Source organism: Platalea leucorodia, assembly GCF_965183815.1.
Source record: "Platalea leucorodia genome assembly, chromosome: 2".
In the NCBI taxonomy this organism is placed as follows: Eukaryota; Metazoa; Chordata; class Aves; order Pelecaniformes; family Threskiornithidae; genus Platalea; species Platalea leucorodia.
Window position 1 is genome coordinate 29,818,933 of NC_138824.1, and position 72,089 is coordinate 29,891,021.

The 72,089-nt window shown below is 40.8% G+C and overlaps 1 protein-coding gene across 6 annotated transcripts; it reads right to left on the reverse strand.

Moving 5' to 3' along the window:
- Positions 1 to 11,778: 11,778 nt before the first annotated feature.
- Positions 11,779 to 55,726, reverse strand: RNASEH2B (ribonuclease H2 subunit B). 6 transcript variants are annotated; one of them, XM_082303935.1, is made up of 11 exons: positions 55,610 to 55,726; positions 42,889 to 42,960; positions 39,223 to 39,330; positions 36,864 to 36,940; positions 34,196 to 34,316; positions 28,844 to 28,908; positions 27,533 to 27,638; positions 24,414 to 24,492; positions 23,419 to 23,461; positions 18,641 to 18,721; positions 11,779 to 12,845 (listed from the first exon to the last, which is right to left on the reverse strand). In XM_082303935.1, the coding sequence occupies exons 1-11, from the start codon at positions 55,671 to 55,673 to the stop codon at positions 12,813 to 12,815; spliced, it is 849 nt and encodes a 282-aa protein (XP_082160061.1). In that variant the 5' UTR covers positions 55,674 to 55,726; the 3' UTR covers positions 11,779 to 12,812. The 6 variants fall into 6 exon arrangements, with proteins under 6 accessions (XP_082160061.1, XP_082160063.1, XP_082160059.1 ...); XM_082303933.1 differs by lacking the exon at positions 11,779 to 12,845 and adding an exon at positions 16,004 to 16,702 and having other exon boundaries at positions 34,196 to 34,313; XM_082303932.1 differs by lacking the exon at positions 11,779 to 12,845 and adding an exon at positions 16,004 to 16,702.
- Between the last annotated feature and the right edge of the window lie 16,363 nt (positions 55,727 to 72,089).

The window sequence follows — 72,089 nt, forward strand, 5'->3', positions numbered from 1 at the left end:
CCCCATTGTAGGTGTCAGGAAATCATTGTTATCCTTGGTGTGTCTACGTTGTTCTAATGTCAGGGATGTACTTTCAAATGGAAATTAAGCAATTATGTTTCACATGGGGAAACCTGACAGACGCATAGATTTTTACACCACTGGCAATGTCGCTGTCACAAAAGCAGACATTGTTCTCAGTGGACTGTCAAAGAAATATAATGTATTTCAAGAGCAAAGCGGGGAGGGGGAGGGGAGCAAGGAGGGGGAACGTGGGGTAATTAACTGTGTGATTGGAGTTCATAGATCACAGAGCTGTTTAACTTCAAAATGCAATAACGACATGACAATGAGGCTACTTAACTCATCCTTGAAAATGAGGTTTTGAGTAGTCTTTTAAAACACAAATAAATGCTGTCCACCCTATCTTCACCTCCAGCCTGGTTAAACCAGGATGATACTGTGTGTTTACTATTTGCACCGTTTATTCAGGAATTGGTTTAAGTAGCCACCAGGAGAAGTGATGTAGGAGCGAAGAGCCATGCTGGTTCCCAGTCTATTAAACATCAGCCCTCTAGCTGAGCTGGCCGGGCAGTGTCCTTGGGGCAGGGAGCTGGAGGATCCTTCGCCTGGCGAGAACCGTGTGCTGCAGGTTGGTGCCGCACATGAAATAGGGACGGGGACCTTCTGCTCGGCCCCCGTGGCTCCGTCGTTGTAATGCAGCACACAGCACCGGTCTAGAGCCTCGTGCAGCACAACCTGCCTTCCCTCCTCCTCACCTCCCCCCAGTTATTTTTGGTTTGTTACAGGCTTTATTCAGCAGTCTTTTGTGTAACTCTCCTCTACCCTTGGTCATTAGCTTCATACTACTCCCCCGGGTGTAATAGACCAACAGCAGTCCAAAGCCGGCCGCCAGTGAGCTCAGGCAAAGGGCTGTACTTGTGCCCAGTTGAAATCAACAGGAATCTGGGGCCCAAGGAAGAGAATATCTGAAAAAATGCAGTCTTTTAAAAATGTTTCAATCAAATATTCACCAGTAAATACACATGTTTTACAGCAAGGGCTGTAAAGAAGTACAGTGGTATACATCAAAATCTAAGCATCCAGTTAAATGGATTTCTAGACAAGAATGGAGCACCTGGCTCCATTCAGGGAGAATTTATTTGTTTAATGGATATTTTAGATGGGCAAATCCTGTAGTCTTTGCTAAGGCAAAATTCTTATGATGGAGACTGCAGAGGGACAACTGAAGATCAGGACTCCTGAAAGCCAAGAGCTGCATGAACACGGCTGAGGAAATGGGCCTTGCCTCAAGGAGCTCACATTAAAAATACAAGGCATCACAAAACCACTGACAGGGGGGAATAGCAGAGATTTCTATCCTTCCTCCCCTTTATGAGGCAAAAAAAGGTATATATCTCACCCCAGGTCTCAGTGGAGTTTTGGAGCAAACCAAGAACTGAACCCAGACTGCTCAGATGCCAGTCTGGGCTTTTAAGCGCCTCCTCTGGTCAATCAGGTCACCTTTACCTGTGTGAGAGGGGAATAAAACCCACAGCTGCTGGTTTGGGTCCAGCTGGGTGCAGGTGTCCAGGGTCTGCTGCTCCTAGAGATGCAGAGCAGAAGCACTTGTTGGCACCTGGACACATCTGCTGAACGTGAGGAGACCCTACCCCATCCCCACAGCCCAAGGAGCCTTACTGGGAAACTGTGCTTACTGCCACCCATAGCTCTCAGGCTGGGAACCAGTGTTGATGTCATTGGCTTCAGGACATGAACCCTTTTGTCCCTGTCTTCTGCTGCTCCCTGCTCACTTTTCCTGCCTACTCACCGACCCTGGTTGCAGGCTCTGGTTGTAATTCTTTTCCTGGTCCCCCAGGGAACGTATCACCTGTTCATTAAGATACTCTCCTCCTGATCCTTCCTCCTGTCTCATTTATTTCATTCTCAGCCCCTTGCAGAAGATAAACCACATGAAACCTGAAAGCGCTCCTTGAGGAGATTAAAGATCACTGGACAAACAAGTGCTGCTGTAACACCAGTGGATTAGCACCACATGGCTTCTTCAACAAGAGACAAAAATCAGTGCTCCACAGGTTAGATGGGTAAAATGAACAAAAAAACAAGCCCAAATGATAGAACTCCCTGTAAATGCAGAAGGGGCATCAGTATCGGCATCAGCTGGGCTTCCGTCAAGCAAGACTAGGGTGGAAGATGACCTTTTTTGGCCCTCTGCAAATACATATTTTACTTAACTTGGCAAAATGCACAAAATCTTTCCTAGGAATATTTGCAGCTGATAGGGTCCTAAAGGAGAAAAACAAGTTAGTGACACTGTCAGGACAATGAGCCACAAGCAATCCATATGCATGGCAGCACTGCCGTGCCTAGGGGTAAAGCGCACAGGCCATCTCAGGAAGCAATGAACCTGAGAAAAAAGCATGGTGTGGGCCCAGTGTACTACTGATGGACCACTCACACCATCTGCAACATTGTGGTCGAAAAGGAGAATGTGATCCTTGGATATTGAATTGCAAAATCCCAAGTAGGATCCAGATTTTGAAAAATTCAGACTTGAACCAAGAGAATGAGAAAGTAAGTCTTATGATGGAAGACTCCAATCTATTCAGCTTCCCCAAAAAAAGCTGAAGGGTGACAACTCAGGGTACAGAGGATGGTTATGTTCTCCACCCCACAAAGGAGGAAAAAATCCAGTGGCTAGAAGGTAAAGCCCAATGTACTTTGGATAAAAATAAAGTACATACTTTCAGTCAGGAGGATACTTAAGCACAAACACCTTGCCAAGGTCTGGATGAGCAAATCAATGCTGAGTGTTTCTTATTCTCCTAAGAATGTGGTCTGCTTTATATGGGAGTTCACCTAGGTTTTCTATTATGATAGGACAGTAGAATAATTTGGGTTGGGAGGGACGTCAGGAGGTCTCTATGCAATCTCCTGCTCAAAGCAGGGTCAGATATGAGATCAGACCAGGTTGTTCAGGGCTTTATTCCGTCAGGTCTTGAAACCTTCAGTAATGGAGACAGCACAACCTCTTTACTGTGACACTGCTGGACTGTTCTCATGGGGAAAAAGTTTTTCCTTATTTGCAGTCAGAACCTCTCTTTTTTCCACTTCGGTGTGTTTTCTCTTACATTGTACTGCTGGGAAGAGCTTGGCTCCATCTTCTCTGTGACCTTCCTATAGGCACTGGGGGGCTGCTGGTGGGTCCCCCCAGGACGTCTCTTCTCCAGGCTGAAAAAGCCCATTTCTTCCACCCTCTCCTCACAGGGCAAGTGCTCTAGACCCCAACCATCTCAGTGGCTTCCCCTGAGCTCCATCCAGTTTATCAATGTGTTTCTTGAGCTAGGGGCCCAAAACTGGACGCAGTATTGAGATGTGGTGTAATGAGTGCTGATCAGAGTGGGATGACCACTTTCCTAGACATACCAGTTCTGCTTCTGTCAATGCAGCCCAGGAGGCTGTTGCCCATCATTGTTGCCAGGTCTTGCTGCTGGCCGCTGTGCAGTTCGCTGACCCCAGGCACCCACGTCCTTTCTGCAGAGCTGCTCCCTGGCCAGGCAGCCTCTGGCCTGTGTCACTGCCAGGCTCCTTCCTTTCCAGGTGTAGGACTTGGCATTTGTCCTTATCAAATTTCATAAGGTTCCTGTTAGCCCGTTCATCCAGCCTGTCTCAGTCCCCCTGGATTAGCAGCCCTACCCCTCAGCATATTGATGGATCCCACTAACTTGGTGTCATCTGCAAACTTGACGACAGCACACTCCTCACCTCATCCAGGTTGCTGATAAAGCTGTTAAACAGGGCAGATTCTAGGATAGACCTGTGATACCCCACTAGTCACATGCATCCAGGTAGGGTCTGACCAGTAACCATGACCCTTCGAGCTTGGTCATCCAACCAGGCTTTTACCCATCTGGTTGTCCACCCATCCAGACCATAATGTCCCAACCTGGGTACAAGAATACTATGGGAAAGTGTGTCAAAAGCCTTACTAAAATCAGTGCAAATGACATCCACCACTCTTGCCTCAACCACAAATCCAGTCATTTTATCGTAGAAACCAATCGAGTAGGTCAGGTGTGATTTACATTCTTGTAAATCTGTGCTGGTTTTCTCCATGTGCCTGGAAACATGCTCCAGAAGGACTTGTTCCATGCTTTTCTCAGGGACTGCAGTGAGGCCAACTGTCCTTTACTTCCCTAGATTACTCTTTTGGCTTTTTTTGCAGATGGGTGCAATGTTCACCTTTCTCCAGTCATCAGAGACCTCCCTCAGTCTCCATAACCTTTCAAAAATGATAGAAAGAAACCTAGCAGGGGCGTCAGCCTTAACTGTCATCAACCTTGGATGCAGCTTGTCAGTCCCATGTACAGGCTGGATTCACTCAAGTAGTCCCTGACTCAGTCCTGCACTGCTGGTTGTTGTCCTTGAACCCTTTCAATGCGCACAAAGGTCTGGGACACCTTTTTTGGTGAAGACTGAAGCAAGAGAAGGCATTGAGCACCTCAGTCCTGTAGGTATCCACCGTCAATATATCACCTGCTCTGTTCAGCAACAGGCTCACATATTTCTTGTTCAGCCTGTTACTACTAATGTAGAAGCCCTTCATGTTGTCCTTCGTGTCCCTTGCAAACCTCACTTCCATTTGTGCTTCAGGTTTCCTAACACCATCCCTTCATGCCTGGGAAATGTCTCTAAATTCCTTCTCCGTCATCCGGCCGTGCTTCCACCTCCTGTATGCTGCCTTTTTGCACTGGAGCTCTACCATGAGTCCTCTGCTTTACCAAGCTGCTCTCCTGGTCTACTTGTTTTCATGAATTTTGGGATGACCTGTTCCTGTGCTTGGAGGATGCTGTCCTTACAGACATGCCAGCTTTCATGAGGTCCTTTGCCCTCCAGAGCAGCCCCCGTGGGATCTCACCTACCAGTTCCCTGACTAAGCTGAATTCTGCTCACCTGAAGTCCAGGGTCTGCATTCTGCTGCTCTCCTTCCTGACTCCCATCAGGATCTTAAACTCCACTATTTCATGGTCATGATAGCTAAGGCTGCCATTTTCACATGCCCAACCAGTTCTTCTTTGTTAGAGAATAGCAGATCCAGCTATGCATCACTCCCAGTTGGTGCACCCAGTTACCCGAGCAAAGGAATTATCTCTGACACCATCCAGAAATCTTCTTGATTGCTTGTGTCCAGCTGAGTTGCCCTTCCAGCAGATGTTAGGTAGGTTAAAGTCTCCTGTGAAAATGAGGGTCTGTGATTCAGAGACTTCTTCAAACTGTTTAAAGACTTCACATGCTTCCTCACCCTGGTCTGTGACACACTCCCACCATGATGTCACATTCACTGTCTTCTCTTCTGGTCCCATCCCACAAGCTCTCAGCCAGGCTGTTGTTGGTCCTGTAGAGGAGCTCCATACATCCAGACTGCTCCTTCATGTAGACAATAGTCCCTCTCTTCATCTTCCCTGCCTCTTTCCTGAGCTTGTATCAGTCCATCACAATGCTCCACTTGGGCAAACTGTCCTGTTATGTCTGTTATACCAATGGTGGTGTAGTGTTGTGGCTGTATGCAGAGCTCTAGTTCCTCCTGCTTGTTTCCCAGACTGACTGCATTTGTGTAATTATGCTTGAGGCAAGTGTCCCTTTGCCCTGCTTTAACATTTATGAAGTCTTTCTTTCATCTAACACACTGCAGCCTCTGCTTTTGACCTTGTACTACCTCACTTAACTGGGTCATCATTGCCGCCTCCCTCCCTTGTCCTTCCTAGTTCAGCTCTCCTTACCAGGTTGGTCAGCCTATTGGCAAAGATGCTTTTGCTCCACTTTGTCAGGTGGATTCCATCACTCTGTAGCAGGCCTCAATCCTCAGAGTGGGTCCCATGGTCGCAAATTCCCAATTCCTGTTGACCCCAGGTGTCCAACCAGGTGCTGACCCACTGGAGCTATCTGTTCCTCCCCAAGCCCTTCCCTTCACTCATGGAGACCAGGTATTGTGAGCATAATGGCTTAGGCTCTGCCAACAAACATAAGTATGTTAATACACATTGTTCATTTAAACTCAATGGTTCCAAACCCCAGGACAGAATTTAGCTACTCCCATTCTGCTCAATAGCATTTGTGTGGTTACACTTTGGCAGGGTTGAAAATACACACACATAGAGCAGAACACATGGACACAAGTATGAGGACATCTGAGAATGTCACTATTTTTAGTTATTGTGCAAGTCCTCTGGGACAGATACCTCATCTCTCAGTGGTCTTCAAAGCCAAGGAGGACTTCTTTGTACACTGTGAAAATAAACAGTCTTCTATAAAGAACTGCTGAAAAAGGTCCTGGAAAACTCTGGACCCAGAATCACTCTGATCCTTGGAAGTGCTACTGGCAAACTCATTGCTGTGGTGGTTTTCTCTTAAAAAGGTCCAGTAACATTTTCTTCTTGCCATGGAGTAGCGTGTCCATTCTAATAAGTTACTGCTTTTTAGTAGCTGCCTGCTACCTAGTGGTTTTCAAATACCACTGGCACAAGTAAAGAAGAACATTTACTGCACAACTCCCAGACAAAATGAGAGGATGGAAAAGTGCTGAACCACAGTCCTCGTTGCTCCCCTGTGCTGTCCAAGCTCTCTCTCTCCTCTCTGCCCTTCCTACCTCTGCTCCTTTATTTCCCATCTTGAGCCTTTTTTACCCTGTAACTTCCTACAAAAAAAATACTCTGATCCCTGTAGGAGATCATTTGGCCCATGCTGCTGGTCACTAAGCAGTAGCCCTGGAAGGGAAATGCCAATCTCTTCGAGTCCAACATATGCACACAGGGACAACTTGCCTTGGAAATAAAAAATACAGCAGACAATCCTCCCTGAAGGTCTCCGCTCTGCCAAAGCTGCACTCTCTAACCAACTGGCTGGGAAAAAAGGACACAGCACACTCGCTGCAGTTCTGTGGCAGCACATCCATTACAGATTTCATAGAATTATAGAACAGCCCAGGTTGGAAGGGACCTCAAAAGATCATCTGGTCCAACCTTTTGTGGGAAAGGGAGCCTAGATGAGATGATCTAGCACCCTGTCCAATCGCATCTTGAAAACCTCCAGCGACGGGAGTTCTACCACATCTCGGGAGAGGTTGTTCCAGTGAATGATTGTTCCTACTATAAAAAATTTCTTTCTTATGTCAAGATAAAACCTCTCCCAGTGCAACTTATACCTGTTGCCCCTTGTCTTCTCCATGTGACTCCTCATGAAGAGAGTGCCTCATTTCTCTTTGTAGCTGCCCTTTAACTACTGGAACACTGTGATGAGGTTGCCCTTGAGCCTCTCCAGGGAGAAAAGATATAACTCCTTCAGTCTTTCCTCATAGGGCAGGTTTTCCAGCCCTTCGATCATCTTTGTGGGCCTCTCCAGTCTGTCCATGTCTTTCTTGAATTGTGAGGACCAGAGCTGGTCACAGCTCTCCAGGTGCATCCTGACAAACGCTGACCAGAGTGGGATGATCATGTCTCTCTCTCTGCTAGATTTCCCCACTACATTCAAATTTGTTTCCTCGTTTCGATCTCACTCCAGTTCTGCCACTGCTCCATCTGCTTAGAGCTGCCGCAGAGCACACGCTTATGTCTGTGCTGGATGTGGAGCACTTGCAAAGGTTAAAATCCTGTCCTGCCTGGGAGGAGTGTCCATGGGGAATCTCTCCTTGTCTTCACAGATCTTGCAGGTTGCCCAAATAACCTGTCATTCAATAAGTTATCCCGAGAGTAACTATCCTGCTAAAACCCATGAACATTTTTTTTGCTAGGCTTATGGTATAACCAGACTCCAGGAAGGCCAGAAGTTACAACTTGCACTTACTAAGGGGAAAATCATACCAAAGCAGCACAAAAACTGTAGGGGCTTTTGTCTGTGGGAACAAATGGCAGCATTAAATCCTCCACAAAGCTTTTATTCCGCAGAGCCCAGCCTAAACCAGCAACTCATGACCTGGATCTAGAGAAAAACTTCCCTCCATCAACATTTGGGAGCCTGGGTCAGGGTCCAGTTACTCTACAGCAGGTTGTCTGCCTCACATGGTGTTACGAACCAAGTGGTAATCTCACATTGCTTTTCCTGAAATTGGAGCAAATCAGTGTCTCTGTGTAGCTCTGGTCTCCAAAGAGTTATTCCTGCTTGTGGTAGGCATATGGGAATTCAAAGAAGTTCAGGTTGAGTTCACTGGATTCAGTTTTAAACGTATTTTTATTTAAACTGTAATCCTGTGAGCTAGTAACTGCCACAACTTACTGTGATGAGGTAGGGAGACATAATTCACAGTTTATAGATTGAAGGCTGAGGGACAGAGAGTTGAAGTACACTTGGATATACTCTTTCAGTTGAGCCTTAACAGCTTAAACAGTTACGACCCTCTGGCTGTTGGTTGCTGTTTTAATTCACACTGAAAGGCTGAATGTGACTCGCACAATAAGTCACAGCATCGCAGCCAAAGGGGCAGGGGGCAGTTAACAGCTGAGAAACAATAACTGGAAATTAAGGGGCTAAAACTCCTTAAAATCAGTCACAAGAGTACATCTGGAAAGCGGAGGAGAGGCCCAGATCAACTTACCTACCTTCATTGCTTGCAGATAAAGCAGATAGTCTAGTCCAATTCCTCAGTGCTTCCTTGTAGGCTGATGGGAATGTTTTAGGCACCAGAGAGTGGACTGCACAATTATTACAAACAAATTTTGCCCTCTCAAACACAGAACAGTAATTTGGGGAGGGGGGGAGTAATAGGGCAAAATGTCAATGATTGTTTTAGTGGGCTGTAAGGGAAAACAATATGGCAATGCTGCAGAATACAATCTGTAGGGTGGAGAGGGGAGGTTTCGCTTCCCAACAGAACAGGTTAAAAATTAAGTTTATTATGAATTTATAAAATGAGGAGAGAGAAGAGAGACAGAAACAATACTTATTGGAAAGCTAAAGAGATCATGAAAGCCTGACCTATCCTGTCTAGCCTGGAGGCTAAATTCAATTCCTGAAATACAGGACTGCCTCCAATTCTCGAAGGCACTACAGTCATACTGAAGACAGCCATCTACAAATTTTGTGGGCAGGCACACACAGTGTCTAGGCTCATCTCACTGTGCATGAAAAAAGCCACAGCTCCAGTGGGCGATTCTTCCTGGAATACCAAAGTCACCTTTTCAGGATGCTCTCTATTAATAACAGAGAAGCTGTGTAGAGGCGTGTAGAGACCTAACTTTCAGGTGGTTAAAATGAGGTGGAATGACTCCTTAATGACTTCCTTCATGGAAGCTTCAGTTATCCCGAGCTACCAACCTCTGTAACCATTCTGCTCAGTTTATCTGATGTAGGACTTGACTACAAGATCAGAAAATATGTTTTTTACTTTCATCCTACTAAATCAAGTCTGAACCGTTTATGAAGAACCTCTAGCAATGCCAGCTGCACAGGGAATTCAAGGGGAAGTGGCTGGTGGTTCCATTCCCAACCAGGACCAGCTTCACTCATTTGTAGGGCTGCAGAAAGCTTTGATTTTGGCCGGCTTCATGAACGCGGGTGCCTGTTGGGAAACAGTTTGCTTGGCTGGCCTGAAGTCAAGGGGAGGTGGGGCTGTACCAAGTTAGCATCTTTTGAAAAAGATCTTTTGAAAAAGAATCAGGCCCTCAGAGTGAAAAGACAACGGGTGAACACAACAATGAACATAACCCCAAATTAGAAGCCAGAGTTTAACAGCTTTTCACTTTTCTATTAGCTTCCCTTTTTTAAAATTGATGAGCCTCACTGGGGCATTGTTTTACCTGTGATAACACTGCTTGCTTTGCAACTATCTCAGGGTACCAAATGCATTTTAAAAGGGAGCTTTGGAAAAATTAGGGCAATTTGCAATGTGACAGACCCTAAGAGACATAACAGTTGTGCACACAGAGGGTACTAGAGAGCTAAGCTTAGACACTTGAGCTATGGCAGCTCTTTAAAGACATAAAGCAATGTGCCACTTTCTGTAGTCTTTGCATTACTTTGCAAATTGACTTTATTGAGCTAAGCAGTGTAAATGCTATGCCGTATTTAAATAGAAGCTGCCTTAGTGCTTTGTTCTTATCACTGGTAATTCTACAGATAAGTGCTGGTGAGTGACGGGTTTATGAAATGGTACAAATCTTACTGCTTTTCTTGCTTGGTTCTCGTTAATACCAATAAACCAACTTGACCACCAAATAAAAAAACCACTACCTTTGCTTTGCCCCTTGTTCTCTGGATTTTACAAACGAAATGGCGATAACTCTCCTAACAGCCTTGAAGCCTAATGTCAGCTCTTAGCACAGCCTCATGGTGATACCAGTATGCTTTGGCAGAGGAACAGCTTTTCCCTTGTGTTCGATTAACTGACTGCTACAAAAACCAGGGAGAAGAATTGTCTATCAGTTCTGTGTAAGTCTGTGACAGAGCACCTGTATACTAAATATGTGATGGCGAAGAACATGAAATATGTAAAAAATGACATGAATATCACATCATTCTCTTCACCTCGACTCTCCTCATCCTGCCATCACTCAGAGATTCACCACCACGTTCATGAAAATCAAAATGGCCAGAGTACTTAGGCCAACAACTAAGTGCACACTGAAATGAGTTTTCACTAGAACATCTGTACAGCAAGGTCCTCAAGGAACAGCCTAATTGCTTCACTGAATCTGTCTTAATCAACTTTTAGATTCATATCTATCTCAGGATTCATTATTTCCTTCAACTCAGTCTAAGGATTACTGACTAGCTCATGGAGGCGAGCAGTATTAGTAGTCTGACTGCACTGCATTTTTCTTTGTATTTCTCTGAAATTAATGAAGTAATCATCAAAAAGTTATTCCAAAGGTATTTATTTCTTTCTTGTACAGGAGTTAAAAGTAAAATCTTACAAAAAAATGGAACCACTCTTTACTGAAATATATAATCTTAATCATACATCAAGCATTTTTTTAATATAAGCTAGAAAAATAGAAATTTCATCTTGGACCCATATAATATTCTTGCAGTACTGCCTAGAAAACTCTGTTAAAATAAATATTTTTTCCTTGAAAAGGTACAGTGCACATTGCTTAACCAGACAAGCATAGAAGTAACAAAAAGAATTCAGTGCAGATTTCTAAAAGAAGCATTCAGATTACATTTCCTTTCACACATGATTTCTAAATGGTTAACAGCTCAGGTTTTTCATATTCTGAAACAGAGTTGATCAGAATCAGCTGAAAAGAAAGTTGAAGAAGCTATTGCCTCTTTGTCTTGGAATTTAGTTTTCAGCAATGTCCTAATAAACTCTTCCTGGTGCTCTCGTTTGACGTGAAGTTAGGCAGAATTTGCCAGAGTGGAAGCAAAATATTTTTTTACTTCTTACCTAGAATGCTTCAAATATATTCAAGCTTTACAGAACATTTTGGCCATTTGCTGTAGGTGTCTGCGAACTGGGGTCATAGCTAAAATTTACAGAAGTACACATTCATTACTTTCAAAATCCTGTCAATTATTACTTTTAAAAAGTTTTGTAGCAAAGAGCTAGATATTAATGGTAGTTTGATAAACAGCTATTTAAGTTAAAAACATCAGATTGCATCTGACACAGATCACTTAAGGATCTCATTAGCATCCATTTTCTGCATGTTTTATGTAGACTCAAGTTGACATTTTGGTTGAAGTTCACTCCGCAGAAAGTGTCTCTTACATGATTAAAAAGAAAAAAAATAACCAGGTCTTTTTTTTTTACCTGGAGGATTAAATAGCTTTTGGTTAGTTCTCAACACAAAACGTACACATTATTTTATACATGTTTCTAAGGTTTCAATCCCTTAGGAAAAAAAAGAAGTAAAATCAAAATACAACTTCCCCATCTGCCCTTGTGAACACACATCCTACCTCAAGTTTTAGCACTTCGAGTCAGACTGTCCACACAACCAGAGCTAGGTGACATCTTCTGGATAAAAGGTCAGGTTGGACAAAATGATTTAAATAAAACTCAGTGAAATAATTTAAAAACATGTAAATGTCCTAAAAAATAGCATTAACTTTTTTTTTATTTTGGATGATTCTGAGTCTGAACAGTGGGCTTCTAGTCCAAAAAGACCATCTTGCTGAATTTGGCTAGATTTTGAAAAAGGAAGGAGAAAATTGCACACAACCTATTTTTCTATGCAGCTTCTAAAACTTGTAATTATGGCCACTAAAATCATATACTCTGTTAAAAAATGAGTACAAAAAAAGAAAATTCATACAAAATCAAATCATTATTTAAGACTTGCTCAAGGATGCTGTTGGTCTGACCTTGCAAAATACTTAGGCAGGTGCTTAATTTTAAGCATGTGAGTCATTATGCCAAGAGAGATTTTATGGTGAACACTAATGCACAAATATTAGTTAGACCGGCTCTTCCACTTCAAGATAAGCATGGACGTAAGTGCTTTGCTGGATATGGATCAGGATGCTCAGCACCTAACAGGACTTTAGGCGCTGATCCAACAAAGCACTTATCCACACGAACAACACTGCTGACTTTGAGATCACTGCTCATGTGCTTAACATTAGGCATGCTCATAAGTGCTTTCCTGGAAGGGCCCGATAGACCAATAGTGTATAAGCTATAAAATTTGAAGCAGTGTATGTTTAACACACCGTGTATTTAACAATGTTAATCTGCTGAGATTTGCTTTTTCTTGGAACAGGGCATGTCTAACTTCAAGCATTTATTTTCAGAAAGTGCGTAAAAAAAGCCTTTAAAAGCTTCTTTGAGATTATGGCAAGTTAAAATAATATTAGCGAGTCTCCTTATGCTCCTTTCATTTCTTCTTTGCATGTCTTTGCGCAGGCATCTAAAAAGGAAAGAGAAAACCCTAGTCATAAACATTAATCTATTCAAATAAGCATCCATGCATGTAGTTTCCCTCTAAAAAAACATCAAGTCAGATGCAACCGAACACCTGAAAACAAGCATCACTGAACTCTTCTAAATTTCAGATCTGAATGCAAATTCTGCTAACTATGCCACCTTTTCCACTGAAAATATTCAAATCACCAATTGTCACTTCTATGAATAGAACTAAGTTTATTACTTAAGACTGAAAACTCTGTGTGCAAGTCCAACCCTTACATATCCCTAAGTCACTGCTGGTATTTCCATATGAAGTTTTCCATGCCCACTGATGCCAATCCATTTGCAACATCAAGTCTAAAAAAGTGGAAACGTAAGAGCTGCTTAATCCCAAAACAACAACTACAAAAGCATCACAACTCATCAGATATTTACGGGAGCATGTAGAAATGGCATGTTAATGCCAAAAAGAAAGAAAGTAAGACCACATTTCTATAATGGTGCTGGCATATTGTTTCATACTAAGCTAACCAAGGAAGAAATAGCAAAGCAGCACTTCATAATGACCTACTGCTACTGCTGGCCAGGCGTAGTAACTATATTTAAATCCTCATTGTGGTAGGAAATATTGTTTTATGTATTTGGCACCACTTGCTCTTCATAACTTGTTACAGCTACATGTTGAGGAAGTTTCAAAGTTACTAAATGTATTTCATAAAGGGAAAAGGTTTTATTTTCACGTGAAAGCTCTAATGGCTTTTGGAAAGGGCTTATTTTTTTGTCATGCACTAATTCCTGCTCAACCAAAAGCACAGTCACTAATAAAATTACTATTGTTGTAAGTTACGGCATAGCTGACAGCTGAAGTCGAGATGTGACACACTAAAGCACAACGCATCTATGCACAGAGGAAGAACTCTAGACTTAGTCCTTGAGCGCAGCAGCAGATGTGAAAGTCATGTACAGGGAAAGAAAAAAAAAATCAGTACCCCAGATCAGAAGTCACCACAAAGGCCTCCCATCTCTATCAGAATTGTCCTCCTCTCCTAAATTCTCACCCTCTGGTGACTGGGACTTTTTCTTAGAAGAGAGGTTCTTGAACTGTTCAGTCGATGAAATGACGCATTTCCAAAATATATTTCACACAACTTCTGAACTATTTAAAACCAAACCCCTAAAACTAGCAGAATTAAATATCCAGAAGAAGAGCTTCTACCATGTATCTGTCCTACCTCATAGTTCCTGTTTCTAATGTAACTCTCTCCCACTCTTGGTTTTCCACTGAAACGTCCATCCCATGCTTGTCTGCCTTCTCAACATCTTCTAGTGCTGGCAATTGGCTTTCCATTAATAGATACATAATTCCTTCCCTCTCATTTACCAAAATACTCCCTAAGATGTTGCTTACTGCACAAAACTTTGCCATTGACATGACACTACGTGCCTGTTCTTTTTCTTTTTTTTTTTTTTTTCATAACATTATCCTGCACTTTGAGTGGTGGTTTTCTAAAGTTGTCATCACTGGTGCATCCCTTCTCCTACTGAAGTTGGGGGGGTTTGACTATCAAATAAACTGCTGGGCTAGGCTGAATGTTTTTCAAAATCCAACCCTTGCAGTTCATGACTGCAATTGCTCATTCCGGGCTCACCAAATGCCAGTTCTTTCCAATCATAGCAAGGACCCACTGGATAAACCAATACGTGCTGCTACAGGGCTGGTCTTCACTTACAGCCTGGACAAGTAAGGTAGGAAAAAAGCAAGATGGCAATTCTAAAGGTGGTGCATATAGAAATTGTCACATACGCACCAAATGGCTTGGGATAATGATTCCAACTGAAAAATCAATAAAGGCTCTGCATCACACACTTCTCAACCTACGTTCAAACACTAGAACTACGGGCTGATTTTCAGAGATAAGGAAGCCCTACAGTAGTGACTCCTTAGAATGCCTGAAGAGCATTTTTTTCTAAGGACTTGATTTTGGTTCTAGATAATCCACTTCAGACAAACATTTTTAGAACTGGGAACATTAACTGTACACTATTGGGAGACCATCCACATTTGTTAAATAAATCTCTCTGTAATCAAAGATAATAATTCCATAGATTTCCAAGTATTTTCCTCTATCTGGAATTCCAACCATACTGACTTCCCCACTTACAAACAATGCCTGAAACTTTGAAAAAAACATTAGTTTGAAAGGCATACGAACCCCAACAACAATTGCAAAACTGCACACAACACACAGCAAGGCTTCTCATTCATTTCTGGTTGGAAGAGAATGCCACAGAGCTCTTTAACCTAACAGACGCCACTGTAACCCATGGGTTGTAAACGGCAGCAAGTAAGTCTGAAGTGGAAAAAAGACATAATTACTAAAAATGAAGAAACTCCTAGTTTCTCTGAAACTCCCCGTTACCAAGAGATAGAGGCAGATTCTCTACTGAGCTGAAGTAGCAAAGTATGATGTATTTTAAGAGTGTCTTTCTAAAACACACATTGTAGTTGATCCACAGCAATGGCTCAGTGCAACAGCTGGTGGATGAAACTATGAGTTAGTGTCGTGCAGAACTGGCTAGACCTACACAAATGATCCCAATGATTCCATCTCTTTTTCAATTCGTCGAATCAGGGAAGTTGCAACATAGCAGACAGCTATCCCTCTGAACACATAGGAATACTCTGTAATGAGGAAAGAACACACCCAAGAGTGAGTACCGCATTTTAAGTAACAGTCCTACCTTGTGCAAAACTTCGTAACACTAAACCTTATCCAAGACACTCATAATTAAGCTTTTGAATTACGCATCCAACTCCAAATAAGCTTCTTTAAAAGCCCCAGTTTTGCCTTTAAATAAGTCTTTCCCTAATTATTTTTGCAAAGACCTATTGACCTTGGAACTGAACATAAAAATACCCCTATATTGCTATGTGTTAAGAGATTTATCATGTAAGCCCAAAGTGATGTTGTAATTCTTCAAGGATTAAAATTTATACACAGGAAAATACCAAAACCCCTTAAGAAATGTCCTGAAGCCTAATCTTCATGTAATGTAGAGCATTTCATCTTCATGAAATGTACAGCAAACACAACAAGCACAAATTTGTTACACAAAGTACTTTATTGCGTTACATGCGCATTGACATTTACTGCAATTTGTTTCTAGCATATTCAAAACAACCAAAATCCCCATGTAGACACTATCTTTGCCTCGATAAATTGCCACCAATGGCAACGCTTACATCAGCACTTAGATTTGGGTCAACTTAAAAATCTAACGATGCCATCCTACTCTGGTGTTATACTGGGTAAAAACCTCCAGAAAGTCTCAAAAAATAATGCTCCTTAAGAACGAAAAACTCTCCTTAAAAACTCATCAAAGGAGGGCATGTCTCCAGCCCAGAATGGAGTGCAACGGAGAAAACTCTGTGGTGGGCTTGACTGAGCTTGCTCTAGAACCAGCAGCACGCCAGTACGGTACCATGCTAAACCTTGCTTCTCAGCTCACAGGACCCTGCCAGTGCAGCGAGGCTGTTTTCCTGACCCAGGCTGGAATATCTGCATGGTACTGCCTTGCCCCACTGAGACTTACCAGCTCTGCCCCACACTAGCTCACAGATCTCTTCATCACACTCCACTATGTACACAGACATGCCCTGCATATACTATACTAACAAAAAACCCCAGGAGACATCTTTAGCTTAACATAAAAATAACCACTGTATAAAACTCTTTCAAGAACAAATCTTTATTTTGATGCTTTAGGTTTGGAGCTGAAGAAAGTAGAAATGGATTTCATTCCACTCTTATCAACTTTGGCTAGAGCCTTCTGTGCTGCAGACATCTTGCTGTTTGCCTGTTAGTGAAATGATAAACAGAAAAAGTTAAGCAGCATCTCCGTAGGAGGGGCGTATAAGCTACAAACTCCTAAATACAGAAGTCAAGCAAGAAGTTGAATTGCTTTTTTAGTACATAGCAGTAAAGCTAATGTTATGCAGGCTTTAAATTGTAGGAGAAAAACCTTACCAAACAAATTTGAGATTATTCAAACAGAAAAATACTTGTCACAAATTACTTAGCCTCAGACAAAGACAGAGAATCAATTACAAGGACAAGGAGGTGAAACATCTTTCCTTTCTGCAGAATGAGGTATCCCAACTCAAACGTTTACTTTGGGATAATCCCTGAGTGTACATTAAGAGGAATAATGCATGCAATAGAACAGATGCATACTGTACCCTCCGACTCAAACTCATGATTATGCTGTCAGCAGGCTGAATTACAGCCTTGCATTACAGATGATGAATAATTCACACTGATTTATTATCAAAGACTATGCACAGTGAAATAAAGGGAAAAGAGAGGGAAGAACTAAGAATGAAGAAGGTAACTAACACTTGCAAAGCACTTCGAGGCCACTGGGACAACTTCCCAGACTTTTACACCTAAAACACATTTTATGAGCCACATTTTATAGAGCTGACCTCTTTTCTTTCTTACATTTTAAAATGTTATGTTTTAAATCTCTAGCTGTTTTCCCTATTAAGAAAACTTTGCATTGACCTTTCTTTATGATACTCCTCAGCCTGCAGGACTTCACAATTACAACACTTGAGATCAGCTAGAAGGTTATGGATAGGATGAAGATATGAAACAACAGTATGATCGTCTGTGTTACAACACAAACAAAAACACTGCCAAAGTATTTAAAAAAGAGTAGTATACTGTACAGAGTCCAAGAGCTATCTTTTCTTTCCCAGATTCTCTCATCAATGTGCTTCATTATTTCAGAAGTAAATCATATTTAATGTTAAAATGATTTCTCTCTCCTCAGTCTATATCTTTATGCTGAGTTCAAAAGCTATAGGTACATAATGGGGGAAGGGGGGAAACATGTATTTTAAACTATTTATCACGTTCAATTAGGGGGCAATCCTCTTCTTACTTCAAAACTAGTATGTGCCCTGAATACAAAAAATTCTGGGAGTTTTAGGGGGAGGAAGGAATGCAACTGTCACCAGCTGCTTTTCTTTGCAAAGGGATAAAGAGTAGTCAGCACTAGTCTGAAGGTCACAAGACCAGCACAGAGGGCCTTTTTGGTTCCCAGTGGACTGGAGAAGGATTCATTTTCTTTCAGTGTTCAGAGAAATAAGCCAGTGCAAGCCTCACAACTTTGGCACACACAGACAGAATTTATTTCTTTTCACATCTCTGTTGCTCTCCTAGGAATAGTACAGTGGCAGGCACCACTGGACTCAGATTTGAATTGGCCTCCAAACTTGCGTTGGAACTGGCAATCAGCAAGTTCTGTGTTGATTTAACTTCATTAAGTTGACATAAGTAAGTGCACAAGCAATATTTCTAGGTAAAAATAAAGCCTGTCTTAGCATCCCTTGGAATTTAAGTGAATGCCACCATCTTTGTTTCTTTTTCCAATAACTGTAATTTAACAGTTGCTATCACTAAGCCATAGGATTTCTCATCTAAAGATCTCAAAGAGCTTTGCAAACATTAGCTGAGCACCTTAACACATGTCAAAGTCTGTGAGGTTCACTGGAATGTTCACTGATAAAATACAAACAGTAACAGTATAGAAGAGTTCAGAATGGGACATCAAGACTGTCAAAGTCAAATTAAACCTGAATGAAAAGTTCAAGAAGACATAACTACAGACATCTGCCATTTTGTATTTTTTTTTCTCATGTGTTTTGGAAGAGAAAAATAGGCACTCTGGCTAATGTTGGATATTAAACTATGCTTTAGCAAAACATGCATAAATGCAAGGCTTGCTTACCTTTTTGGTTTTCAGATTGCTGCTGTTAAACTTAGTATAGTCTTCTTCTGCTTCCACAGGGACATCTGATAATTTCCTTTTCTGAAATGTTAGAGTGAGGAAGTTGCTCTGTCAACCACTTATGATGTACACACATGGAAGTTTAAAGCTTTGGTTTTATAATGTAACCATAGCACCAAAATAGGACTGGCAATCAACTGAAGAATCTGCAGTAACAGTGGAAGATTTCTCTCTCTGTAATTGTCTTCTTTACATGTGAATATATACCATCTCTACAGTATCCAGAAGAGATCATTCAGTGTCATGGGAAGCATTTTCTTCTTCCTAGCCTTCTGAGGAATGACTTCTAGAAATCACTCGAATCCTGTTTTTAACTTCCATGATTGTGACTTTGGTGTCAGAGTCTATTTAGAGAACCTTTACGGAGCAGCTGTTGGAAGTTAGTGTCTAACAACCAGGGAACCTAGACTCTGGTCCCCATGGTCTCATGGAACTGTGGAGCAACTCCAGTGTTATTGCTATCTGCCAACACCCGTGGATCATCATCTCTAGTCTATTATCTGTTTGTGCACAACCTTTAGAAGTAATTAGTTTCTACAGTTTGGCAACAGTGAAACACTGACATAGTTCTGCTGACTGCTTCATCGCTTGAATCCAACAGTATATTAGGAAGCTTGACTCTGCACGTGCGGGGTGCCTTCTAAATTCAGAAAAAATGGAAGTGAATGGTTCTCGGCACTTCACATGATCAGGCCGTAAGAATGAATATTTCTTTCCATAAACTGTGAGCATGTGTTTAGTTTAAAGGTGAAAACTTCCTGGTATGTTTCCAAAAGGGAAAAAAAAAGTATATAGTATTTTACAACACTGTATTTTTATTATTATTATATATCTGATATTACTACCCTGTCCTTAATATCCTGTGAAATCTAAACTGTGGCCTTCCTAGTTTTTGTGCCAAAGAGAGTGATTTTGCAAGCAACTTGGATGGTACCATACATTTTAAGATCCTGTTTTATTCATTTTGTTTATGGTGCTTGTGATCTCTCTCTCTCCCTCCCTCTCTCTCTTTGGCACAGAAGCCAGGTCTGCAGCTTAGATTTCTCAGCTCTTAGAACCAGATCCAACAGCAGCCTTTTCTTTTGATTTCAAAGGGATCTGGATCAGCCTCTCTAGGAGGCTGTTTACTGTGCTGTGATTACATTTTCAAATGACAATCTAATGAATAATTACTATTCTCCTCTTTTTGGAATCTGATAAACAAGTTTTTAAAACTTACAACAAAATGTTTGCACTTCAGCAAAACATTTGCTGTTTAGTTGTAGCAGAGCCTACATATTCTCTGGAGATGTCTGTCATCATCTGCCAATGGCCAGACTCCCTATGCTGACAAACTGGACAGTATGACGATTACAACACAAGATCAATGGCTTACAATTAATACAAAGAACATGTAATTTTGATTTAATCATTAAACCACAGAGTCCAGACTGTACCCAGTTTACTCTTGTACTACAAGAGAGAGAATCTGTCGTAGCTTTTCTCTTAACCACTTAAGTTTCTAAATCTTTCCTCCCTTCAGAAATTATTTTAACATCATTCCTAAACATGCAATTACTTTACCATAATAGGAAATACGTTAGACTCTTCTTTATTTGCAATAATCCTATACTATGTCTGTCAATACACCTTGCCCTCATGAAGAGAAATGTCAATGCAAGTGAATAAAAATGGTCTGAAGGAGACTACAGGTTCCAGTGTACAAGCCTGCCTTGCTCCTCTGCGATTGTGAAATAAAGCAGTATTTTAATCTCTGAAGTTGCAAAGACTTAAACACAGAAGCATTGTACACACCCTGGTCAGTGCTCTGGAAACTAATCAGATCCTCAGCAAGATTTCACTGCCCAACAACTGAACAGTTCTAAGCCTCATTTCCTCTGTAACCAAACTGCTGAAATAAAACTATTTTTAAAAATAGATTCTCAGAACTATCCCAATGGTATAAAAGCTATTCGTACATAATATGTAATGTACATCACATGTAGTTTAATATAGTTGTTGTAACATGCTTATATGGCTAATGAATATCAGTTGGCTCCTGATGTGTGTTTAATATTTCTTACAATGCATAAAGATAATTCTTAACTGAATCAAAGGGCCAAGTAACTGTGCAGCCAGAACAACTGTCCAACCACATGGAAATAACTTATATCCATGGATATACATTGGAGAACAAATGCTATTAATAACAGTAGGGCCCAATTATTCCTGCATGTGCTAGCTGACATACTGCTTAACAGAACAGTCACTGAACCAGCCAGAAATGAGGTTATTTTAGACTTTTTTTTGCTAAGTAGCAGGGGCATTGCAGGAAAGGTCGGTGTAGTAAGTAACCTAGTTTCAGTAGACATAGGATGCCTCAGTTTAAATTAAATGGAAAGGATAATCACAAGTGGGGTTCTTGATTTTAGAGTGGCAACCTTTGCAAACCATATGCCTTACTTCTCTAAGCCAAAGCAAATGGACTTGATGTGTGAGGAGGACACTTGGAATGTAAAAGAAAAAGACGGAAGAAGTTATTTTGGATCTTTTACTTCAAACGAGGTGAAAAATCTTGAAGGAAAGAGCTTCTCAGATTAAACCACATGAATGCTCCCCCTTGCTCACACAGATGCACACATATTCCCCCCCTCAAAAAAAAAGATACTAGGAGTAAGCAGAATTCTACAATGAACAGGGAAAACAAGACTGCCAAAAAAAAAAAAAAAAAGATTTGTTTTAGGGGTCAGGTAATACTGGGATAAAGTGAGAACTGCAGAAAAGTCAAGCTGAGTTAGACCTTGGAAAGGAAATTAAAACAAATAGTAGAAAGTTGTTTAGCCACAGAGGCAAAAAGGGAATCAAAAAAGAAAAAGTGAAGCTGCTATACAGTAAGGATAGGATAGATATTAAAGCTAATCTATGTGTAGCCCCAAAATGGAATAAAACCTTTGCCTCAGTAAATTGTTTTCAATAAAGATGAAGAGGTTAAACACAGGGGCAGAAAACAGAAATCGCTCTATTCAAGACAGAAGTAAAACTCAATATGCTGACACTGTCGGGAAACTGCCTCAGAAATCAAAAGTCCAGAGGCAAAACCTGGCAACTGTTCTATCAGGTAGGGACCATATAGCTGCAGAATAGCCAAACACCAATCTATATGTAAAGAGGAGGAAAAAGTGATAGTAGGCCTCAGCAGAATGGAGGGGGGAGAAAAAGTGAAAGAAAAAAGAATAATTAAAGATATAGAGGAAATAAAAACTAAACATAGGTAATGCCTACTGACTTATCTTTTTTTCTCAAAGATAACACATTTTCTGGTGACAGAAAATGTGAAGGATTGCCAGAGGACTTGACATGGTGCCACTTAAGCAACTGAAATTACAGAAAACAAAGACTGCATAAGAATTTTAAGGCAGGTAAGAAACTGGGTAAAAGGGAAACAAAAGGCGAATAATGCAGGAAGGGATGTCATTGGATCAGATGGAGATTACTAGCGGAGTGCCATGAACAATAACTATTCAAAATGTTCATTAATTGTTAATTAAAGATAACAGCATGCTAACATTTGCTGAATGTACACCACTGAGTAGCATTATGAATACCTAAAGAGCTTTTAACACTATGAAGGAAAAGCCAGAGAACCTTCAAGACTGTAACCATTAAAAACGGATGAAACGTACAGAAGTACAAGGTCATGTACACAGCAGCGAACCGCATGAATTTCTTGTAAATCTGAATGCTGATCAACTAAAGATTGCCCTGGAGAAGAAAAAACAACTGTGCGTCTTAACTGTTCATGGCATGACTGTGAGCTATCTGGTACATCACACAGTAATAGAGGCAAATGGGATTCTAAGATGTGATGAGATAAAGTACTTCCAGTTAAGACAAGAAGGGAAGAATGCCATCATATTGTACCAATAAAAGTTTTATCATTAATAATTACATATGATTCTGGTCACCTGCTTTGAAACAATTGAATTCATCTTCAAATAGGTGTAAAGAAATGTTCCTGCAATGATGAGGGAACAGAGAACCCATCTTACACAACCAACTTTGGCTTCACAAAATGAAAACAGAAAGGATATATGTTTTCCCTTTACACATTGAGAGAACTAATGTTAGGGAGGGAAAAGAGCCATTTCAATTAAAAAAAACAATGATAATGTTAGCACAAAAGTGCAGGGGAATAAATTGGCCATGAATAAATTCAAGGTGGAATTTACAGGAAGGTTTCTGAGCATCAGAGGAATGAGGTTATAGAACAGTCTTCCAAGAGAAGTAATGGAAATAAAAAATCCTAATGAGACTTACAGTGAAGAATGGTCAGTGTATGAGAGATTATCCAACATGGTTGTCTGGGAATCCATGACCCAGGAGGTCCCTTTCAGGGTCCTCATAAATTACATAGGAAAGAAAACCTATGAGGTCATATTGTCCCATCAACCTCAATAAAACTAAATAAGCAAAACACGTATGAAAAGACTGCTGACCAAAAACATAAAATATGTCTCTCTCTTTCCCTCCCCTTTTTTAAACAGGAAAAGCAACCAAATATTCCTTACTAAAAAATATGAAGTACCTGGTAAATTTCTTGCGTTATTTCAGATGCCTTTCACAAGGCCAACTTACTTATTGCACTGTACCCAGTGCTCGGCCTAGTCTAGTTTTAATAATAATTCAGAGAAATTAGCTTACAACACAATGTATCTGTGAATATCTTAATGTTCTCCTACCTTCAATGGTGGCTCTAGTGCTGGGCTTTTAAGTTCTGGGAGCCTGTAGAACAAAAGATTTTAAGTTATAAATTAAGACAGCTGGATTGCACAACCTAAAGCTTATAATTCCTTCCCCACAAAGGCTGCTTTCGTTATCAGCTGCTCACACATGGCATGCATTTACAAAAAAAGCAGCTCATGGACTTTGTATTTCTGTCTTAGATAACTAAAACAGAGCCCGGCACCGTACAGAAACATGGGGTCTTTTAAAAGTTCTTAGATCTGGCAATCAAAACAGGAGAACTCCACCTTACTTTTGAAATCCTTGGCTATTAGTAAGACGATGTTATAAAGCACATACCATCTATTCAATGAAACTGTTAAGCTACGGGACTTCAAGCTGAAAATTGCACATTTTTCCACAGGCCACCATAACAGAACCCTTTGAACAGAACTGAAGAGAGGGGCAGGTGCAGGGTCCCAGTGATGCTTCAAGCAAAGTATGCTGCTGGCAGGGAACACCAGGATGAGGATGCTGGCTCACCTTCCAGATTTAAATATAAACTAACACAGGTTAGATATGTGAAGTCAAACCCCAGCAGCACTGAGTGAGTAGGGAAAAGGAAAGAGGAGAGGGGATGAGGATTCTACTCCTGGCTCTGCTGCTCATGCTTGATAATTCTGGACAAACTGCTTTAACTCTTTGGATTTCCTTCCCCGCCTTGCTTTAAAATGGGATACATGGTTCAGGGTTTCATGATGCAGCTGTGATGACAGACATTATCAGACACATATATTACACCTTTCCTCCAGCCCGTGGTCCTTAGCATCACAGGAACAATGGAAAGGCATAATCTACATTTGAAAAAATCATATTTAAAGTGTGGCAAATATAATCTCATTGCATCATTCACTGCAACCTTGATGAACAAATCTCAGTATTCAATATAAATGACCAAAAGGACATTAATGCATGCCATATAAAACTAGCAGCTAGCTGGAACAATACTTACCCTAAGTATTTTAACAAGTCCTTACTCAGATCTTGAGGAATATATTCTGATATTAGCCCATGGGCATACCGGACATAGTCTTCAGGAACAGGGCAGGGAGTGCGAAGGAGAAGAAAAAGAACATCCACGTTATATAGTCACGTTGCCTTAGCCATGTTGCATGCGCTACCATAAATCATAAGGTTGAATTAATAGTAAGAGACTTCTAATGGATACACTGTGATGGTTCTCTGTGTTGAGTAGTTTATGTTATATGACACTTTTAGGTTTATTTAAAAAGTAAAGACTTACTACACTCACTTTGTCAGCACATGTTATTAATATCTGCTGTATGTACTTTACAAAAGCTGTTCACTTTCTGAGAATACTAGATATCATGTATTTTTCTGAAGAAATTAAATTTTAAAAACCTGCAAAAGTAAAAAGCTGACTCAACAGAACACACAATCATTAATTTTAAAGCATCTGGATCTTACAATTATTTGGCAAGGGCTTCAGTACTAAAGTACATTTTCTGGCTTCAACTGAAAACAATTAGATGAGACAATGAGGCTATTTCAAAGTCTTGTACTTAATTTCAGTACTTTACGGAAAATGCCAAGGCCTATCTAAACATCACTGGCAAGACGGGATAATCATCTGTGGAAATATGAACTACTAGAAGCTGTTTTCAGTACAGGGCACTCCTGCTATAAATGTTTTTCTGAGAGACCGGGAAAAAAAAAGTGACTCTTTTATAACATGAAGTCCTAAACCAGATCCTTTCCCATCACATTCTACACAAGCACTTACTGATCATGGGCCGAACCTTTTAAACTTGCTGTGTTGGGGTTGCTAGGGAGTAACTGCACCCATGCACAGGAAGCATTTGCCAGACAGACATTAAGCTAAAATCTCACCTCTGAATTCCATCTGCAACAGGCCAGCTCTATCTGTTCACATGCCTACACACTTTGAGAGTTCACAAGCACATGGTAAACTAGTCTCAGGGTGGTAAAGAACTATTTCTTCTGTACTAGAGATAGTTTCCTCTTTTTTTTTTTTTTTTTTTTTTAATCTAAAAAGCCCAATGCAAACTGGCATTGAAGCAGAAAGCATTAACAAACTGACACCAGCATACACATTTCAACTATACTGACATCAAATTCTTAGCATCTCCTATCTGCACTTCTCCTTCCTCCACTGCCTAGATTCATCAAGGATTTGTCACTCCCTAAGCCCACTTTAGGGTCAGGAGAGAAGAAGAAATAATTCCAATCCAAGACAATTTCACCTCAACACTTAATATGTCCAATTTATCGCTTAAGAAAAATATTCCCATCATTTCACTCTTTGCATTATGATACTCAATGGTGAGTCCAAGTCAACTGCCATTATTTTGTACTAAATACAAAATCCATTCTGCATTTCTGCCTTGAAGCAATCTTCACTGACTTCCTTTACCAATTTTAAAATACCACTGTTTGCCTTCTAGGGAGTCTGTGTTCTCACCCTAGCCTTGCTTTGTTATTAACTTCCTGCCAAACATCAGGAATACTTGCGCATCTCCCTTCTTTGTCTTCTGAATGAAGTACTCAGGTCTCACACGTTAAACCTCCCCTCCTTCCCCATTTGCACTCATCATATCCACCCAGATTTTTGCCCTACAACATCTGTAGATGCTAACTACATATACCCATCTATTTATAAGGTACTGAAATTTCATAATACCCCTACGAAAGCAATTCTCTACAGAAATAAATTGCACTGTCATGGCAGTGAAAGGATCAGACAAGAAAATTAGTCTTATTAAAAATAAGTGTTGACTAAGGTCCATTTGATTTCCTGTCATTCACCTTGCTGCATACAGTGGGACTGCCTCCAAAACTTACCCACTTATAACCCCCAATATTCCCTATTTCAATGCTGCTCTTTTAAGTCTAAAAAAGGCTTTTTAAAAGACTATTATATCCATGTTACTATAAGTAAGAAGGAAAGTGGAAAAAACACTGCAGATGAGCTATTTCATTACAAATTTCAGATATAAAGTATTTAAGCATAGCCAAGATGGTTGCTGTCAGGACAATTTTCCCTTTCTTTAAAAAAATGGGGGTGGGGAAAAGGATGAAAAGCTACTGTAAAGTTAAAGTCACTTACAAGTTTTGCAGCTTTGCCTCTTTTTAAAAACCATGTATTACAATCTCTGTTCTATAAAACTGTCTAGTTGCCTCTTAAATCTCATTTATGTTGTTTCCTTTGATATCATTACTTGGTAACTCATTTTCCACTTGGTCAGCAAGTTGCTTTGTTTCTCCTTATTTTTCAACAGCATGCAGGCTTCTGAATGTGTTTGTAATAAGAAACAATTTGCTTTTGTTCGTCTTATTTGAAACTTTTCTTAATTTTCATTAACACCTAAAGAATGTATTCCAAGTCCATTTTCAGGTTTCTCTATACAACTTCATATCCCAGTAACATTCAGGACATTGCCCTCCCCAGGGAAAAGGTGACTAGAAGCAAATAGGATCACTCCAGACTTTTTGGTACCAGGATTGTCAATTTCAGGGCAATTTAATACACATATTATTAAAGTTTTTGCCCTTAATAAGCACACACTTGTATATTCTATCCATTTGTCACATAAAGACATGTTTGGATGAGGAGCTTTTACTCTGTGACTCTGACTTCCTAAGATCTCTTCCCTTTTTGGAGAATTCCATGAAGAGCATTTGAATGCTAATAAAAATAACAATAAAAAAGAACTCTGGTTTAACACAGACACACTTATTGGGTGGATACTCCTATATATTACAAGCCTGTGTCCTATTGTCCAAGACAGTCTCAGTTCAGCAAAGCACTTCAGCATTTATTTCACTGAGAACATCTTCTCCTTGAACTAAGGAGAAGCTAAAAGAACCCCAGCTGAGACCTACTGTTAGTTACAATGTCATCCAATGAAGATACCAAAGAACTTGGAAAAGTCAAGGCACACAGTCACAACACACATGGAATTCTCTGTACAGGGAATAAATTTACTGCAAAGGCCAATTTCAATACATTTTAAATTCTAATAATGTGTTTTATCTCCACGTATGCGATTTCACAAAAATGGAATTCATCACAATGTTTAGTTTTCTTACCTTCTTTAGTATCTGTGATCTGTTTAGCGCTGACAAATGTAGCTGCATGTACCCTTTCACCTACACATATATTGTTGCTTTTAAGTGCTTTCACTGTTTGATTGACCTATAGGAAACCACAGAATGAAATGTCTGTATCAGTGCTGTTATGCACATGTTAATGCAGTGACAAAGCTCTTGTAATTTTGTTTCAAGCATATAAAACACTCAAGTTATGGACTGTGGTGAAATTTAATATACATTTGTAATGACTAGCATACGAGCTCAAAAAACCCAAAGAAACTAGCATGTCTTTGAACATGTTGCCTTGGCAACACAGCACCAGTTTAGCAGCACCCTAAGATGAGCTGAGCTACTCAGATGCAACAGCCATGATTATACAGGTGAGAAATACACCTGCTCAGAGAACAGAGAATGCCTGAGCTCAGCTGGATTGCAAAGGTGGTCCTGATGGAAATCAAAGATTAAGGACTTCACAAGGCACTGCTATAATGGATCTAACAGAGAGGTAACTGGCAGAAGATATTTTCAACAACACAAACAAGTACCTGTTCAAATGTAAATATTCAGGTATTCATTGCAAAATAGATATCCCCATGGCTCATCATTGCAGCAAGCAGACCAGATTTTCTGCTTGCATTGACTAATTTAAATGACAAGGCTTTCTTGTATCACGTGATACATAGTAGCGGCACATGTGCGTGTGTAAAATAAGATTCACCTTCTTTATACCAAAACACAGACCACATCAAGCTTAGCTATAACACTAGTTTATTTTCTGCATACTGTACAAACCTCTTGAACAGCGTGATTGGATCAGTATAGCAACAACCATACCCAGGACCATTCTGAGAGACACTGCCAAAACTTCACGAGGAAACCCACTTGTAGCACAAAACCAAGGCATTTCTGTCCAGCTTTAAAGCATGGCAGACTTTAAAAATTGCAACACTCAAAGCTCTCCTCTAGCCCATCTGTGAAGTGGACAAAGCAAAAGACAAACCCCTCACCTTATGCAAGCCTACAGAACACAGCAATCAGCTGAACTGCAGCTTCTTCTTCTGCCTCCCCACACTCCACGAACCCCTCTCATGCCAGCCCCATCAGAAAGAGAAACATAACAAACTTGTCATTTCTCTAATACCTCATCACATTCCCAAGTGCAACAACTTTACTGTGGTGTCTTCTTGGACAGGACACGTATCTTGAACTGAGACACGCCACGTGGCTCAAATGCAGATACGGACAAGCTAATAAGTATTTTCATTTTAAACATAAAGCAATTTTGAAAGCAAAAGAGAAACACAATACCTTTTTCTTTAGCCACTTCAGTGTCTTCTCTTGGCTGTATTTGTAGAACTTCTGACTGCCAATCTCTGAGAAAAAACAAGTAAGAGGAAGAAAGTCATGACTGGCTTGGATTGCATTTTCAAGACAGTTAAAATCTTTTATGTTGGAGATACAGCATGAAAGTTAATTTGCGGCTTGCACATGTTTGATATCAGGGCAATAAGTTTCAAAAATATTGAAAATGTGGAAAAATAAACAGACTAAGCTGATATGCACAAGTCTGAACAACTTGACAATTCTTTAATTAGGCCCTAATCCAGCAAAGCACATATTTTATTTATTTATGTGTAATTGTGGGCTGCCTGAATTCACTAAGACTCCTCTCAAGCCCTTGTAGTTTGCCAAACCTTCACTGCCCTGTGTCACCAGACTGGTAATTTTAACTACATGGTTCACAACACAAAATGCTGTTTCCATGACTGTTTGGGCTTTTTTCAAACATAGTATCTTAAATCTTTACTTATTGAATTCCAGCACCTAGTAAGGGGCCAGGACAGAGAGTTGGTTAGTGAAGACAAACCATCCATCCTTTCAATAGACCTTTTTCCTATCAGTTCTCCCAGTTCTCCCCTCTCACTTCACAGGGTAACTAAAGCAAAAGTTGTACTTCTATCCCCCTTTCACATAGCGTCAAATATAGCATCAAAAGAAAATACAGAATCCAAAACAGTGAAACACATTCCTTGTAGGAGGAAGTACATGACTCATTTATGATTTATTGAGCAATATAAATTAACTCAATGATATAAGAATTTCAGAAAGTGTTTCCCCTGTGATAACTAGGGTATCATGAACACTTGCTATTCACATGTGATTGGTTATCTGGAAGTATGTAAGTTCAGAACGCTGAGGCAAAGGAGAGAGAAAATTACAAAGCCTCATGGAAATTTCAGTATAAAAATTCAGTATTAATTCACAGAAAGCTACATTTTGGAAATTGAATGAAATGCCTAATAAGATTTCACAGGAGATTTTAGGGCCCACTGTGTTTCAGTCTTTAACAGGTATTTCAATAAGTTTTAATCTCCTGTATACCATTCCCATAAATATCTACATCTGTTTCATGTCATTTACTGATCCAGTACCGTATTCCAACACTCAGTTCATGGAGTTTCCTTCTCCCCTTGCAAACAACAACATATTATTTATGATTCCTTCAGCATTTCCTTCTTTGGGGTTTATCTTGGCTCTTTCAAATTGCATACAAATAGCTAACTATTATGTGCTCTTTGCGTATGCATGGTAGGGGGTATGGAGAGGTCGAGGAAAGCTGTTTACAAGATAAAGTTTAAATCTATCTCAACAGTTGTAGAAAAGTCAAATGCAAAAATTCATCAGAGCAAAAAGGAAAAAAAACCACTAATATACACTTTGCTTCATGAAGTTGATGAGTTGCAGGTAAAGTAATTAACTGTGACATTGCTGGCTGCAGCCTTCAGGACTCAGAAGCTTCTAAATGGCTATGAAAGAAAAGAAGCAGAAAATGGGGGAGACGCTCTAGATACTTGAACCTGCTTCTTAAAGAGCTGACATGGTTTGGGTCCAAGGACAGCGAGTACGATTCGTGGATTCCTCTCTTATCTAAGAAAGTTCGAGGAAGGGACATCCTCCGGCCACCAGCCCCGAACCCATGCTGAAAAGTAATTCTAGTCCGGATTCCCAGGCAAACTCCCCCACAACAGCATGATTCAGAGTGACTCAGTTAGGGAAAGGAAACGTAGAACTGTGAAGCCATTTTCATTAAAACATGTGAAAAATAATTACACTGAACCCTTCAGAGATCACTTTGTTTGAAAATATTTTGTGCGCTTGACAGTTTCGACTATTAAACTCTAGAAACTGACAATATTTGAGACCTCTGAAGAATTAAAGTGAGTTATGAAAGTCACAAACTGCTGACAAAAGGATTCAATATTGGAACGTGGATTTAACATGTGATGCACATTTGATATTGGTGAGAGTTAGCGACTATGTTTGATAATATGAGTATATATTGGAAAGCCTTTTGTTCCCTAATGTGTCTGGTGCCTATAAAACTGGTCTGAGACATCTGGAAAGATTGGGTTTGAGAAATACAGATGGAATATAAGTGGTTCTACAATTAAATAATATGTTCAGCGATCGGGTAATCGCTATGTAGACTTGGAAGTTTCCCTGATGTATTGTTGAGCAAACTGCCTAAAGCACATTTTAACATCCATTTTCTCAGTGTTTTCCATAACTCTGAAACTCATATGGCCCCTTTTTTCCTACCTTCTGGGAATACAAGCTTGGCAATATTACTTAGTTATTCTAATCAGGTAAGTTTTCTTGGCTCTTCATGTTAATCACATCAGACAAGATCACAGTGCAGTTTTTGCCTTGCAAAATGAAACAGAGAGTAACACTCTAGAACTGGAATTCATAACCCTTTCTTAAACCTCCTCTATTGTACTTTCTATCCGATGTTTGAATTTATTATCAACCAACCTGCCTCATCCAGATTTACTGAGCTGTAACACATCCTTTCCCAACTACTAAACCAGGTAACCAGGAATTTAATCCAGCAAAATGAATTTTCAGTGCCCTTCAACACTGAGGCCAGGGAAGGTGGACTTTCTGCTAATTCAGTAAGTGTAAACTGTGAGCGCTCTAGGGTAAGAATTTGCTAGACACATGTTAAATGCCTTAAGATTAAATTAAGAGTGAAATAATTATGTTGTTAGGTTCTGCCAAACAGATCAGAGCTGCAGAAGACTCAATGCAACAGATACTTCTTGCCCTAAAGCCCTACTCCTTAAACGAGAAAGGCCACAAAGTGGACAACAGGTCTTAAGAGCTAGAAAAGAGTACCTTAGTCATAATACTGGTATTTTTTACAGGCAATAAAAGACGTAAGAATATGAAACACATAGAAGTGGATTGAACAGAAAGGTGACCTGTGCATGACAGGCAAGCAAGTGCCAACGTGTTTGTTGCATAACAAGATGTTTGGTGTTCTAAAAAAAGAAAGAAATCCTAAGAACAAGCCCCACTGTTATTTCCGACCCAACCCAAACCTGAACAGGAAAAGCAGCAGCAGGTACATGCAGGTACGTGCCTAGGGACATCCAAGAACACCACAGACAGCTGCTGTGTGCATGTGTGTACGGCTTTAATAACAAAAGCAATTTTTTTACCTTACATTTCAAAACGAAAACCAGGAAATGAACATAACTTCTATAACAGTTAATATAATTTGTTGGCAAAATGACACAAACTTATAGATGTACGTAATACATTATTAAAAACATCAATGCAAAAATACAAGCAGTAAAGCATCTTCACTTCTGTCTAACAGAATACAGTTTATCAGAGGATGCTCTGATGGATAACGACTGCAAATACAATTTCCGAATGGATACAGAGGTTAGACCAAGATATAAGACCCTGTCTATAGCAAATACTTTATTTTTTTTAATTTTTATTTTGCTGTTAAGAAGGGAACATAAATACTGCCCAAAGGCAGCACTGTTGTTTGGAGGAAGTGCCTCTTCAGAAAAATAATCCAGATCTTGTCCTACATTCCTATATGGACTTCTTAGTTTGACAGCCAAGAGGATCTGGCATGATTTTTCACCTTCTCAGATGGGTGCAGAGAAGTTTAGTACCCCTTCTCTCACCCCTAGCTCCTTAGCCAGTATTAGACAAGTTGTAGGGCACAGCAATTGCCTAAAAGCTTAATAATACTTTTTACTGGAAGTATTTATCACTTGATGGGAAGGCAAAAGCAGTTTTGCAGTTCAGATGCACCTGTCTTGAAGAAGCCTTCTCAAAAGTCAGAACTCATCCAAAGAAAAAGGGTGCAGGCTCCCAATGATACTGAATGCAACTAAACGTTTTCCAAAGGTTCTTTTGGAAATCCAGGAGTATCACAACAGCAAGCACATAATTCCAATCACCCCAGTCCCAGCAAGAATGTAACAACAGTGTTACTGCCCAGATTTCCTGCTCTCTTGTTAAAGTGATCATTTTCAATGGAAACTTGTCCTGCCCTAAAGTTTAAATTGATTTTCCGGGGGAAGCAACTGCCCTACGTTACTGCATATGCTCCATTTCATACAGGAAATACTTAAACTTGTGCATCTAAATCTTTCAGGAAAAACTCACAGCCCCCTCCGCCCTTGATGTTCTATACAGCAATAAAGAGGTCTGGTGTTTTACTTCTTAGCAGTGTTTTCACTCTTCCATCACCTTTCCTTAGCCACTTCTCAATTACCTGTAGATCACCTAAATATTTCTTCTTATATATATCAACGACAAGGCCAGAGTGCTTCGTGAAAGCAAATTCCTAATATTTCTGGGTTTTAATCTGTGTACCTCAATTCCTTGGGAGGAGCTCTACATGTATAAGTGTCAGACAGCTTAGTTATTTTGCACTTGGTGGTAGATTCCATGTTCTCAGACTACTGTACATCCTCCTGTAGATCTCCATCTGTGTGTAGGTCAACCTCCATTCTCTATCAGGAAGTCACCAAGCATAAGGAGACTGCTCTTTAAAGGACCGAATATAAAAACTGAGGTCTTGCACCTTTTGCAGGTCTGTCAAGCTGCAAAAATTATGTAATCCTCCTTCCTCTTCCCTAGAAAGCACGTATTGCCCTCAAATAAAATAAAAGCCCCCATACCAAAGGGAATTCTGGGCAAAGGTTGAGGAAACTATGTACAGAATTGATACTTTGCTAATTTTTTCCATTTAGGTCTTCTCTCTCATATGCTTATGCATCCCAATCATGTCTTCTATTTTAAAAAAAATTGAGTCTTTGAACTTAAACCCACAACACTAAATTATGCAAAGCTAGAAAACTTGTGCTCTCCTTTCTCAGCAGCATATTCTCTCTTCTCCAGCCTTTTCCTACTTATTGTTTGAATGCTTTGTGACAAAGGGAGAAAAAAAGCCAAATGGACAACGGTTAACTTCTTCCACACCAGACCATCCTACACTAAATGAAGAATTTAGAGAGATGTAAAACTTTCATCAAAAGGCAAAGAAAGTTCACAACACGTACAATCATGTCAAGAAGCCAGCTCTGATAAGTTTATCATTTTTATGACATCTAGCAACAAGACTGCACAAGTATTTTAGAGTCACAGCAGATAATCTGAGATCCACACATTAGTATTCACAATACTGCAATGATGACTTCTAAGCCTAAGCTTCTGTTTTTAAAGTACAGCTTCGTCCAACACCTTGGGTGTTTGGTAAAGCAAAAAAAAATATTTAAATCTATCTTGTAATGAAGTGACACTAACAAATCCAGTCTTTTTTTTTGCCCCCCAGCCCCTTTTTTTCACCTTTTTCTTCTGTTACATGATGTATGTGCTGTTTAACGTCTGCGCACTTCAGCAGCAATGGGCAGCTAGGGTACTCTGAGTCTAGCACAACTTGATCCAGTGGCTGGAACTTTCCTTGCTGCTGAAAATACATCAAAGGGATTATAAAAGCATTATTATAATGTTAAGACACATATACACACTACACAAATATAGAAATATAGACGCATGCAATGGCCATAGCTTTACAATAAGGGATTTAAAGAAGATCGTATTTTGAATGGTAACACATGACATATTCAGAAACTGATTACAAAGCAAGCTATAAATATTTATTTCAAATCAGTAAATACCTGCAAAATGCTGAACTCTTCAATTACTGCACTTAAAAGACCAAATTTAAAACAACATGGGGAGAAACTAATGTGAAGTACAGCGGGATTTTTTGGAAGATGACATAAGACACAGTAGTCAGTGCGTGCCAATAGTGTTTTAGACCAAAACCTGCTGGATTAAACCCAGTGTCATAACTTCCATTCAAATTTTGCTTTTCCTTCCATAAAGATAAATCTCAAAGGAGCAGGGCAGCTTCTGGAACACAGTATTAACCTTTCACCTCTGCAAAGTCAATTCCAGTTTGGCCAGAGTATGTATATAAAATTATTTTGGCACAACTTAAATAGCCCCACACATGACAGAACCATCAAACAAATTTTGCTGTTGCCAAACAATGCATAATCATTCAGCATGGTTTGGCACAACTGGCAGCCTTCCCTTTGGAAAGATCCTTTAGCGCATCAGTACAAAGACTCAGTGAGCTCTCCATCCTTAGAGAATGCATGGTCTCAGGAGCCAAAGCTGAAGTCATTATACTGGTCAGCATGAAAAAAACCTACTTGGGTATACTGCTTTCATTATTAATTAATCCTCTTGCTAGACAGTCAGAGGCTTAATAAAAGTAACCATCCATTGTTAAATCACAATAAAAACAAGAAAAAAATCCCAACAACAAAAAACAAAACCAGAAAGGATTTAAAGTTTTTTCTCCTGAAAAAGAAAAGGCACAATAACAATGGCAAAAAGAAGGTTATGAGATGCAAAAATAAAGCTGCAATAAGCTGTTTCCTATAGGTAACACAAACTTGCTTGCGTCCCAAAGCAAGACAGCCACATTTACATTGTGCAGGGGCACAGAGCCTAAGCCAAGAAAGCTTGCTGGATAGGAGATGGTTCTGCTCAGAAGACACATTAAGTAACCCTGCACCACACTATCAAAACCAAAGGATGGTGCAAAGGATGATCCTAAGATACCCAGTGGGTACCTCGACACTCATTAGTTCAAGCCAGAAGTGATTGTGCTGCATTCAAGCTGGCCTTGCACAAGGTATCTGCAGCACAATCCTCAAGATTTCCCTTTACTGAGAAATACGCTGACTTAGGCAGGGCACTGCAGGAATGCATTTGCCCTGATTTAGGACCCAGAACAGCTCTATGCATTTACCTGCCATCATGCCTGGCCTAGAAAACCAGAAAACCTAGAAAACAATGTACCAAAAAAGTAAAGGGCAGTATAGGACTCTTCCCATGCACAGAAACAGCAGCAGTAGTTGTCCTTTACTCAGGCTACCTCAACACTCTACCACATAGACAGAGGAGATATACTGTTTCCCTAATTTAAGTTTGGTATACAGCTTTCAAAGGGATGCTGAATTCGAGCTAAACTATTCCTTGTCAAATGACTTCTTCTGATGGGCCACCCTGAAGCAGAAACAGACCACAGAAATACAGAATATGTTTGCACACCCTGTACCATAAATAATTTAAAAATAATTGCAGAATAATAGGATACTATTACAAACATGTAGTAGGACTTTATTTCTTCACCATACAAAAATTGTTCTTCTGCATTCTCCACTTGCAATTTAAAGCAGAAAACAGTAAGCAACCTTATAGGAAATGCTCTTAGAGCAAAAACTCTTAGGATGCCTCCATGAAACAAGAAACAAGGATCAACATTTACATTTTATTTTATGCCCTTTTTTCCACAGGCAGATTATAAACAATAAATCAATAACTTTGCCCATGCCTTTTGATACACTTCAGAAATTTAAGTGAGGTTTTGCCACACGCATGATAAATCAATTAAGCCATTTATTAATTATCCAACTTTTGGATACTTGATCATCCCGTTGCTGTTCTATGATACAGCATCTCTACAAATACAGCTTCTAAAAAGGTAATGTTTCCTTTCAAGTTCAAACTGCCACAGAAATGTTCCTTATTCCTCCCCCATTGCATCCAAATTCTTTTTCCCTTCTTTCCCAAACTGACTCATCTACTGATGCCTCAGAAAGGATACTAGTTTGTTTTACTCTGATATCATTTTAAATTCAATAGTTCTTGGATAGGCTCTCACAAAAGGACAAAAGAGATTCTCTGCTTCTCTTAAAAAGGAGATGATTAGAGTTTGTTGAGATTGCAAGCTGACTCCTGGAATATACTTTACTGACCAAAAAACTTGATGCAAACAAAAATACTTCTAGGGTGGATATCTCTGCTTTAAATGCAAATTAAATTTCCATTATTATGAAAGCCCCTCTTTGTAAAATTAACATAACTTATGCAGAAATTGAAGTCAGAAATAACATTTTCTCCTGAGAATTCCAGTGAAGAAATAAAGCATGCTTACCTCCTTGTCTGCCTTTATGAGGTAGTAAAGTATCAGAAATAAGGGGTCCATTGGTGTAACAAACAGCAGGCGCCCATCTAAGTGACAGATATATAAAAGTAAGCTTAGTACCAAGAGGCACAATATATTGACCTTTTTTTTTCCAGGATGTTTTTCAGGAGTGTGGGCAAGAAGAGAATTTTTGTTTCAGTAAGTATCCCAATATTTTAATAAAATGGGCAGGAAAATAGTACTTGTGATTTTATATTAAAAATACAGAGAAAACTCAATTCTCAACCCTGCCAAACCAAAGCACAAGTTCCACTGCATGTCTGCTGTCTTCAAGCACTCTTAGTTTTGCCTTTTTCTGAACTATACTAAAACCAGCAAAATTGAAACTGCCCTCTATTGGCAGATTTGGGTGTAACAGAAACTTGTTTGGGGATACCAGATATGTCCAGTATACTCCACCTCAAACACAGGGCAAGGCAACACTGTGCCGGCAGAAGAGGTAGGCAGGGAAAGAAAGAATTTCAAGAGCTAGCTAAGTTAGAGCTGCGTCTCATCTGTAAGGGGAGAATCTGCATGCAGACTCCTAATAGAACAAAATAAACTTAAATAGATCAGAAAATATGGCTCAGTATGTTGTAGTCAAAGTCACACAAAGGAAGAACTTGGTCTCCCATTGAAACAGACACCTCTGCCCATCTGGAGCTCATTGGAGGACAATGGCTTAGTCAGGCTTTTTGTATAATTGTAGATAATTGGGAACAATGTAACATCAAGGAAATTCACTAATGAGACCCAATAATTGATGACAATTTGACATTAATTAGCAAACCAAAAGCAAATAAATGTTTGGGGTTTTTTTGTTTTAAATCACATGATTAAGACAATTAAAGAAAAGGAAATCCTATTGCTATAGCCCTAAAACTAACAAAAGATGGGGTGGGAAGAACATGGTTTGGACAAAGCTGGTACCCAATCTAACATCTGTATTACTAACATGATGCATCACGTGAGGCAAAGCAAGCATCAGGACTACTTACAAACATGAAAGCTTTGATAATAAAACTCGAGGCAAAAAAACCACTAGCCACTTTCTCAAAGCTTCCATTTACATGCTTTCCACTATACCTCCAGGACGAGGTATTTTTATTTGTTGTAACGAGTTCAGACTCACTGTAAGTGTATAAAGACCTCTGCACTCAACAAGATCATTTGCTTTAACTGCAAACACACAGCTTTTTTGTGCTGTTCTTCCGCTGACCATTTCAGAGATGCAGCAGCCCTAACATTCAGGAACAATTTTTCCCCCTCTATCTTTTAAAGAAAACTGAGGCGATGATTCCTTAAGGCAACTGTTTCCCAAGGGCCAAAATAGAGGTTAGAAAGGGAGGGGGAGAATACAATGTGGACATAATTGGGAGCAGGGAGCAGACCCAGTCTTTTGGCTCACCCCCAGGTGGAGCAAGGAAAAGCTCACAGACATACCGCTTGCATTGCTATATGCACCTGCAGAGGATGTTTAAAAGTTAACACACGCTTTGGGATATTACCATTAAAGAAGGCATACGTCTGGTGGGGTTGCTTTTATTTATTACTATAAATGGCCTTTTTCTAGTTAAAAAAGGACAAAATAAATCTACCTTCATCTCCTGAATTAATACTTATTGCTTGGTCTATGAACACGCTGGCAGAGAAACGCTACTCCAATGACATCCTTACTGATAAAGGATTGTTAAAACTGTCACAAGCAGTTACCTAGGTTTCCTCCTCATTTTCAGAAAGGCGAGCTAGGATCAGAGAATGACTGGGACAGTATAGAGGAGCTCACTTCAGACAAAACACTGAAATGGCACCTTCAGACAGCAGGCCTATCCTGAGATCCCAGCACTCACACAGGGGACTACAGAGGTAATTAAAAGAAAGCAAGACCATACATTCCAATGCTTGGAGCTCTAACACACCGCTCTGCTTAGCTAGCTAAGGCCTTCCAGCCCTTTTTCCCTCCCAGAGGATAACACATATTTTACTTACGCTGAGGACTTGCTGGTCTGATTGACAAGGCAAGCTAAGTATTTTACGGCACTTCAGTTTAAATACAATTGAATGACTTCCACCACCACCCCCCCCTCCTCAAAGACAAATGAACATCTGTCTAATTGAGGCTGCCAAAGACAGCCTTTTAAAGAGAGACCACAAAGCCCCCAGCCCTGGTTAAATCCAGATGGCAAATGAGTGTGTCAGAAGGTGGGGATGTGATGCAGCATGCCTCAAACAACTAGGAAAAACACCTGTAAATTTACTAGAAGAGAGAGGGAAGGTCTGTGTATAAACATTAGTTACAGTTGGGGGAAGGATAAGTTATATTACTCACCTTGTTGAACAGTCTGACCTATAAACCAGGAACGATATTCCTCATGGAAAGCTTTTACTTCAAACAGCTGCTGTGCACCACTATTGAATAAGTAAAGGGTTGCTTCCTCTGTTGAAAAGAAATCTGGTTTGTGTTTGTAAGCTTTCACAAAAATCAAAAGAATACCCAACATGTCTGAAGAATGTGCCTTATATACATACAGACACACAAACATACACACATTCTACATAAATTCACTACAAAGAAAGCTCAGACAAAGAAAACTATTATATACAGATGTTCATTTACCAGCTCTATAAACCAAACTGAATCTGAATCAATAAATAAGATGTGTGAATAGTTCATCTTACAACACAAAGCCTTTGATCCAAACCCAAATCAAAATCACTCAAGAGATCAGCTTTTGTCTGTACTGAAAGGGGAAGGTGGAAAACAAGAAAATTCCCTCTCCTTCCATCATGTTTGCCTCCAAGATATCAGACTCTGGGTTAGGGGAACAAAAGTCTCAAACCTTCAAGTGACAATCTGAAATATCTTTTTTTTTTGTGCATCAAAATGGATTGCTGATGACTCGGTATGGGTACACAAATAAGGTGAACAAGGAAGCTAAAAGAAGTTGCTTCGAAGTGCCTTCGAACCTTGATAGTTTGGAAAAGAAAAGGAAAGCTTTATTTTAGGCCACCCCATAGCACAGCTCTGCCGTTTCACATTAGTTCTGGGTTATAATGAAAGGGTGATGAATATGTTGCAAACAGGATTGGCATTTTCCATATTCAAAACAGGAAGTTGCCAGAACTACAGAAGGGGACACTGAAACTTGGTCACCTGACTCTGTTGGCTGGACTGGTCCTGTCTTGGTTATCAATCCATCTTCAAGAGACAAGAGCAACTACAACATGGCAGTCCTGCTCAAAACACATGAATTGCAAAGCTGCATTGACTTGCAGATCATGGGCTGGCTCAAAAAAGTCTCAGTGTAAGCCCCTGCAAGCTGGCATCAGTCTGGCACTGCTGTTCTCAGTCTGCAGAGATCCCTAGGTCAGCAGAGGGAGGTCAGCTAAAATGGGCAGACACATCTCTTCCCAAAAATGACTGATAATGCATTTTTCCCCCTTTATCCAAAAGGCAGACCTCACCTAAGTATATAGTTTCAGTTCTCTGATAATTTTTCTTTTGCGGAGGGGAGGGGAGGAGAGGAGTGAAGAGTAGACATAAGGGGGAGCAGAGGTTTCAATCATTACCATGTGCTTCTCAACAAGGGTCTACACCATAGTTTGATCAGCGCCAGACGTCAAACTACTCACAGAAGTGCTCACTGAAAAACTTAAAACTCCCACCAGTCAGCACGTGTCGTGGTTTAACCCGGCAGGCAACTAAACACCACACAGCCGCTCGCTCACTCCCCCCCAGTGGGATGGGGGAGAGAATCAGAAGAGTAAAAGTGAGAAAACTCATGGGTTGAGATAAAGACAGTTTAATACGCGGAGAAAAAGCCGTGCACGCAAGCAAAGCAAAACAAGGAATTCATTCACTACTTCCCATCAGCAGGCAGGTGTTCAGCCATCCCCAGGAAAGCAGGAGACGCATAACATCACGCATAACAGTTACTTGGGAAGACAAATGCCATCACTCCAAATGTCCCCCCCCTTCCTTCTCCTTCCCCCAGCATTATATGCTGAGCATGACGTCATATGCTATGGAACAGCCCTTTGGTCAGTTGAGGTCAGCTGTCCCAGCCGTGTCCCGTCCCAACTTCTTGTGCACCCCCAGCCTCCTCGCTGGTGGGGTGGTGTGAGCAGCAGAAAAGGCCTTGACTCTGTGTAGGCACTGCTCAGCAGTAACAAAAACATCCCTGTATTATCAACGCTGTTTCAGCACAAATCCAAAGCATAGCCCCATACTAGCTGCTGTGAAGAAGGTTAACTCTATCCCAGTCAAAACTAGCACAGTGCGCTAGCCAAATGCAGTGGTGAGCTATGAAATCTTGGGAAAGGGATCACTCCTATTGCCTAACACCAGCTCCTTAATTTATTTCCTTATGTTAAAAGGACAGCCACCACAGGTTCCCAACAGTGTTGTTAGACAGAAACTCTAGGGGATGGAGAGAGAACGTAAGCAGCTTTGCTCACAACTTTACCACTTCAATTAGTTGCTTAAGTCTTGTGGTATGCTTATTTCCCTTCTTCTAGTTCAGCACACTGAAAAATGCTTCTTGTGGTATTTCTGAATTGCAGGCTGAACCCTAGTTTATAGTCTTTGTAAGGGATAGAAATTTTGTCCTTTTTACCTGTCTATAAAAAGGGCCGTGCATACTTTTATTTAATAAAGTGGTTAGCATGAATTCTATAGTGTGCTGAGTCCTTCAGTGCATATTTATACGGTATCTGGCATCAACAATTCATCTGTTAGACCCAAACGTAAGGAAAATACATTAATAGGGTGTTCTCAGTCCTTCAATTTTCAGACCCTATACTTCTAATAGGCTGCGTAACTGAAAGTTTATGCAGGTCTATAAATAAGCTCCTGTAAATTCTAAAGGAACACACCCAGGCAATCATTGTACTTTAGGTTTTCCCCAGAAACCTTTCCCAAGATCTCCGATTCTACAAGGTAAACAGATCTCTTCTTCCACAGACGAAAGCAGATTAATATCTATGCTTTTAAAAACATAACAAATTAGAAAGCCAATATAATACAGCAGGTGGAAAATATCCGTGGCTATATATTCCCGCTGTAAATCTGAGCAATCAAAAACCAGGTATCATGATGAGTGTTTTCACATTCTGTATCTATTGTTTTTAATTATTTTCCTCTTTCAAGAACAAGCAGCAGTTACTATATTGCGACATTAAAATGCACCTGAAGACTTTAGTTACATGTATAAATGAGCAGGGAATTTCAAAACAAAACCATACAACTTAAATCTATAGAAAACAAACAAGCTTATGAAAAGAAAAAAAAAAAACGCATGAAATGTGTTTTTCAAACAAAATATGTTAACCCTAACAAAGGCTTACTCCAAGTTTCTGCTGCAGTATCTGATACTCCAATTATTACATTATTCATATAATAGCAAATCCTTGACAAAAAGAACAATCTGACTAGAAGAAAGTAACTGCGGGATGGTGGTGTCATTGTATCACCTGCATTTGCTGGGCTTTCCAATGTATTTTCAATTCAAAGTGCCTCATCATCTATTAATGAGGAAAGAGACACCATCACTTGGACTAGGGAAAGAAGAAAATTAGATTTAAAAATGAAAAGATTCAGATAGCTTGGTAAGTATAACTGAATCTCTTCTTCTAACTCTGACTATTTATTTTATAGCATAAGATGAATGCCTAAACTTAGATTTAAAAAAAGCCCAGGCTCAACACCTAACACTGTAAGCTCCCCAAAACTAATGCACTCTAAAAACATAACTTAAATTACACCTCTTTTTTGTGCTGCCAATATTCCTGATGAATAAACAGTTCAACCAATTAAAATTATAAAAGAAATCCTAAATGTTTGCACAGCATTAACTATCTGGCATCACCAGCAGTATCTTTGGCACGTAACACTTATACTATCATCATTATTTCAGCTTGCAAAATATGAATCTTTTGGTGGTGGAGGGAATCAACCAGAACATTAGCAGGCTCATGTCACAATTCCAAAACTTGCCTGTGCTTGGATTGCGCAGCTTTGTAAACAAAGGTTCGCTGTCAGCTGTCTTAGGGGGGTCAGTAGCAGCCTCTGTAGGGGGAGAGGAAGAAGTTATGAACTTGTAAATTGGCAAGTATTTCACGTTCTGCCATGCTTCTCCAAAATATTCAGAATTAATTGGATTGACACTTTTTGAAAACTCACATATTTTCTGCCTAAAAGTTATATGCCTCAGCCCAAATTCATTCTACCTGATCAAGGCATCTAAATTGGGATTCCAGACTTCCTGGCACTCTCTGTCTGCCACAGGAAAGATACGCACCTGGGGATGATTTAGATTTTGAAAACTACTTCCCCCTAGAGAGCCTCAGGCAGGAGAGCTCCTAAATTTGACATCTCAGTTAAGTGAGATGAACTGATATGTTGCCCTGATTAGTCACAAAGACAATGAGAATGCTTTGGTAAATTAGGCCAAGCACAGCGTGGACTTTAAAAAGTTAAAAGTGCAAAAGGTAAAATATTTGTGGGAAGAAACAGTGGTTCTCTAAAGCTTTCAGGAAGTCAGATTATGGAGGAATATGGGACAGGAATTGTCGGAGTGGTTGTTACTTCTGTGAAAAATATGCACACTTGTTTATCAGTTATGTATAACTTGAAAAATAAAGAGCGCATTTAATTCCCCCGACAGAAAAAAGAAGCTGAGAGAATACAGCACCTCTGGCTTAAGCCTCTGACAACTGTTCTCTTTTCTGTGTCTTTAAGCAAAAAAAGACAAAAGCAGAGCCATTAAAGTACGATTTCTTGGTGAACTTAAAAAAAAAATTAGAAAGAAAACAGCTCCCACAAGGATGCTGATTCAAGTCTGAAAAAATATCTATAAGGAACCCCAGCTAATTATATTCTATCCAAGTTCTCTTTGTAGGGCAAGTCTAACTTATATTTCTGAAAACAACTTCCCACATCTGAGTGAAGAGCAACATGACAGCATCATCTTTCTTTGCTTGCACACTGCCAGTTCTGTCCCAATTCCTTTCATATAGGCATTCATCAGAGCAAGGAAAATTACCAAAGCATTTCACATACATAACGAGTATCCAGACCTCAGTGAATGGACTGACAGGGATCAGGCTGACGTTTGCATCATGGTGCTGCTGAGGAAAACAGAGAGGAGCAGCAGAGGCGGGCTGCACATCTATTTACAAGGGAGGCTGTTGGAAGGAACAGAAGTGCCACATCGTCCTTCCCCTTTCAGTAGCATCCAGAAGGTTTGTGGAGAGGGAGATACAGCACAGTTCTTTTCTATGGAAAACAGGGAAGTAGGAACCTCAAGTACAACCAAAAATAGCTATCCTCCACTCTGACTGAAAGCCTATCCCCAACACATCCAGAAAGGACAGTGGACTTCTCACAGGCTGTTCACTGGCATCTCAGTGGCAAAAAAAGCCCCAAATTACCCTCATCTTTCACATCCACTCCCGGTTACTCAGTTGTGTCACAAACAGAAATTGCCCAGATAAAGACATAAGTAGGGCTTAAAAAGCAAGTGCATTTTGTGATAAAGTGTTGGAGGATAATAGTTCTTAGAGCGGTTCAGAGAATTCACAGTCATTTTCTTCCCCTGAATTTTTAGCTGTCTTCAGGTGGCTTGAAAAAGTGCTTTAAAAAGTTTCAATATAAGTTGAGGGTTTTAAATGGAAAAAGTCCGTATTTGCTAACTGGACTTGCTTCATATGCTGATACATAAACACACACGGTTGTCAAGCTACATTTGCCCTGGCAAAGGCAAACTTCAAATTTCTAGAGCTGTGTGTATTTCAATTCTTGACCACAGTTTAACATTAGTGTATTTTTTGTTACTTTTTAAAACACTACAGTGATTAATGACAGTGAAAGAAACACACTGCATGTGTTTACTTTGATGTGTTTCACATGAACATGTTAAAATATACACACTAAATGTGAGCTTCAAAATTTAAAACAAAAAGCAAAAAAAAAAAAACCCCAAAGGAACTTTTAGCGCTCACTTGCTCTGCTTTCTTCATGCAGAGATTTATGAATACTGGGAATGAGTCCAGCTGAGCCCTACGTTGCATCTTGTATAACGTGAACAATTAAGTAGACAATCCTTCCTAATGTAGCTGTTTTGAATGAAGTTCACATCTTTATTTAGTTGATACGTTCTTTTCCTAACCTTCTGGGAACACACTGAATTTATCCATCCCCACTAAGCCTGGGAGACACCTGCACATAGGGAGCACTCGCTGTAAAAAACCAAGGGATACAGTGGCCCATCTCTTCCTCATCAATCCTCCGTCTTCCCAACCCAGATAACCGCTCTCCATCACTAAGGCCTGCCCCAAGCTACCCCAGGCTCAGCACCTTCTGCTCTGCCCCTTTGTATATGCAGCCTGGCCCTGCAGCTGCCTTGGCTCAGCCAGTAGCTCTTCCCCATGTGAGAAGAAGCACAGCTCTGCCCATTTAGTTCTTTGGTCCTCCCCAAGCTCCGTGGGGTTCATCACTGCACAGAGGACAGCAGTGATCATACCCTAATGAACAGCCCGAGCTGCAGCCTTCAGTCCCAGGATCTCGTGCTGATGGGACCAGAGCATACGTCACATTTTCCACACAGCTGCCATAGGAGATGGTTTACCAGAAGAGACACGCACACGTGCACGCACACAAGAAGGGAGGAGCGGGCAAAGGCAGAAGTGATTTCTCTGAGTTTCTTTTACTTCCAGTTTCCTCAAAATGTAGGCAATACCCCAGTCCATTTCCAGGGGCACCTGAAGTATATTTTTGTTACAGATTGGCTCTACTAGATGTCAAGTTGGCAGATAAAAAGAGGCAATTGGGAGAATGAGTGCTTGGAAAACTGGACGCAGTATTAACGTGGCCTTAAGGGTGAAGAAGGCCCTATTTATCTGAATTGAAACACTTCATGACCAGGAAAATGCTGAGCAAGGGATTTTTGAAGTTAGGTGTCCAAACCTAACTTGTGTGTGTTCTGGCCTTTAGCCAGGAAAGGTAACTGGATTTCTTTAATATCATTACATTTATCAGTCCTTATATTTGGGCAAGGATCTCTTATAGCTAAAAAAATAAAGAATTCTTAAAAAACAGTGCTGTAGCAATTTTCTAGCAAAACTAAGAGTTAAACTCAGTCTTTTTTGTTTGTTTTAAGATTCACGTCCAGATAAGAAATAATCTTACAGAAAATAAGCAGACAAAAGAGACATTACAGGAAGAGCTTTTTTGTTAAATCCTAAAGGAAAACATCAGATGATTGCCACTATGCTTACTACACAGCTCAGCCCTGAGAAACTTGTTCATCTACAAGAATAACAAGTGAGAGAGGTAAGACCTTTCTGACTATTATACTCTGTACCAACCGCCTTACAGCTGTAAGCTGCAGGTAACACAGTCAGCACAGGTCAGCTTACTAACAGATGTGCCAGTACAGCATGCTATTCTCCTAGGACAACATTCACTACAAGGATACAAAAAAAAATGATACAAGGGTACAGAGGGGCTCAATTAATCTTGTCCCAAGGAGGCATCTCAATAAGCAAGCCACTGTCTAAACTGCCAGGGAATACAGATGACAGGCACTTCCAGGAGACAGCTGAACCCACCTAAAGCCTAAACCCACCTGTATCATCCCCTGCAAATACACGCCTCTGTCTCCATTGAGCTTTCAGGCAGCTCCAGCAATGCAGAATGAATCCGGATGCAGTACCGCTACAGCTATACCAGAGGAGGGAGTTCTGAGGTAAGCACAACGCAGGACAATTAAATGCAGACACTGGGCTGATACGTATGTGTACTTAAGTTATGTGTGCTTAAGTTATAGTCTACTGTTCATTCACTATTAACCAAATCACACAAAGTCCATCTAAAAATGTGGGTGATATATTCATCAGTTGTACTGGAGTCTACAGACAGAACCTCAGAATCCTGAAGCTGAGCAAAAGACTATAAAAGTTTAAATGAAGCTTTCCATTACAGAAAAGGAGAAGAGCCTATCCTATTTTGTGGAGGTCAGACATACAACAGGCAAATTCTATAAAACATACAAACAGAACAAAGTGAAAATGAACCAGCTGTCAAAGGATTTCTGGCAATAATTTCTTCCATAATGGATAGATATGAGGCACTAATGAATATGGCCATTTAAATAAAAAAAAGTGTTAGCTGGTACAGCAACATGAATAAATTGGAAAAGATTATAAAACTCCCACTAAGATCTAGGAAACTGTTATGGATGATGCAAGGTCTATTCACCTTTTTTTTTTTTTTAAAAAATGCTTATAGAATACTATATATAACATACTAATATCAAGTTATATGGAATTCCCATTCAAAAAGCTGCCAGCCAAGCAAGCAAAAAGGCTGTAAATATCTGTCAATTGCGTAAGAGGAAAAAACCCTCTGAGAGCACAAATTTCCCTACCACCATCACCCTGCAAAAGAACAGGATTATTTAAAAGTCTGGAAATATAAAGTTAAGATTTCATTTAAAAACAGATATTAAACCATACGTCACCTACACAAGTCTTTTCCATTCCCTTCTTAACTTCTAACCATGCACAAAAGGTGTGTCAGATGGAGACATTATGATGGAGCCCATTAAATGGACATTTTATGGAAGACCTTAAACTGTGTAGCCTAAGGGTACAGATATGTTAGATCTAATAATAATTTTATTTATGTTCTTTTTAGAATCAGTCAACCCCAAAGTAAATGGTTTTAATTCAGTGCCTGTGTCCTCTGTCCTGCAGCATGCCCTGAAAAAAGCCCAGTGAAAATTAATTAATAAATCCAGTACTTTGTATCACTGAAACTTTTGACAATTTTTATAAGTTACAAGGTAATTAACTATTAGCATAATGAATGAATTCAGGTATGCACAGACTGAGGATACAGTTTCATAAATGGCTTCAAGTGATCAAAGATCACAGGCCGCCGAAAAGTGCAGTCCTGAGGTCCCCACCTCTGCTCCCTCCCTGCTGAGCATCTCTGCTTCCTTACATCAACATTTGCAATCTCATGGCCACACAGAAAGTCGGCTCAGCACACTGATCCAGCTGAGAAATAACCAGTCACAAAAAAGAAGTATTAATTTTCACCCAGATCAGTAAGCTATTCTCACTCACCATACGGTTACATGATCACTGGAACAAAGGGACAGAACCCATGGCAGGAGCAGACAGCATAGAATATAACCTACTCTACATGTGACACTGAGGTCTTTGACCAGTGTAAGCTAATTAGAAAATGAGACTGTATGTGACTTTACAGAGGTGGGAGAGCAAGAGATGAGCCACAAAATTACATTGATGCTTCCTTGGCTCACATCACTCTCAGGGGAGTACTAAATGGCACAGAGCTCAATCTGCCTCTGCAAACAGCCTCTTTTGCAGGTGCTTACATATAAGGTACGGCTTTGCACTTGCACACAATGATTTTTAGAAATATCTTCTTAGTTGTTACTCAGTTACGTTAACTTGATATTACCTCACCTCCTTACTCTCTCCTTGACTATACAGAGTACTAGCTTCAGTGAGAGGACTTTTCCCATGCCTGTTGTAAAAGATAGAATGGTTATCAGTTTGGTAATCACAGCATTTAGTATTTGGTGCCCTAACAAAATAATGTTTCATGTGACATAATTTACACCTCTTAAAGTCTTTCTGGCTCCCTCTTCACCTGCAAATCCTACAATAAAACACAATGATATCTAGAAATGGCACTGTTTTCAACCTTGAGCGAAATTCCACGTGGAAATGCTACCAGACAGTTTGAGCGGTCTTTTGCTCCAGTACACAGCTATGCGATACAGCTAAATATTAAGACCTCTGCCTGAGAGCATCTATTGGCTTCCCCTTATGCTGGCACAGTTCATTTCTTAGGCCAAAAAAACATGTTCATGGACTCACTGGCAGCAACGGACAGTACTAATTCATCCGTTACTGAAACCTAGATGCTAGGCAGATCATGAGGGGTTCGAGCTGAATGAAGGAGAGGTCACTCTTGAGAAGTTCAAGAACAGGTTATCACTGGAAAGGATAAAAACTTCAGACTTCCCTTCTCAATATTTATAGGGTCAACACTGGTGCAGCTGTGTTACTGGCTGAATCAGCCCTATTCCCATGTGCAGAGAGGCCTAAGTTGGCATAAGTTGGTCTCTTCCAAGCCAGATGGCAGAAAGCAGAAGTAGGAGATGGTGTTACACATTAAAACATCTCTTTTCAGTTATTTTATTTGCTATGCTTCCTTCTGGCTCCTTAGCTTGCCAGTTCTATCTGCTTTATACACAGCTGACTCAGTATGCCTTTTAAGAGATGACATATAAGAAACGGTGCAAATTACCTGCAGGCAAAAGGCTTTGTCCAGGAGATGCAAATGCCAATTTAGGGTTAAGTAAAATATGCCCACAGAGTGCTAACTTCTAAAATAAGTGTATTCACATTCACCTTATTAAGAAGGTATATAAATATGTGCATGTATTTTATATAATCTTTCTAATGTTTTAAGTCAACTGTTAAAAAACATACATATTTGTTTATTGTAAACATTATTTCCAAGTTCTTTATCTAAATTATCCTGAAGTATTAATGTTCAAGTATCCTGCTCAATTTTGACATTCATTACAACTTCTGAATCAAGCTCCCTAAGAGCCCAGCAGTGTGGTCTATTCTGTAGCAGATCAATTGAACTGTTTTTTAAATGCTAAATAAAAGCATGTATAAAAGCGTTAAGTGCAAGCTGTGAGAATGGAAAAAAAATATAAAACCTGCCTACTTCAGATTTTAAAGCAAACTACTTTTATGCATTAAGTATTCCACAGCTTCTTTTGCTATGATGTCTTCTCTCAATATGACCCAAAATTTTCATGTCAAATGCTTCCTCTGTTGTTGCACAGAGACAAAAGTTCCTTAGTCTCATTCGAAAGAACGGAGGATTAATTTAATGTGTGTTGATGCCCTACGGTTTGGCATCGCAGTCCATTTATTTCTGCCTCCATCTGACTTTTGGCATATATAAGATTTGTTCAAACAACTTGCCAAGTCTAATGTGAAACTGCTCCTTTTATTTTTAAATAAGTAACTCCTAAAAATAATAGGATTGTTAAATTCCCCCCCCCTTGCAATCCTTCCAGTGCTATTCATATGGCAGTTCCCATAAAACAATAAAAAAGCTAATCAATTTACTGTTTAAGAAAAACAGCAGACTGAAAAAATGTAGTCAACTGAACTTGTCTAGTTCAGAAAAATAAGGTTGAAAATAATTTTCAGCTTGCAGCTAACCCCTACTTCTTTTCCTAATACAGACAAAGAACGAATTAAATACAGCAGTCTTAATTTTAGAGGTAGAGCGGAACACCAGACTTAGAAAACTGCCTTAAATTCCTGACCTCTTTGCTAAAACCAGTGAAGGATATAAATAGTCCCAGTTCTGACACAACACCTATCCCTGAGAAAGTTTACTGAAAAGAGACTGCCCTTCACACCCATCCTGTTAAGCAGCTAGTGTGATTTTGGTTGCTATTGGTAAGACCACTTTGAAGCCATTATGTAAGAATGTTTATTTGTTAGACAGAGCCCAGATCAGATCTATGTCATGCACAGCGACTTTACTGCAGTATTTGAGGGTCTTCCATAGCCCTGCCCTTAGAACCCTATGATTAGGTAGGGTATCAGTATTATTTGTCTGTCTAGAAAATAATTTCTAGTTCTTATGACTTTTAGAGAAAACATTAAAAATGGTAGTTCCATGGGCCCAGCTCACAAAGCAAGTAGAAATTTCCCATACGCACATAAAAAAAAAAATCTCATTGGTTCAGGCAGTAGGATTTAAAAAAAATGTACATGAATACTCAGTAAACATAGACAGAATCTCCTCTACTAAAGCACATCATTAGCAACTTTCTGGCTGTGAGATGACCAGGTTTTAATCCTCAGCAGCTGCTTCTTTTCCCTTGTACCTGTTCAGTAGCTAGACCAATACAACAGGAAGCCTGTACAGGAAGCTCTACATTCTCAAGGGTAAAGGGGGGCTCAGATACATGGGTAATACAACATTCCTGATTATCCAACTACTACAAGAAATGCAGAAAAGCACAATCTGGAAACTCGGCCACCCACCAATGGAAGTCCATGTGGGTCCTTCAGGACTTATTACCACTTTGGTGTCTCTGTACCATGATTCCTCCAGAACTCCAGATTCCAGAGGTCTTCTTAACCATCGACATCAACTACCCTGCACAAAGCAGATCCGGATTTCCAGCCAAGCTAATAAAATCCCCTGGAACGTGGAGCACAGCACAAAAACACCCAAGTGGGTCTGCACAGAGCCAGCTTGGGTCCATCAGGACTTATTAGTTCAGACACTGTCTGAAAGCAGCTACACTGCAAAGCTGGTCCTGGAAATAGCAGAGATGTGTTAACATGGCACAGCGCTTGAACTAATAAACTGTTAGTGCTGAGCTGAGTCTGCTCTAGGCCAAATCTGGTGTCTGTATATCCACAGCATAGTTAATCTGCAACTGGAGAAACTGCCCAAACAGTTGACTCTATTTTGAGCCCAGCATGCACAGCTCTCACCCACATGCCCAAGTTTTCTGTCCTCATCACCTCCCTCCATATGACCAATCCATCTACCCTCTTCCTGTTTGTTCGTTGTTTTCTCTCTTGACTAATTACATCCATTTCTCCACCTTTCTCTAAATGTCCCTGATAAGGCCGCGCAATGTACACCCGCGGCTTCCAGCCTTTCAGGAGTGATTAACATGGTTACCACCCTCTCCTCATCTTACCTTTTCCACCAGACCAACACTTCCCAACTCTTCTCCCCCTGACTTCTGGCTTCCCGCTTTGTCCTGTCCTTGGTGTTTGAATCCCTAACATAGCAACAATTATCCTTATAAAAACAAAACGATTACTGTATTGGGGTATCAAATCATCCTGCCTCCATGGGGAAAAAAAAAAAGTATCGGCAGAAACACCATCACAAGAGCTCTCACCAGCACAAGGGAAGGCTACCATTTCTAAAGGTAAAATTTGATCCCTCGCCCAGAAGTTGCTTACCAGCCAGCCCAGATATGACTGTCTGAGGCTCTCCTTTCTCCTTCCTACTCGGACTTCCCTTGTGTGACTCTCCCATGCCAAACAGCCTGAGTGTCTTGGTGTGGCAAACGGCTAGTGAGAGCAAAGACTGTCATCAGGCTGCTGCTAAGAACGGTGAACAAGGAAAGAATGCCATAGGAAAGGATGAGGGTAGGCAAAGACTGATTGAAATGAAGCACAGGGTGACTGGCCTGCTGACTGAACATCATCTCTGCCTCTCAGCTCAGGCTACTCTGCTCCCCCTTCCCACCTTCACCCACCTCTATAATCCATGCAAAATACTTGCTGAGCTGCGTGGTTTGTAGCTCTGTCCTATGATGGGTAGGCATGAGATGGACACTAACCATCAAAGTTTTACAGCACCAGAAATATAATGATAGAGTTAACCACTTGCAACAGAAAGTGACAGTCTGGCCCTCTAGAACAGTTCAAGTGGGCTGGCATAACACACATCATTGGTAAAACAACCACTCCAACTGCATTACTCCTCTAGCCATAATCATGACTTCAACAAAGAACATGGGCAGTTCTACCTGACAGAGGAGATTCTTTGTTTCTGAGCTGTTTCCAGAACACTGAAATCAATATAAAAATTAAGAAATCAGAAACAAAATTGAAATTTATCTCCTCAGTCATCAAACAAGCTCTGAACAGCAGAGCAGCAATTTATTGTCTATGCAACATAACATAGTGCAATATAAATGTGCACTGAAACAAGGAAATTAGTAATAATTTTATAACCTTCAATACTAAAGCAGACAAGCATACTCTGCTCACTTTTTATGACAATTAGAAAATGAAATCTGCCTGCTTTTTAGCTGCTGTGTTCCAGATATCAACCCAATGTTGTCAGTTGCTGAAGTCCAAATAAGAATCTCACCTCTTACATGTGCTTTTTACACAGTTAAGTGTTTCTACGTGTCACGTAAGCAGCAAAACCACGGTCAGAGACTTGTGCAAAATCAGACAGACTGTCAGAACGATGTAGTAACTAAGGAATCAGAGCAACACATGAATCATTGTTCAGAACTCCAGCCATATCTTTGCCTTGTTCTAGGAAGCTACTGTTGAACCTCCAACAGTCTGAACGATTGAAAAATACCAATACTTAAGAAAGCAAGTTTCAGTTCCCATTGGTTTTATTTCTATACTTCCGACAGACCTCACTCTTTTTTAGACTAAGATATCTAGCTTCTTTGCAGAACTAGTCACCATCTCCATCCATACAGGAACTTTTAAGATGTTACAATCAAAGCAAGATGAATGGCATATATCCAAGTGGAGATGCTATTAGGTTGTGTAGGATGGTATACATTATTAACCCTACAAGCTGTTCTAGGAGGCAGACTATCCAGGTGAGTAGTTCAAACTAACTTAAGCACTTGAAACCAGGAGCTTAGAAAGTGCCTTTATTACAAGAAAAGTTTTGGAGCTTCTTGCATAGCATTAAAACACACCTTGCTCCTTCCTCCCGCTATGCACAGGATAATGGCCACAGATACAAGAAGATAAATAGGCTATTTACACCCAGAAGGTGTCGGCAGACTTATTCATAAATGGCGTTAAACTCACATCCAGAAGTAGATCCTGCAACTATTTACACCCGTCATTTTTATGCATGTAAGTAGCATAATGCCATGTGGGTATTATGAAGATATGGATTGCCGTATGAATAAAATTTAACATAGTCAAAGAAAAAGCATTTTTTGCTATAAAACCAACTGCATCCATCTTCATTTCTAGAAGTAATCAGGTCTTCCTGCTACAAATTCTGCTAAATGGCCAATGAAGAACAACTGAGATCCATTCAACAAAGCAGTTAAGAAACGCAAAACTTTGAAAAGTGATAGACGTTAACTTTAAAAATCTCTTTTCTGGAAAAAAATGTTAAAACCAAACTAAAATCATTAAATCTATTTCATTTCAGCAGTCCTGTTCATATGATTGGCAGGTCTCATCAGCTGTGGAGTTCTGAAATTATCAGCCACAGACTTTTTTTAAAATCACTATGTGATTTGAGGTTCTACTAAGGCTTAATAAACTTTCTTGCAGGTCTGGAGTACTATATAAATTTTGTCAGAGCTGTGCTGGCATAATTGGTAATACAAACTGTCTGGCTTCATGGAAGTTACAAGCTCTGGCTCCAATCCTGCAAACACTTACTGAAGAATTTAACTTACTGCACAGAACTGACTACTCATGCATAAGTTAAGCATATTTGTAAATATTTGCACAGTATGGACATCTGTTGGCATAGCCAGTCATCTGATACAAGATTCAGCTTTAAATCCTAGTCTGCAGAGAGTCAATATTAAAAAAAAGGAATTCCTCACATATAAATTCCTTTCTTAGGCATCAAGCATGTCAGATACCAAAGGGCAGAATTGAAAAGTTAAAACCAGAGGAAGAGAGGAATCACTGAAATCATAACAATTGGTTCTGTTTCTCATGTAACTAGAGAAGCCTGGTTTCTTACAGATGCATGTCTTAAGACTGAGAACCTGCCTTGTTTTCAACCTTTGCTAAACTAAGCTCCTGCTATACCTTTCCTTCAGTGGTGCCGTTTATAGCATTTCTCACATAATTTCAGACATTTTCACAAAGCTCATAAAACTACTCCAAAGAGCTCCTTCTTTTTATCAGGTTTGGTTAAAATTAACGCTCAGAAGTTTGGGGTGGGGTAAGAAATAGGCACAGTACAAAGCTGACCCACAGATAATTGTGGAAGTTGCATTTCCTTAAGAAATCAAAATAAAAAAAGCACTCATGAAACGCCTCCTTCCTCTAAAGTGTCTTGGGGTTCAAGTACATCCTGTTTCACTCATCTATAACACAAAAACGTTTTGTGATCTGTGAATTTAAAATTTTAAAACCTGATCCTAGGCAGAAATATATGTAAAGGGGGAAAGGCATCTTCCCATTTATTCAGCGCTGCGTGAGAGAAACGAAGCCTACGCAGTGTTTAAGGCCTTGTGCATATTGCATCTACACAGCTGCCATGTGGAGGTCTGCTTCTTTAGCCGTAGAGAGGAAGAGCCGAGATCTCGTGCTGGCTTAGGACTTATGGTTTCCAAGGAGTTTGTTTTAAAGCGGAGGCTTAGGGCACTAAACCGTTCCCTTCAAAAGACGCAGGGCTGGACTAGGGGGATGGAGGCAAGGTGGGCTGCCAGCAGCAGGGAGGCTCCATCAGGGACCTCGGTGACCAGACCTCTCTTCTACAGCTCCTCTCCCCGGGGCTCACAACGCCATTTGCAAACCAGGGGCGAGCAGACCTTCGGAAAACCTTAATGACACACAAAACCAAAACGCATAGATGCAGTGAGAGAAGCAGGGTCCCTGGAGAGGCGAAGGGGGGTACTCTGTAGGGCCTTGTGTAAAGGCTGTGTCTCAAAACGTCCTTACCACACCAGGGCTGGGGCTGGCTGCACACCGCAGCCCAGAGACCTGCCCCAGCCCTCGGAGGACGGCACCCGCCTCCTGCCCGAGCGACGGCCCAGCCCCGCCGCCAGGCGATGCGGGCAAGCACCGCCAGGGCCAGTCAGCGGGGCGCGGCGGAGAACGAGAGACGGGCGCTGCGGCAGAGCCTGTCCCACCGGGGAGCCCCGCTGGGTTACCTGGTGCAATGAGCACCCACTGGCCGGGGTGCGCGTCCGCGGGACGCCGCTTCGCGCCGTGCATGCTCCGTACGCCCCGGCCGCCGCCCGCGCTCCCGCCGCCGCTCCCGCCGCCGCCGCAACATGGCGGCCGGGGCGGGGCCGCGCAGGGCGGGAGGAGAAGCGGGAAGAGGCGCCGCGCAGGGCACTGAGATGGCTGGGGCTGCGCCGCCGCCTCCCCTCTCCCCCCCCTCCCACCCGGAGGGAATGGTACAAGCCATGGCGGGCGGGACAGAGAGCGGCAAAGCCTCTCCTCCCGCCCTGCCCCGCCAGCGCTCTGCGGGCTGCTGGGCGCGGGGGCCGGCAAGCGGCGGGGCGGGCGGCGCCGCGGAACCCCTCGGAGCCCCGGGAGCGGGCAGGCAGGCAGGCAGGCAGGCAGTAGGGCTGCTCTCCCACACGCATCTTCCCCCTCACGCCCCGAGGGCTGGCAGGCAACGGCTCCCTTTTAGCCCGGTCCCATCGCAGGCCGGGAGGTGACCGTTTGGCGGGGGTCTGTGGCAGACGCGCGGGCGGCCATGGCTGAGCGGTGCCTGCCACTGCCCCTCCGCCGCCAGCCCCTGGCAGGAGGCAGCACCTCTGCCGACAGCTTTGTCTTGAGGGGGCCACAGCTCTGGTGAGCCGTGATGAATTCGGACCTAAAGGCAGAAATGCGGGGCCACGGAGGTGGTTAACGGGTTTGAACGTCTGACGTGAGGGAAGGCCGAAAGCTGGGGCTGTTCAGCCCGGAGGAGGCGGGGATCTTAATGCCTGTGCAGAAATACCTCACGGAGAGAGTAAGGAGGATGGAGCCAGGCTCCTCTCAGGGGTGCCGAATGACAGGGCTCGAGGCAAAACTGAAACGCGGGAAATCCCATTTAAATGCAAGAAAAATGGCCTTTAGCGAGCGGGTAGTCAAACGCTGGAGCAAGTTGCCCTGAACGACCGCGGAGTCTCCACCCGTGGAGATGTTAAAAACCCGACGGGACATTGGCCCGAGCACCGGCTGCAGCTGGCCCAGCCCTGAGCAGGGAGCGGGACTCGGCCCTCTCCAGAGGCGCCTGCCAGCCTCCCGCTTCTGTGGATCTGCGGTCCTCCAAGGCCGGGCATGGGCAGAGCTGGAGTCCTCCGGTAACAGCCAGCCTCCCCGGTGTATACTGTGATCCTGTTAAACGGGTCCTATACCTGCAGGTCGCACCAAGGAGCCGTAGTGGCAAAATAAGATCCACGCGTGTGAATATTTTCGTACGTATGTACACAAACTTTTAGCTTTACCGACACAAGAATGGGTTGATGGCCACCGTCCCAGAGATTTAGGAGACAAATATTATATGTTATCAAAAGCATTAAAGTATACATATCAATTGTAAATCTCAGAGATATGAAAGAAATATCAAAAACACACTAACATCTATGCCCCAAAACAGAGCAGAACTAACCAAGGCCAACATATGCAAAACAGCTGAGTTGATGTAAGGCTGAAAAAAATAATCTCCTGAAGTTTGAGCATACACATTCATAACTCTGAGATTACATTAATCTAAATTTGTTTTATTTTAATTTTCCTGATTTTTTTCCCTGCTTGAAGTAGGGCAAGATCTAAGTGCCAAAGACCACACCACACCATGTGTTTTGAAGAAGTCCCCACTGAAATTACTTGCTTTCAAAGTGATTGCGACTTGCCGTAGCATATGCCTGGATTGTGCAACATTCACTGATGGGTCTTGTAAAACCCTCCTCAATACTTGTGTTAGCAAAGAGAGAAAGAGGCTCCCGACTGTTCCGCTGTAATCTGTACAAGAGCACTGGAAGAGCAGAACAGAGTTGGTTGCTGTCTTTGAAATGTTCCTGGAAGGAAAGCCTTCCATATGGAGAAAAGGTTCTCCATAAATAACAGCATCGATTTGGCCTCCAGTCCTGAAAATGACAATAAGTCGCAGGCTGTTGTATACCACTGAGCTTAACAAAGCTCTGGAAACGCCAGGGATCCAACCCTGCAAGCCTCCAGATGCCGTGTGTGTCAGGGTCAAGTCTAGAGGCATAACCTGCAGTTGTTCCAGACATCCCATTTCCTCCCTGACTGTGTTGTGCGATGGAAATGTTATAGCAAACATCGTTGTACATTTACAAAACTGACTTACTAAGCTCACATTTTTTGAATCACTGATCCATCCTTATTTAGGCACCTGGTAAGCACGCTAATTTTCAGAGGTGCTGAGTACTCCTAACATCAGTTGAACTGAATGGACGTTCCAGCTGTTCATTCCGTTTGATTTATGAGCGTCTCCCACAATCTCTACATGCATATTGGCCCTGGGATCTATAATGTCCTTTTCCAGGAACTTTCAGATAGAAATGTTTTTCTCAGATACTACAAAATGCCCCAAATGGAAATTCTCAAATGGGCCTGGATAAGGCTCTAGAATGACATCAGTTTGGGAATAAAAATAATGCAGTAATTTATACATATTAAATATTTAAAACACTCTGTTGTTATTCATGCATATTTGAGATGTACTATCTGTCTTTATAAACAGAGGATATACTATATCATTATAAACAAAAGATATACTAATTAGGGATTTCTGTCAGGAGCTGATGATACTAAAATCTTATTTGCTTAAGAATTAAATACTTTCCCTCCAGGCTTGCCAACACTTTTAAACCTTAGTGATATCTCCCAGAAAGAAAATGCTGAAGTTTAAAACACTAGACCGATCTGAACTGCTGTGGTGATATCATTGTAAATGCTCAGCTCTTAATTTTACACACATGGGTATTCTCATCTGGGTCTGTACGACTCATCACGTCCAGAAAGATAAATGCATGCAATATGGGACCGCATCCTATCCGAGGACAATCGTTTTACACATTTCGGGGCCATTTGATGTGCATTCAGGCTTCACCTGCACGCTGTCCATTCATTCATTTCTGCTAGGGCTGCTTCTCATAATCCAAACGTCTGTGCAAATGCAAGCATCCCGTTTTGCCAAACAAAAATGACTTACTTTCTGCTGCCAAAGAAATGCTACCTTCGTCCACCTTCAGCTGCGGAATTTACCCCTTCCTCCTCCCCTACACGAGGTTTAAGTGCAGCAACTTTTAAATCTTGCTCGGAGCAAGAAATGAAGCAATGTTTAGAAAGAAGTATGATTCATTGTTAAATCGAGGTTGTCATTTAAAAGACAAAAATGTTTCCACTTACGATTATGTTTCATTTTACGGTGTTTCAACAAACAAATTACATTTATGGGCCAAGTTTATCTATTTTATGCTTCAGTGGTTCAAACATTTACATGCATAACTTTAAATCCATTGATCTGCACATTTAAGGGTGAGCTGTATGTATGCGAGAGTGTTACATTTCGTCCCGGTAAAAGGCCAATTGATACATGTAACTTTAGCTGATGGACCAGCATAATTATGATGCATTTTAAGTTAGCTAGTTTGAAATACTGTTCTCTGTTCATCACAGGGCAAATTATTGGGTTTTTTTTGGTTTTATTCAAAACGTGTGGCATTGAAAAAAATGGAAAATATTTTATTCAGTCTTCTTTTTCCTTATTTTTCCTCCTATTAGACAAGAATCACACCCCTTTATCCTCATGACTAATGGTGGATACAAACAAAAAAAAAAAAAAAACACAGATAAATATGAAAACTGAAAAGCCTAATAAAACTGTATAAGGAAAGATGAATCATGCTTCATTATACAGTAAAATAAGCTCATTTAAATGACAAATGGTACATTCTTAGAGCACTTTAACAGAGCATAAACCAGTGATGAAGTATCCGTGCTCTGACCCACCAAAGCAAATCACAGTGCTTCCTCTTTGTGTGACCAAATATACTCTCCAATGTGACTGAAATGTGGCATCCACCTCCCTCAGTTCAGGTAACATGATCATCTTGCCACGCGTGCCTTGGCACGGTCTCATTCTGTGGCAGGAAAAATTGCCATTTTGGTCACATGAAACACACATGGGCTGGCACATAGGAGGGAACAGGTCCAGGTGTGCAGTCTACTTGTCCTCCAGTATCAATTTGCTTGCCTCACAAAACAGTTTCCCAATCTCAGGTTTTTTAATTCAAAAAATACTTAAGACCTAGTTAATCCCTATATTTAAATCCTAGTAACCTTAGAAAGTTCTGCTGTGACTCAAAAGTACATGTGGAGGCCTAACATAGAGATGGCATTGACCATAAAGAACACAATACAGGCATTACAAATCTATAAAACAACTCTCAAAACTGTGTTTGAATTTCTAACTGAAACTCCAAGCCAATTTTTCAAGCTGTAAAATAATTATTTTAAACAGTTCTTCATGACAGTATTCATCTAAGCAAGTACTTCTCTTATTGAAAATAGTCCATTTCAAGAAAAATAATTCATTTAAAAGCATTCAAGCAATGATGAAAAAGACTCTAACCAGCTCTGCACAGAAAGTGCTTTGTCCTTTGCACTAAGCAAGGCTGTGTCACACCCATAGGTAATAATTATCAATTTTTGCCTTAACAGAAAAAAACCTACTGGGTTCCAAAGTTTGCCTGTCTGTCAGGTCATATAGGAATATGTCCTGGTTTCAGCTGGGATAGAGTTAATTTTCGTCTTGGTAGCCGGTATGGGGCTGTGTTTTGGGTTTAGGATGAGAACAATGTCGATGATACACTGATGCTTTGGTTCTTGCTAAGTAGTGCTAAGCTGTCTCTGAATAGGTGCTAAGTGGCGCTCACACTGGTCAAGGACTTTTTCAGCTTCCCCTGCTCTGCCGGGGGCACAAGAAGCTGGGAGGGGGCACAGCCGGGGGGAGGGCTGACCCAGACTGGCCCAAGGGCTATGCCATACCATATGACGTCATGCTCAGTATATAAGCTGGGGGAAGAAGAAGGAAGGGGGGGACATTGGGCATGATGGCGTTTGTCTTCCCAAGTAACCGTTACGCGTGATGGAGCCCTGCTTTCCTGGGGATGGCTGAACACCTGCCTGCCGATGGGAAGTAGTGAATGAACTCCTTGTTCTGTTTTGTTTGCGTGCACGGTTTTTGCTTTGCCTATTTAACTGTTCTAATTTATTTTACTTCAATTATTAAACTGTTCTTATCTCAACCCACGAGTTTCCTCCCTTTTACCCTTCTGATTCTCTCCCCCATCCCACTGGTGGGGAGTGAGCGAGCGGCTGCGTGGTGCTTAGTTGCTGGCTGGGGTTAAACCACGACAGAATAATAGAGAGAAAAGGAAAGAAATCAGAACTAGATAGGGAAATATAGGCACACCCACAGAAACCATGGGATTCATATTGCCTAATTTTATACTGTAAATATCTAGCTTCAAGCTGATTATTTAGTGTCTTTTTATAGTTAATGGAGAGAGACAGAGTAGCATTCATCTGACCTGCTTTGTAAGTTAGCCCGTCTAGAGGTAGATGTCCAAACTGCAGATGACTCAGATCAGCAGGTAAGAACCTTTCTCCATTACCTTTTCTGTACTGGGACAGGCCCCATTTTACATACAGTTGTTATCATTACCTTTTACTATTTTTCCCCATCTTTTGTGCATCCATCACACCCTAAGGATGGATGAGGACCTTACTGTGGGGTTAGCACAAACAGATATTTGTTGTCCCCAGTATGCTGGATCTCAAAATTTTCTTTCAGAGCACCTAAGAAAGATTATTTTTCCTCTGTTTAATCAACCAGAAAATTCACTTATCGGAGGTGTGTTGCTATAGCAAGCAGAACTTGGTCTGTTTATAGAAGCTGCTCAGAATGATGTATACTGTTTGGAGAAAAAAGTTGAACGAGTATACAGATTGTGAACTGGCTTAAAGTGAACAGTAGCAACACTTGTTTAATGTGCATAATACATTCATCCACAACAGTAAGTTACTGTGAAATATCCTCCGGATTATGACTCTGACACTGGAGGGGGAAAAAAAAAAAAAAAAAGAAAAAAAAAAGAAAGAAGACACTAACATATTTTTTAAAAAACCACCAAACATACGGAGACTTTTCTGAACATTTTCAGATTAAAAGTTGTTGCATCAAAAGTGTTATAGCAGCCATATTAGCCCTGCCTTCCTGTACTGTGGATTTCAGGGGATTTCTCAGCCCCATCAGAAGAGTCTCAGAAAACACATGTTCCCTTGAAAAGCAGAACATGAAAAAAACCTATGTAAACAAAAATGTCCAGGTTGGTAAGAAAGAAGACAATACTTGAGTTTGAGGGTTACAGTGAACCTCATAAGTGCCATGTGATGGTATTATTATAAGCCAACAGTACTTTGGCAGTCTTGATGCTGCCTTTTCCTTCCACAGTGACAATGGTTAGAAATGTAGTATCTGTAAGGTAAAAAAAACCCAGAAACAATACCTTTCTACCACAGTTCATACACATAGGTACATATATATATATGTCTGTGTACACAGACACAACCATTTAGAATATATATAGATATTTTCTGTATAAAATATATATATATGTATATGTCTGTCTGTGTGTGTTTGTGTGCACCAAAATGTTTCAGGAGTCTATGTGCCAGTCTGTTGGACCTGAGGCTTCATTCCTTTGATGTTGAGGCATAGAAGCCTAGATTTCTCAGACAAATCAGTACTACTTATCCTAGAATGCTATCTATCTAGTCCAGAAAATGCCTCCTCTACTTCTCCTCATCCATCTTTAAACAGCTATCGTTCCCTTTGATCTTCTGCGTTCCCATTTTTCCCCTTTGAGGAATTCTCTCTGAACAACCACTGTGTGTTTAATGATTCAACTTCTGCCAATTTTTTTCCTCCTTGCTTTTTACTAACAGCAATCCTGTTACTAAAGCAACACATTCATAATTCTAATATCTAGCAATAACTAAGACAGCATTCTGTGTTCAGAAATCATTACAGAGGTCCATCACAGTTAATTATGAAACTTAAATAGTTAACTTCTGCTTCCAGTCATACAAGTGAAAACCAACAGACTTATCCTCTTGCAGAAAAACCTCCAGGTGGGATCTCGAAGAACAGAACTGTGCTGTCTTCAGAGATCCTTCCATACAGGCTCAGTTTCTTTTCTAGCAAATACCGTGTGCCAATCTGCCAAGCACAATTGTTGCCAAAGATGGTCAGTCCTGTGCTTCAAACCCAGACTTAGCCCCTCAGCAGACCCACTGAATTTCTTGCACAGGGGCTGGCATAACATTCCTCCTCTAGATCAGGTAGGTCTCTGTTCTCTACCATGGGTAGAATGGGATAGGGAACTAACAGCAACAGAAAAATAATGCTGGGAGCTCTGAGTGGTGTTTATAGTCTAGTCTCCTAAGGAAGAAGGACTTAGGGGAGCATATTGTGTGGATGTATGCATGTCTGAGTCCTCCCTCAGTAAGTGGTCACTGACTTCAGCCACCTTTGATGCAGGTTCATATTTTATGAGAACACACAGCTAGGTTGAGGAGAGAAATACCCTTCAGGTGACATTCAGCTCCTCCTAAAACAGATGCCCATCTCTGGACAGCCCAACGTTTCTCTAAAATCCATGGTATTTATTGACTTGATTTGGTTGCAGAGTGGGAACACCTGGCCACCCACTTCTGGTCCAGCAGGGGCACTGGTCTCCCGTAGGTCTTTCATTATATCCTCTAGCTCCATATGCATGTGTCAGATATCTTGAGGTATCTTAGATGGCATTAGTGACCTTTCAGGGGGAGAAAAGGATTGTGAGAGGAAGAAACACAAATTTTAAATGCCCTAGCCATGAGTATTTTCACGTTCAGGCCCCACAAGGCGGTGGAGTATCAAGATCATAGCCAAGGTTTCTCTCTTCTAAGAATTCTTCCATGTCAAACTAGGTGTGAATACTACTGAAGGCTTCCCAGCTCTGAATCACAGCATCCATAAAATGGCTAGCATCTGCATGGGTTATCTGGTGTCTAATAAGAACCTGAGCTCATGCCACAATTCAAAGGAAATTTCAATCAGCTATGGGACACAAATTCATTAGAAACTGGGCTTCACTGGTGAATTTGGAACTATTGTTTTGTTGTGTTCTTCTAAAAGCCAAATACATTAGGAGAGGTGGTCTGCCTACTCTCTACTTGTATCCCATCTGTGGTTATGCCACAGGGCCAGAAATGTGGGCTGCATACTTGCTGTGGGAGAGCTGAACATTACTTGCAGGTGGAAGCAGGGTGATCTGTAAGCAGAGGGCACACAGATGAGCGGATTTAGAAAGAACAGCCAGGTCTATAGCAGTTTGAGACATGAGTTTTAAATGCAAGGAGCCTAATGTAAAGCAGAACACAAACACTGTCCTCACAGACAAAGAAATGTATTTAAAACAAGTTATTGGTTCCTCTTTTGGTTCCATGCAATTCTGAGGCAAGGATTCAGTATTTCCACTATTAGAGTGGCTCAGTCCCCCAGGACATAGACTGCCTCGCCTGCCTCTTCTGTAATTCCTGGATGTGGCTTCTTTACTGCAACCGTGAGTGACATCAGGAGAAGTAAAATAAACAGGGTTAGAGTATGGCCTCAAACGCTGTCCAGAAATTATCTGTATTTTCTAACTGGTAGCAACTCCCGGCGTAGTCCAGTGCCAACTAGTAAGCACCCAGACACTGCCCCAGCACGATGTAAGGGACAACATAACTGTTCCAATAAGCAGTATGAACAGGGCCACCCTGTTTTGGGGAAAAAGTACAGCATCAGCATCATGCTTCTTCCCTTGGGGTCATGGAAGGCACCCTGGCCTGATTTATTTACTAGTATAAATACAGCCATGCTTCAGTATGGCTCACAATGTGGCCAGTGAGAATTTTTGCCAAATAGGTCTACTGCAAGCAGACACAAGAGCTCAATATTCAAATAAATTTTATAAGGCTCATCTGTTTCTAGGAGTTGTGGGGGAAGATTGCATAGAGATGGTCAGTTCATGCACTGTGAGCCTGACATTTCTGGAAGTATAGGGTTTATTGCACATGCAGAAAACATACTGTATATCTGCATCTGTAATGTGTGCAAATAGCCTATGTAACAACTGTAGGCGAGTGCAGGTAGTGGTGCATGCACAGTGGCCATTTGCCTAGAACTGACAGGCCGGGCAAAGCTATTGCCATGGCTCCAAATGGATAGCCAGACATGTAGGAATCCTTGACAACTGCCCATGTTTTTCTTTTTCTGACAATACAAAATTTTGAGGTGGAAAAAGGGGTCTTTTCTGTGGAAATGTGCAGATATACCTAAGAATTTTTTTTATACCTAAGAATTTAAGATTTTCAATTGCTTCTGAGTTAATGGTTTCAGCTCCCATACTATATAAAACTTCTCATTTCACAGCAGTTTTTCATTTATCTTTTAAAAGTCTTCTAAATTCATGTGCAAAACGAATCTTACTGGTAATTAGGTATTTGGTGAATTCTTAGATTGCTACACATGTTAATCATGTTGAAAATAGCTACACTCTAAGGTTACTTTTAAATCAGACTGAAAATCAGAATTCTCAGTTGAATTATATATTGGCTTATGAAGTGTTGTGTCTCCGCTAATGCAAGTAAGTCTATTATTTTGTGAGCACTGCAAAGAGATTATACTGTTAATATGCATAAAAATTGATTTCAGCCGAGTATGTTCTCAAGGGAAATTCTAGAAGGCAAAGGGTCCTTGTTATTTGGAACATCATTAACAGTAGTTTGTGACCTTCAAAGCAGATCATTAGAAAAATGACTTGTTAAGGTATATGTACCATCCATAGCTTTATTGAAACAAAGGGCCTGCGTGAGAAGCTATATCAAAGATTCTGTACAGATCAAGAAGTGTTGTCTTTTACATAACCCTTATCAAGAACATCATACCAGAAATGAAGAATTGGCAATAAAACATCCCCTGTACTGGATTTGGGAAGTAACCAAACTGATTACAAAGAAAGATTGTAAATTGATTTAAAATGTGAAAGGGTGGTATTAAACTTAAAGACTGCTGTACTTGTTCCATATCTTTAGAAGCGACTGGCTGAAGACTGACTTGCCTATAGTCTGAAACAGACTTTTTATCATCTGTCTGCTGGATGGAACAATACAGGCATGTTTCATTTATTTAGAAAATGGCCAGAGGCCAAAGAAAGATTAAAAATGTAAGCAAGAGTCAGTGCAACGGTTGTTCTTGTAAGAGTTAGGCATTTGGACTGCAATATCAGCAAATCCTCCCACAAAAGATATATTCCTACAACACAGGATTTGCATTTGATGTCCTGGAAAAGTAATTGGTACAGTAAGGACAGGCTTACCCGTTACTCCAGTAGTTGAATTCCGAATGCATTTGGCATTTACAAGAGTAAACAAAAGCAATTGACATACTTGCATAAGTTGTTTTGTGAGCAGCAGAACTAATGAATGCAAACAAATTCTAAAAGGAACAAATTGTTTCTTATGGATTTCTATCTTTGTTCTTCAGCCTGCCACATCATAACCCCAGCTCCCCTGCCCAGGTCCTCTTCACCATTTCAGCCAGCTGAGATTCATCATGTGCTGCAGCTTATCTAGAGCTGTGGGTTTGCTGGTTGATCCCCTGGCCACAGCCAGACGATGCAATAGCTGAGCTCAGCGTGTCTCTGTCTCAGTGAGGGCAAATTGTCTGAGGACCTCTATCCTCCAGAAGATCTTCTTTGATCTATAGATGCCTAAGATGGGATCAAGCCTGCCTAACTGAGGGACCTAACTTGAGTTTAATTCAAGAAAGCTAGGGAGCCAGCCTTCTTTCAGTGTTTCTGCCCCTACCACAAGCCACAGAAGATTATCGCTGCCTTTCCGAGACTAGGCATCTAAATTTCACAGACAAGGTCTGCCTTCAGAGACATCCAAAGGCATTTACCTGTCTTCACTGACTGTAGAGGGAAACTTTACTCTAAGAGTGCTTCTTCTCCAGTTCCCTGAAATGTTTGTTCAAGATAAGAACCTAAGATAAGATTCCAGTCTGAGCCTTACTCTTTCTAATTTGATTGAAACTGGCCATGGAGATCAGGAGAAGAGGACAGACAGACTGCCCTGTTGCAGGAATTATGGGAAACCAGGCTGAAAGTAATAGCAATTAGGGAACATGTGTATTTAATATAGTGATTTATCTGCTTTAATATTGCTATAGATAATGTAGAAATATATTGCAAAGAATACAATAAATTTTCATTTAGTTCCATTAAAACTTTTAATGAATAGGTGAATACCAGTCCAAAACTTGTGTCTACCTGCAACACTTTAATTCAAGAAAAATATAGAAGAGTTCAGTCCAAGATTTCATTTCTGGTAAGGGAATGATTCTGCTGTGTACATCATGAGTGAGTTGAACAGAAGACTAGAACTTTTTGAACACAAACTTCTATAGAAAAGCCATAATTCACCAGTTGAATTCAGGTTTATTAATATTCCTGAGTCTTCTGAATGTATGCAGACTGGTGGCTGATGTGATTCCTTAACCTTTCTCCAAAATATGTTTTTAATTTCTCCTTGACACTCAGGTTCAGCAGAGATCCATTGTTTTATGATTTAACTTCACTCAACTGTTTTGGAACACGTACAGCTCATTACACAAAGAGAGCAGAAGAACAGCTAGTTCAAAAGGACAGCAACAGAACTTGAAATAAGTCAGTTTGAATAAAATAAGAAACAGGCTGAGCCTGTATCCAAAAATCTGACTGATTTCAAGCTGAAATAATTTGGATAAACAAAGAATACACTATGAAATTCAGTTTTGTGCCTTCTCACTCTGTTGGGGTGAAGCTGGAATGAGGAAACACTCTGATAGCACTTCCACTGCTGTGCTAGCTCGACCGCAAATGCAACTGGGAAGTGGATGAAGTCTCACAGGAAGCCCGTTTCGAGCTCAGTTGCACAGACAGAAGTGAGCTGTTTGGGAGTGAGTGTACCTAGTTTTCTTCAGTGAAGGACTTTAAGACCCTGAAATTCACCGTACGGAATGTTTGTCTGTTTGTCCACCCATGCTCACTTTTTTTTTTTTTAAATTGAGTGCCGGTTTGGCCAGGATATGCATTCGTGAAAAATGCTAATGAATCTCTAATCACCTGGGCTGGCTTTGTCTCAGAGACAGCATCCGCAGCAGTGCTGAATCCTCTTCTACGAGCAGTGACATTGGCATAACGAAGAGCAGTTCTCCCTGCTACCAATAACCAAGCTCCCTTCAGAGGGCAAGCGGGTGAGTTCCTTCGGCTCCTTCCATTCATATGCAGTGAGGCCTTGCTTTTTCTCTTCTTGGATGTGCAACACAGAGTCTGCCATGGTCTGCCTCTAGACCCATCTGCAGTCACATTTCTCTTCACAGAAATGAAACAAAGCTTTTCAAGTCAGTTTTGCTTAAGCAGCAGAATGCTTGGGGATCCATCCTGGACTCGGAGAGAGGTATTTCCACTGAGGTACTAAAGATATTAAAGTACTAAAACCATTATCTGAATGTTTCTGAAAAAGGAGAAAATCTAAGTAATATGGAAAACATCCCTGGTTTTATTTGTGCAATATATAATTTGTGAATTATACAAAACACATCTAGAACAGTATCAATCCTTAGGAGGATGTCTTAGTTCTGCCTCGCAGGATTACCACATTTGTGCACTTAGAAGTAGAGTGGTAAACAAAAGCTAACACCTTTTTTTTGTTAAACTAAGACTTTTATGCTCTATTTTTAAGTGATTTAATGTGGAAATCCTGAGGGACAAAAAGCAAAAGAAGGAAAAAGCAATTGGAAATAAAACCACAAGAAACAAAGGGGACTTTGGCAAAGGAGAATAAAAAGATATAGAAAGAAAAAGAGAAGTGAAATATGTCTAGTGAGAGAGGAAGAAAAAGTAACTGCAGGGAACACTAGAAATTTCCTACCCATGGGACCATATCAGTGGCTCAGAAGGAAGCAGCTGTACCCAGCAGAGACTCAGATTTGTCAGAGACCCTGGGGCTCTCTTGCCAGAAACCAGACCCAACTTCCAAATGCCAAGGAAAACAGGGGTAGAGACGAAGAGAGCTTTTTGCCTTAAATAAAAAGCTTTGCCTTAAATAAAAGCTTTCAAAGGACTGTCCCCCTTTCTCCTCTACTGTATGAAAAATAGCAAGCTTTAGCAATGGCTGTTGGGCTCCATTGTCAAGGACTTGGTTATAATGCAGCTTGGACAGCCACGGTCGATGAGGCCGAAGGGTGATACAAATTGAATGACTTTTTTGTTGTTGCATTTTGGGTTTTAGTTTTTATTAGAAAAAAAGCTCTTTAGCTTAGGTCTCTACCTAGGCTTTTTTCTTAACATAGATATAAAACAGTTTGGCTCCATCCTAACTGGCCAGCCAAACTGTGTTATAAGGTCAGGCCATAAACAAATTTAACAACTGTTGTTAATTAAATAGTTATTGTAGTATAGATGGGGTCAAACAAAGGGTATGCGTGGGAGGGGAGGGGAAGAGAGGGCCTAAGTGGCAAAAGGTGGGGGGAATCTTGGCTCCTGATTTAGAAGGCGTGAACAAGCAAGAACTCTGTGGAAAAGACCTCTGGGACATAACGATAATAGTTAACATTTCAAATTTTGGTTCAAATATTAAGCAATTAATAGCAAAGAACAGCTCGTATTCCCTCATTCACACTTTCGTATGCTCTGAAACCATCTTGGTAAGTCAGACTTGGCTTTCATCAAGCAGAAATCCTGTATCTACCTCTATCAGTGGTATCACTTTAACAGCAATACTTCATCAACATGTTAATGCCTCCCCGTGCCAGGATGTTGTCCAAGTTCCAGCTGGTTAAAAGAGTTGTTATGGAATGGGAATTCCAGTTGGAGATTTACAGAAGAGCAACAACAGAGAAAGAAAAAAAAAAAGAGGAGGATTACATTTAATTTCAATACTTAGAAATGTGCTTTCCTTGTCATATAAGTGGAACCCTGCCTGTGTGTCTGCAGCCTGCCTTGCATACTGATTTTGTGTGTGCCTAGCTAAAACCGTTGCCTGTGATATGATCCGGTTTTGACTCTACAGAGGAAGGCAGGAGGAGCAAAATTTATGTTTCGGGTCTGTAAGGCATTTTAAAGTTTGTCATGGTTTAACCCCAGCCAGCAACTAAGCAGCGCACAGCCACTCGCTCACTCCCCCCTAGTGAGATGGGGGAGAGAATCCAAAGAGTAAAAATGAGAAAACTCATGGGTTGAGATAAAGACAGTTTAATACGCAGAGAAAAAACTGCGCATGCAAGCAAAGCAAAACAAGGAATTCATTCACTAGTTCCCATCGGCAGGCAGGTGTTCAGCCATCTCCAGGAAAGCAGGGCTCCATCACGCTTAATGGTTACTTGGGAAGACAAATGCCATCACTCCGAACGTCCCCCCCTTCCTCCTTCTTCCCCCAGCTTTATATGCCGAGCATGACATCATATGGTATGGAACAGCCCTTTGGTCAGTTGGGGTCAGCTGTCCCAGCCCTGTCCCTTCTCAGCTTCTTGTGCACCCCCAGCCTCCTCGCTGGTGGGGTGGTGTGAGAGGCAGAAAAGGCCTTGACTGTGTGCAAGCACTGCTCAGCAAAAACTAAAACATCCCTGTGTTATCAACACTGTTTTCAGCACAAATCCAAAACATAGCCCCATACTAGCTTCTATGAAGAAAATTAACTCTATCCCAGCCAAAACCAGCACAAGTTAATCGGGTCCTTTGGGTCTGATATAATTTGCATAAGATTGCTGTTGATGATTAGAATAGCTATTTAAGATTTTTGTTAATAGTCTGTTACATGGACCCAGTGGAAAGATTCCAATAGCAGTCTGTTAGTTTTTCCCTGTCACATTCAGGTTACAGACCCTTCACAGATGTTGTGAATAGACATCAATACTAAAAGGGAATATTACACAAATTAAAATCATAAGTGTGCTCAAACTGCCAACACAGACATTTTGTTAAAAACATCTGTCACATAAAAGCAAACATTTAAGGCCATTATATTTATAACAATTGTTTTCATTTTTAGTATGTACTACATATTTTTCTTTTCTTCTCTTATTATTGACTTGAATATTTTTTCTTAGACTTTAACACTTATTTTTTCCAACATTACTTATGTTCTTGACCATATAAATAATAATGTAGACTTTTAATGAAAAGAAATAAATCTCAGTGGTTGGAAATCTAATAGATACTTGCACAATGAATGAGTCAACTGAGAATCCAACACCAAGTTCTCCAAAAAAATATATAGTTATCAGATATTATAAAGACAAGTATTAAGCTGGATGTCTGTTCAATTACATCCAGTTATTTCATTCTGTTCTGAAATTAATTTCTCAGGTGAAAAGGATAAATGACATATAAATGTCCTATTCTGGGCTTTTTAGTTGCATTACTGCTGATGCAGCTGTTCTAGTCATACCAGTATTCACCATGACACCGTGCAATACAGCCCACCGAAGCTGGACACCCCTGGAGCGCTTTCTTCCTGGCACATCTACCGCACTGGTATTTTCCATCCCTTCCCTCTTCTCTTCCACTGCTGCTTGCAGTTTCTGGGTACAGGCTCTGTGATATCTCTTAGCCCAAGGAGCTCTAGGCTTCTCTCACCAGTGTTGACCTCTTAGGCTGTTTCTACTACAAAGTAAAAGAGGGTTAGGAACCATCAGTGCCGCCCATTTACCCTGCTTACAGCTCTCTCTCTCTCTCTCTCCTAGGTTTGCTTTGGGGAGAGCTATTTGGAGCTAAGACGGGAAAGGAGCTAACAGTGAAGAAGTGGGGACAATTAAGACCTTGTGCTCAAGCTCACATCCTTGTGTCCTTCCATTAGTAGCAGCCCACCTTCACACTTCCTAACAGCTCGAACATATCATTCAATGAATTGTCACAACCAGGAAGGCTTTGCTGCTCATAGAACAACAGTCTTGGTCTGGTTAAAATCAATACTTGCTGTTTTCTTTATTATCTGTATTCTGAAAACCACTTAAATATATGATCAGCTTTAAGTTCACACTTAGCTTTTCCTTAAGTCAGTGAGATATTTCTTGATATAAGGCCTCCATATAATTAGACACAGCTGAAGAACAGTTGCAGTCTCTTGAGACACTGTTTTTTACATGGCAGAGAAGGTGTGCTGGACCCTTTACAAATGTAAATAGAGACACAGCCCATGGCCTGGGAAATTGTTGAACCAACTCAGACCTACAGAAAAGCCATGAAAAATGTAAATACTGGCTTCTGGTTCAACTCAAGAATGGAGCAGACCTCATGAAGAGATTAGAAAGATGCTCTGTTGTGTAGGACTGAATAAGCCAGGCCCATAGCGTCATAGAAAAGTCAGTTGGAAGAGGTGTTTGGAGGTCGCCTGGTCATCCAGTCCAACCTCCCTCTTGAAGCAGGACCACCACCAGTGCTAGAGCAGCCTTTAGTCTGAAGGAACGTTGTGAATTTTTTTTAATTGCTGTGCATCACGGAGTATCATTACCCTTTAAAAGTCTTATGTACAGCT

Excerpts from the sequence above, each read along its gene's own strand:
- RNASEH2B (XM_082303932.1), bottom strand. The coding sequence starts at position 55,673 with ATGCACGGCGCGAAGCGGCGTCCCGCGGACGCGCACCCCGGCCAGTGG. Across the intron at positions 39,331-42,888 it reads GCTGCGCAATCCAAGCACAG|AGGAAGCAACCCTTTACTTA; the intron begins GCAAGTTTTGGA and ends TCTTTTCAACAG. Across the intron at positions 36,941-39,222 it reads AGGTCAGACTGTTCAACAAG|ATGGGCGCCTGCTGTTTGTT; the intron begins GTGAGTAATATA and ends TCTGTCACTTAG.